This window comes from Stegastes partitus, unplaced genomic scaffold, assembly GCF_000690725.1.
Source record: "Stegastes partitus isolate 25-593 unplaced genomic scaffold, Stegastes_partitus-1.0.2 Scaffold768, whole genome shotgun sequence".
Lineage (NCBI taxonomy): Eukaryota > Metazoa > Chordata > Actinopteri > Pomacentridae > Stegastes > Stegastes partitus.
The window spans coordinates 14,554-86,642 of record NW_007578499.1 but is presented as its reverse complement, the minus strand read 5'-3'; the positions used below and the strand labels follow the sequence as shown (position 1 = coordinate 86,642).

The window sequence follows — 72,089 nt, the reverse complement described above, 5'->3', positions numbered from 1 at the left end:
ATGCCAAGCCTGTAAAGATTTGGGGTTCTTGAAAAGCTATACCAAACAGTGAACGGGTGAGAACAGAGTAAATCACTCCTCTATAGGTTGCTGTGACAATCGCGGCACAGGATCCTGTCACCGTCGGGGAAAAAGCCAGCGCCCACGAGTGAGACGGAGCACTGGGAGCAGGTGAAACATGGCTGGTGCCACTGGCGTTCTTCAAATGAGATGTACTTTCCTCCCCCAAAACCTGGCGCAGAAGAACAGTGAGAAGGAGATTTAAGCATTTCAAACTGCAGATGACTGACTTTAAATTTACTCAAGCTGCAAATCTTATGTGCTTCAAACCATCGCAAGTGGAGAAAAATGCACAAATTGAGTTTAAATATGTATAGCCTGTGAAAACCTGGCTTCAAAACATTTTGTCTGTAACACTCATGTCAAAAAATGCGAGTGTCGATTACTTAAAAATGTAAAGTTATTTGTCTTTGTTAAAGTTGATTGAAATCCTGCCAGCTTCAAAAAAGTGAGAACAGCACAGACAAATTTATTGAGAAACAACCGTGACAAGAAGTGTCATGTTCACTCATAGTAAGAAGCTAACTGAGAAAACAGGTTTGCAAGGCCTTCAAGACTTTTCCTATAAATGCTGTGTTTACTGGAAAGGCAATGCAATAAATAAGTCTGTGATTCTTTAGCTAGTGGTGTCCCGTAAACCAGTCTTCTGTTAAAATCAAAAAGCATGGAAAAACAGATGACACACAATGTCACAGCTAGTTTGCAGTATTGACAGTATTTTTCTTTAAGTATCACAGATTTGCACATTATTGTTGTAAAGGTTTAATACAGTGATGTTAACTTGCCTGTGATTGGTTTGCTGCAGGCCTCACACTTTTTGGCATAGAGGCTGCCGAAGCATTTGAGGCAGTACGGGCTGTCCTCTCGGGAGGTGAAGTGTTGACCGGCCAGCTGCGTCTTACAGCTGGTGCACACGAAACACTCCTTATGCCACGGCTCATCCCGATAGGTCACGCCACCTTTAGCCAGGGTCTTAAAAAAGAAAGTCAAAGGTCACGTGGACATGCTTGTAATTCAGGTCTAAAATTATACTCAGGCACATTCCCACAGAGCTTTATTCCCACTCGAAGACAATGTGTCTTTAGCAAACCATCAGGCAGCTAATTGACAGACTTACTGACCTTTTTACAGCGTGTGCAGCGCGGAGCGAACTTGTCCTCGTAGCAGGGCACGCAGTAGTGCTCATCCTTGTCAGGAATGAAAGACTTTGAGCCAATTGGTTGTTCACAGCTGTGACAGATGAAGCAGCCCTCGTGCCATGTAGAACCTGCATACTCCAGCTTTCTCGTACCTACAGTAGCAGAGGAGGAGAGACGTGGCAGGAGATAGAAAAAGAAGGATGGAAAGACTCATTAAAACGGGGCTGGGTTAGCATTATTTACACGTCTTAATGGGATTGCGATGATCATGTTGGTGATTTTTTGGGCGGTTTTGTTGAACTGGGAAATAAAAACTTGAGTTGTATATAAGGCATATAAAAGCAATTTTGTTTCACTCAGGTTTATTTTTATTTTAAATCATAATACCACAGGCCACATGCTTCTTTTCGTCTGCTGGAAACTGGCAGCAGGCGTTAAAAGAAAAGGGATGATGCCATTTTCCCCTCTGTGTCCCCAACCGATCCATCTTATATCCCCCGGCCGTTGAGTTTTTTATTATACTGGTCGGTTTACTCGACAGCGATGCAGCGGTTTGTGTGGGGACGACATTTTGTAGAACTGCTTTCTGCAGATTTGCTAACGTTTCATCACCTCAGGCGGTGTGCAGTGGTGTTCTCTAATCCAAAACACCAAAATCCCCCAGCAAAAGCTTTTCCAAATTATACGCACGCAGGAATTACTGCTGCTCGAGAAGGACAATATTAGCTGTTAGGTATGTGTATTTGACAAATATAATAAAAGTGAACAAGCTGCAATGTAAAATTGAGTTCAAGCATTCCAACACTTTTAAAGAGCTTTAAAAACATACGGTGAGATGCCAACAAAGCACAAAATCTCTGCACAGAAAGCAGCATTTGTGCACAAGAACATTTTTTATTATCGTCATCAAGTATTTAACTCCGTTTACTTCTTTTTCTTTTTAGTGCCTCGATCCTTACATTGCAAATTTTGCTATTACACTTGGAAGCGAGTCCCGCAAGCATTCTTTCTAGTGTCAGCCTTAAAAAGAAAGCTCAAACAAGATGTACGTTTAATCACAGTGGTTAGTTTCAACAATAGAAGTATTTTCCAATATAGTAAACAGAGTAAGTGAGATGACCGCTGTCTGCAACTGCGCAACAATAAAGCATTTGTTTGACCATCTCTGGCAATGAGCAGCTTTATCAGAACAATCTGAGGTCTCTGTTTGGCTTTACTGTAAACTTACTTTTCTCCTTATGTCAGCAATGTAGCCCCCTAAGCCTAACATCCAGCGAAGGCAAGTGTCTCTTTTTTTTATATGATGATTAAGGATGTTACTGCAGCTTCCTTTGTTAGACGAGAGGCTGTACACGTTGTCAGGAGGTGCAACAAAACTGGGTCAGTTCCTAAATGTATCTCACAAAACACTGATGGAACAGTGATGTCCAACAGTGTGCAGTGTTATATAGGATCACGCACTTCTGTATCTGGCCTGACAGCAGGATGCCTTTAATCTTTGATCAATCTCTGAACCATTTGTACCTCTCAAGAGAACTCATCTGAGCATAACGTACACTAAAGGCTGCGTTGCAAACGTGTAATCTTCACCACAAACCGTGAGATTATCTACAGTAGAAATTAAGAGGAAAGTCGTGCTTTTCCTGGAATCATTTGTAGCTCTATGAGGGCTGCGTAAGCTGCTACAGGAGCGCTGGAATAACCGACTCGCTTATCTATTGTTATCATCAGTTTGCTGGCAGCCCGCCAGCCTTGGGGATCTGGCTTACAGACAACAAGTCAAGCAGACTGGCAATTACTCTGTCACATTCACCCCTGGCTGCTGCTCAGCCGTGGACCCTCGCCTTCGCCTCTTTGCTTTCTCTATCTGCTCGATCGCTTGCTGTATGCTTTTTATTTGTACGTGCTTCCTAAAGTTTGCCGTGTCATCATTTTCCGAAGTCATTTGCCTATTTTAAAATTTGAATTCATAAACTACGTGGAGACTCAAATGGAACACAAAGAGGCTGAAAGCTGAGTGTGTGAGTGAAGCATCATAATGTGTGGCACTACCATGTAACTAACTCTCTCTTTATGGATTTAAATTTTTCAACAATTCAATAATTTAAAAGGTAATAGCCTTTCTAGAACCCTGATTCTATCATCTCAATAGAAAGTATGTTGTAAAATAAAAACAAACAAAAGAAAAAAAGTGAATTTACTGCAAAAGGAGTAACCCTGAGTTCGAATGGAAATCATTCTGCAAATTTTCAACACCACACTCTCTGGGTACAAAGCCTGTTTCCACATTTACCTGGCATGACAATCTTGTCGCAGGCTACACACTTGGAGGAGAATTCATTACAGTAGCAGTCGTTGCAGAGCAGCGCTTCATCCTGGCTGGTGAAGGGTTCATCTGCCAATGAGCGATCACAGCGGAAACAGCGGAAGCAGTGCTCGTGGTAATGCCGTTCTTCATAGAAGAGCTCCTGGCAGCGGAACAAAAGGATACTAAAAGGTAATTTCATGCGGTTATAAATGCGTCACAGAAATAGTCGCATTAATCACAATGTGCTTCCTTCAAAGAATCTTTCTCTACGTATGTTTTAAAGTTTCAGAACTCATTTAATGGAGACGACGTAGGGGATGACTGCAAGACTAAACATCAACAGGAGTTTATGTTACCAGCAGGAACAGAGAGGAGTGTAGGAGGGATCTGGGTCAAACTGACACTTGTAATGCCTGCATACTCTCATGCCGCACATATGCACAGCTTATACGCACGCTCTTGTCCAAAAAGGTCTCACGAGGATGGGAGTGAGCTCATTGTCTATAAGACACTGAGCCAAGAAAATACTAGTTTTAATAATTAATTCGCCTCCTTAGCTAAACAAACTACGAAGCACTGTAGCGTCCCCTCGTTCCATAGACTCCACTGAGGAACACGTTGCTGTTAAATGATCCGCATCATGTTAGCGTTTTCCATTAAGGAGAGATTACATTTTAACTTGATTGTGGGAAGAGAGAGACGTTCCCTCACGCTGCATTTTTACAATAGTCGACAAATTTAGTCTGTTGGCTTATGTGGACTTGGTGGAAATTTCCTGCATAATTGCACGTTAAATTAGCCTTTACGGGGTCTTGCCACACAAAATATATAGAACACGCCCCATTTACGATGAATTATGCATCATTAACATGACATAACTTCTGTTGTGCTGTTCAAACCCATGTCAAAACATTGTAAAAAATAATGGCTTTCAGCTAATTAGAGTAGAAGTGTTTTTGTTATTTGTTTGAACTATTAATAGGTGGGGCAAAGGATGGAAAGACAGAGATCATACATGGGATTATTGCAGTAAGAAAAATGCTTCACAGAACAACTAAAGAATCATTTAAATTCTGAATGTTTTGCACTTGTTACTGCTGATTACATGTCTTGTCAAAATAGATGTCTTACCCTTGCATCGTGGCCAATCAATTCTTTGCACTCATCACACGTGTTTGAGAAAAGACTGTCATAACAGGGGATGCAGTACGGACTGTCGTCTGACTGGATGTACTTGCGGCCGTACAGGGATTCTTTGCAGTTGCGACAGTCGAATCGGTCGGCCATTGTAGTTTCCCACAAGTCTGCAACACAGAGAAAAGAAACTCAGGTCAGCAGTGTTTTGAAAAATAAATGGCAACAAATCCTAATCAGGACAAGCAACGAGCACAAAATGAGAGATTACAATAGAGTGTCCGTGAAAAGGAGAGAGCCCTGAAGAATGATTCAGTCACCTTTTCCATCACAGCAGTTGGACATCAGTATAGATTTTCACTGCCAATATTTATGCTGTAAATACTTCAGCCTGTGCCAACAATGGAGCTGAGCTCAAACAAAACACAAGGTGCAAATGGGTGCAAGTGGAAAAAGAAAGAGAGGCAGAATAAGGAGTGAGACAGAGCGCGAGAGAGGCCGTGCAAAATGCCTATTAACTTTTATTGCCGCGTGATGAAAGTGTGGTAGATGAGGAGGGAGGGGACGAAAGAGGGAGCTGCTGTCACTCGCTCTCTTTCAGTAACGAATGTAACACTTTCCTGTCGCTGTCAACTGCTTAGAATCTGCAAACTAAAGATTAAAGCGCCAATACAAAGTGAACAAACTGCGGCGTGACTAAGTGCTAATGAAGTAGCATCTCCTTGCACAAGAAGCCCACACATCATACACACCTGTAAATATTTATGAGGCAAGAATCTATTTGTGATTAAAGCACGGACCACCTACAGATTCAGAAACCCCGTGATGCGTTTGAGTGGTGCGCGAGTGGGCAAAGGCGCAGACGACTGAAGCTGTCTGAACATGACTTCTGAGCGAGTGGCTTCCTTTCAGGATAAAGACGCAGCTACAGTGTGTGTGCGTACACAGATACAGGAGTTTTACTGTCTAAGAACACGGTTTCCGCTGCGCGAAAGACCCCTTGATCACGACTGAGCACACAACAAAGTGACAGAATAATATTGTGAGAGCATTATGGCAACAATATCAGGTTGCCAAAACATTACAGCATGGTTGGAGGAAAGCCCAGTGATAAGTGATAGGCCTCTGGCACGGTGCATTACTGGCTATTCGCTCCCACCACCCAGCAATAATAATCACCGCTGATATAATAATCAATCAAACTTCAAACTGGCCCTGTGCTGCCTGTCTTACACCCACGCATAGAAAAACATCCACTGACGCAGGCACAATACACACAAAGCATATAGGAGGCATTCAAACACACACTCCCCCACAAAATAAGCCAAATCACACAGGATCCATCATCAAAGAAAACATTAGTTGCAGATTCTCAGGTTTCACGCCTCAGCCCAAAAGCTCTTAATGAGTCGGGGTGAGAAAGTCAAGATCCAACAGACCTCACCTGCTTGGAGGGCTCCTGTGTAACCCAGTGGCAGGCTGCTTTCCTAAACTGAAGAGGTGCTTTCTCCCCCTTCAGTGACCATAATACATAAATGACAAAGTGCAAACGCTTGACAGCCTCGTGGCCATGTGCATCCAGCTCGCACCGCCAAACTGCCACATCTCTGTGTTTTATGACTGAATGGAATGGATACATCTTAAGTATCTGATGTCTTACATTATGGTATCCATCTGGAGGGTATGGCACAATATCAGAATAAGCAGCTGCGGTGGGGCTGTGTAATGTACAGCAAGGTGCTGAACTTGCAATTCTGTGTTTTAACATCAATTTCTGTACATTTGACACACCGTCCGTCAGAAAATTCCACCTACGCTGCCATGAGCCCGCAAACCACAATGTCAAGATTAAATCAACAAAGTATACAGCTGGAAAGGAGCGCTACGACCTTAATGTTATCTGCAGTGCCAGGTAGGTACAGCATGTGCTGCCGCCGCTTGCCAGGTAAAGGAACGAGATGAGGCATGACTCACAAAGCCAGGAAGGCAGGACTGTGATGTCTGATGTCAGATTTCATTTCTGAGAAAATCGGGCACTTCCTCGAATTCATACGTACTCACATATCCATGTAGCGAAAGGCTGCACAAGTAAGCAAAGAACCTTTTTTTAATATTTAGAAATACATATCCTCTCACATCTTGACAAATATTCAAACACAGATTAACACAAATCCCTGTACCTGAGATGACACTAACGTCCCAGGCAGCCTTGGCGTAGTTTGCCTCTAGCATTTCATGGTCTACTGAGAGATGTGGGTTTGAACAAGGCCTGCTCTGGTTAACATTAGGTAGAAGAGAAGTTTTACTGAGACACAAGCAGGATTATATTATTATCATTATCATCAATTGCACAAGATTCCGCAGAACAAAGACTTGTTTTGACTTCCAGGCCTTGGAGCGTTTGTATTTCAGAGATTTGCTTCAAATATCGGTGTTTGAACGGCCACTGCAGAGCCTGAAATGAACTGCTGATGGCACACAGTCTCACAGAGAGGGGCATGACATCAGTGTACTGACCCCTGGGGTGATGGAGTAAGATGTGACCGCATGCAGAAATTATTCACCCCAAAAAAAACCCCACTGTGCAAAAGTGGAGAGAAGAGAAGAGAAGAGAAGAGAAGAGAAGAGAAGAGAAGAGAAGAGAAGAGAAGAGAAGAGAAGAGAAGAGAAGAGAAGAGAAGAGAAGNAAGAGAAGAGAAGAGAAGAGAAGAGAAGAGAAGAGAAGAGAAGAGAAGAGAAGAGAAGAGAAGAGAAGAGAAGAGAAGAGAAGAGAAGAGAAGAGATCTAGGTCACAGTGAACTCTGGTCCAGAGGCCACTTCTCATTGGGTCATGTATTGTATATGCTAGCTTCCCAGCAGAGATCCATCTCTTTCGAGTCTAGTGCCCAGTGACTAAGAACCACACTCTGGGTTAATAATGTTCCCAAATACCAAAGCTGTGACCAAATTCAGCCCCCTGGGAAAAATGTGGGCTTCTCAAGGAAATCACCACTGTATCCACACAGGACAATGGACTAGAGACATTGTCCTAAGTTTAATTATATCATTGCTGCAGAAAGTAGGGATCTCAGTTTAATATAGGCAGTACATTCCATTCTCTATATTAATTCAGAGGGAGTTCAGCTGAGAGAGAGAGAGAGAGCAAAATATAGTTTATTCAGTCAGAATGACTCTGCAGAAATGCTCCAATCTTTTTATCTTAACCCACAGACAATAGGCTTAAGATTAGCAGTGCTGATCAGTTGACTTATTTGTTTAAAGCGAGGTGTTGCCACAATGTGTGGTCAGATTAACATCAGCTTTTTAGTATGTATTCATGGACGTGTTCACCCCTTTTCCCCAAACTTCGAACACTATAAGAACAAAATTTCAAATCTAAACTGCTGATGTAAAAATTAAATGTAAATTGTAATTGTAATTTTGTGATTCTTCCTTTTGCACCAGTCTCGTGACAAAACTCTGCACAGGTGATATGTCATAGTCAGTAGATCCCAGTATTTCCAGCAGCACTGTGGGTTTTCCTTTAAGGTAAATGTAACAGCACAAAAAAAAAAACAAGTCTCTCAGTATGCATTTAATTTAACTCTTGGAAATCACGAGGCATGAACCGTACACTTTCTTGAGACTGCAAACGGGCCTCAAGACTTTTTGGTTGTTTTTAAACATCCAGCTATAAGATAGCAGAGGAATGCCAAGGTTACATTCTACCAGTCATCACAACCCCTCCCTGATTGGCATAAGGAGGTCAAGTTCAGGGACGACTGTGAGACACCACAAAGCAACACACCAATGCAAGCAAGCAGACTGCATGATGTTGCTGGGCAACACAGTCATGGTTGGTTACTGAAGGGCTAGCAGATACCCTGTCCACTCCGGTCCCACAGGCAAAACTGCTAATCCCCAGCCCAAACTTTGCTTACGCTCCGGTTAATTCCAAATGGACAGTCCGCACAGCCTGCTGGGAACAGCTCTCCCCTCTCCTCTGCTGTCCATTAGAAGCATATGCTTGTAAAATGTCTGTTTTACTAAGGCTAGTCACAGCACTTGACATCATGTTACACCAACAGAGGACAGAGATCATCTTGCCCGCAGCAAGCAGATGTCTGTGTAACGCTCAAGCAAATAAACGACTACAAACTACTGTGTCACATAAACTCACATTTCTGACTATTATAGAGAAAATACCTCATTACTTATACTTTTATTCACAATTATCAGACTGCATATGTAATAAAGCATGTTATATACATTTATTTCGCTGTATGTAATACTTTCTACACCTTGATGTAAACTTGGCATTAATACATAAAATCCTATTTATTATTGTAATGCAAGAGCAGAGTTTACAGTATATTACAATATTCCTAAAACGTAAACAAAAAAACTAGAAATTAAACTGTGTCTGAGGCTCCATTGAAACAGTGATGCTGGATGTTTTCTGAATGCTTTGAGGCTAATTTCTAGTTTTGTAATATACAGTGCTGCAGTGAAATGAAGCTTACTTATTTTACTGAAATATTAAGGATTTTTCATGAGTCTACTATGTCACAGTTGTCACTAGAGCAGTTGTTTTTGTTATTCGCTGACAATACGCTGATAAGGGACAACAACTAACTCTGTTTATTTCTTCCTTTCACCAAAATAGCATGTCTTGTGTCTATGACGTCGGTTAATGTGGGAATGTCATATCTCAAATATAAAAAAAGCCAAAGCGCGGAAGTGGTGCAACTGTACTCCCCCTGATAAAAAAACACAACCAGTGAAGGAAATACCATCACAGGCTGCAAATGATGCATTGGCAGCTGATTTGAAAATGGTTCAGTTTATTGCCATGTGGGAGATTATAAAGAAGTTGTGGCTGTGTCGTAGCATGAGGTCTGCAAGCAGTGTAGTTAAGAAAAACCCATTTCCAAGGGCAACTGCTGCATTTGTTAGGTGTGTGTGTTTATAGGTCCATCTTGACTAGTGTACTTTTATATTCAAGTGGATACTTCAAAAAGTGTGGATTTTACTGCACATAGTAAGGTCTGATTTACTTTAAAAAGTAGCAGCTACAAAAGCCACTCCATCACCCATAACTGTCTGGATCTTTTGGCAGCAAATGGACTCACACTCCAGGAAGGAGCGTGCTGCTTCACAGGTCGCCTTCAAGTGCATGACTGTTTCCTTTTATACAGGTCCCAGAGATAGTGATGAAAGAATGGAAATCAAACAAAAACAAAAAAAGAGAGAGAGAAAGAAAATGAGTGAAAAAGGTGACATTTACGGGAAAATGCACGCTGGAGCAGGATCTTAAACCTATGACAAGTTTTAAATCAAATTAGAGGAAAAGTGAAACAGCTGCATTTGGATAAACACATACCATCACATTGTGTCCTGTCTGGTGCCTGGACATCCTCCAGACCAAGTAAAGCCCTTTGGCTGGCTTTGAGATGGGGAAAAAGTACAGCACTGCACACTTAAGTATATCATTCTAGGGCCTGGTTGAGCATATCAAAAATAAAACACAATATCAAAAACCCACTTTAAAAAAAGTTCATTTGTGTCTCAGTCCAGTGGCCACTTGAAAGGAGCCCGATGGAAATGTTGTCTGGTCTTATTTATTCCAGTGCCTCATGACCATGGAAGAATTTCCATTTGGTGACTAGAGCAGGCAAAGGCATGAATTGCACAACGAACAACATTTTTAATGGTTCAGAACTTAAGTTTACGACACAGTGTCAGAGGGATTATGTTCGTGTTTTCCTTCAAGGGGCTGGCAACCGAGGTCAGGCCCCCTTTGGGAGAAGTTTCCAGATCCACATACTCTCTGAGACGAGTCACTCCACAAACTAAATCACATCAACATGACTGATTGTTTTCATGAGCATTATCGAAAGTGGTCAGAACCATTCAGGTCGCAATAAAACAACACCAGAGTTGGACGCTGAGCTATATTTGTTACAAATTAGTCAAATGTTTGGTGCGCGGTTCCTGTTGGCTTCCGCTGGATCAGATAAATGAAGTCCAGTAATCAAAAGGACACACTGAGGCAATGAATCTTATCACAGGAAGAAGAGGAAATTGCTCATGAAGGAGAGATAGTGCTGCAGCCCCATTCATAGACAGATGTGCTTATTCAAACATGCTTAAAAGTGCTGGAGCTGGAAATGCAAAAAAAAACATTTTAATTCTAATGTTAAGCAAGAATCTTGCTGACTTGAAAGTAGCAAAAAATCTACCACAATATACTACCAGTTTAGTTAAACATCAGGCGGTTCAGTGTAGATGTGACACAGATTCTAAGCCCGAAAACCAAAACTGCAATCATCCTCATAACATTTAAGGCTTTAAGCAATCTGTGGTCATCACAGTTTATATGATGGGGTCGGCACTCAGCCACTATTGGTAAATAACCAGTGGCGCTCCACTATGTGTGTCGTCATCTTTTTTGTGCTCTCCCTGTCTTACATTAGAGGGAAACCTGGGCCACCCACATTCTCAGTACATCACAAGAGCATATGACCAGAAAGCTACATCGAGGAAAGTTCCATCTACGGAGTTTCTTTAAACAACATTAATGAATAAGCTGCGGCGGGGCAGAGGGGAGTAGGTGGGGGTTGGTGCAAGGGGCACCCAAGACAAGCTCTTCTGTGGGAGCCTGGGTCAGACTTGACGACAGAGTATAGGCTGCAGGACCAGACACTGGAACGCTAACCTGTTATTGTCCCTGAGCATTTAAACACCGCCTGGTGTGGAGTGGGAGGCGACGGAAGGCTCAAATCAAAGCCAACATCATAAACATAAAGGAGGAAAATGACTACCTGCAGCAGAAAATGTCACCGTGGCCTTTGTAATTTGTCCCTTCTTGGCAACTTTTAATGACCATGCAAGTGTGGGGATATAACTTGATGTCTTTTAATATTAGGCTTCATTCTGTTGTGTGGTGCACACTGCAGCATTAGAGGAAAGCTACGAGTGAGTATCGGCCCGGCTTGAAGAGAACGTTACCTCCAACCTTCTGGACTCGCTTATTAAAAGGATTTGATCCAGTGATTCAAATGTGTACCAAAAGATAAACAAAAGCACAGCACGTATTGCGCCGATGTTTATTTAGCTATGCTTAAAACACACATTCGTCATAATGTGACATTCTCCTGGCAAACTGAGACCCGAGGACGTGCGAGCAAGGAGCGCTCCGTGAGCAAGTAGATGAAAAGGAGTGCAGTTGAAAATGCAACTGTCATATGTCATCTCTCCCCTTTCAGAAGCCTTTCTCAATCCCAGTGTTCCACAATACTCCACCAACACCAAACAATAACATTGCAATTACTCTAAATCATACAGTACCGTCCCAACCGCTCTGAGGCAAGGTTTGGAACCGAAATGAATCTGAATTTATTTTTGTATCACTGTGTGCAGATGGCCAAAAGACTACATTTTTGGCCTACATTTGTCTTGCTTTGAAGAAAAAAAAAAAAAATGCTGCCATACATTAGTGCTTCACATCTGGTTTGCATTGGGGAAACTATGCAGTTAACTCCTGTGTGCCAGTGGAGGTTTTTGGAGAGTCATTGCCTGGAGAATGCGAGAAAGGTCTCTCTCTCTCTCTCTCTCTGTGCTGGTATTTGCCGGTAAATGTTTAGATGGCAGAGGGGAAAACTGGAGCGAGAGTGAGAAAGGAGAAAGCAAATCTTGAAAGCTAGCAAGAAAAAAAACAAAAAACTTGACAGTCTGGCGGTTGATCTTTGGATAGACTCTGAGGGGGTAAACAGTGTGATGAGAGGAGAGGAAGGTGAGGAATGCAGAGACAATGGAGCTAAAAAGAATGTGTGAGGAACAGACGGGATTCAACAAATGAATTAAAAGCTGATGTCTGCAGAAAAAAAAGAAAAAGTGTGCCATCACAGCGATAAGCATATTGTATATATAATGAAAGGAAACCCAAGGAAGGTGCTGAAAGATCTCAGGGTAACAGTTACATTTCCAAGGGGTCTCACTCAGTGCTTTGTGGTGGCGGCTGGTTTTAGAATAAATAAGTTGAACAGGCTTGTTCTAAGGGCTCTGTATCGCTGCATGAGGGGGATTTAGTATTATTTCTCTTTGAAGAAACACAGCCATTAATCCCAGGAACCCTTGCACTCCAAAGTTTCCCATGGCACACTTGTGCCCAAACATGGCTATCTTAGTAGTCACTGTCCTGCTATCTTCACGTCCTCTCTGTCATCCTCAACCCCTTTGAAACCTAAAGCCTTCACTTTTTTTAGTGGATGACAATCTCAGTTTTAACACCTGCTTTGTTTTGCTGAAGATTTTGGACCTGCATATTGTTTGAATCAATGTTTTCACTTTTTAAAGTGGCATTCTTTACGCATATATTCATCACGTGGAACGCAGCCCAGCATCCATTCAAAGCTGAGTAGAGTGAGGAGTATGCTCGGTGAGGTCAGGGTACTTCCACTTGCAAGCTGGGTGATTCAGTTACTGGTTTGCAAGCCCCAGGAGAGGATGTTGTTTTCCCAAGACCAACCTCCAGAGAGGGGGAACAGAAAGAGCCCTTCTGATGCAATATCTTCAGTAGTAAAACAGAAAGATAATTTTGTCTGGGTCTTGGTGCTTTTGCTACATGGGCCAGGCAGACTCAGCAGATATCTCTCAAGTCACTCCAGTGGAAAAACACCTCTTAACTGTCCCCATAAATAAAATCAACTCCTTTAAACTGTCAAAGCCGCGAGATTTAGAGGGAAATTTGGCAAACTCCTTCTATTTACACAGGTCCTAACGTGGATTTGTGGCACGCGCTTTTGACCTATTGCTATGGAGTTTGAAACCCTGAAATCGGATCGCAGATGACTTTGCTTTGACTTTGTCGTCCATGCTTTCTGATGTGATAGAAAAACTTGTTGTTTCTCTCATTCTTGTTTTTCTTGTTGAACTTTGGTACGTTTTGTCCAACTTTTAGCCCACATATAGGCCTAAATACCATCTTTGGTCTGGTGCTTCGAAAGTGGAAAACGGGAATTTTAACTCACATTTTATCTCCAAAACTAAAATTAAAACAAAGAAACAAAATCAAATAAGTACAAACACATAAAAAATGCGAGTGCTCCTGTCTTGGGCACTTACTGACATAATGCCCCTAGCCCCTGACCTTAACCTTAATAATCACAATAAACGCTTAACCTGAACGCTTACCCTCAGCTAATGCTAACCGTAACAATAAAATCAGGTCTCAACCCTTAAACAGCTCTGAAAGCTCATATGTAAGAGAGAGAAAGTGAGTCAGACAGAGACAAGTCCTTCATTAGAGGAAGATAAAGAATAAAAAAACTCCCATTCCACCTTTTTAGTTCAGCTTCTTACTGTTGCTCTTCACAGTCAACTGGTCCATGCGATCCGACACTGTTCCTTATGAAATTAACTAACTATGCAGCAGCATATAATTTAAAATTTAGCAGATAAACACAACCTAGCAGTCGAGAAAGCACGGAGAGCATAAATATAATGACCGCATCACTGTTTTGACCTAAATACATTCTGACTACTGCTGCTCGCACACTGGCTTTGTGATTATTAGTCACACCCAGGGCTAAACACCACTCTGAACCAAATGACACAAAATGGCTCCTGCAGACTCCTGGTCATTCCCAGGTGGTCTCCTAATGCTGCTGAGTCAGCATGACTAGCCAGGACATCAAAGAACGGGGCTAAGGTTTTGCAGGCCGCGCACTCAGCAATCTAAGCATGCCGCACACATTACACACCCACAACTGCAAGCAATTATTTATAACTCATTCAGACTTGCGGCTCGTGGCTGCAGTGATGGCACCTGACCTTGAGGTTAATGCCCAGACAAGAAAGGTTGTTTTTTTTTCTTCTTTGTTTAAACATACATCCCAACATCCCCAGACATGAATATTCAGAATGTTGTTATAAGCAGGTGGATGTTTCCAGTTACTGTGTGCAGAGGGCTTTCATGGGTATTATGCATTATAAGCAGTCACAACAATCTACATTCTTGACAACAGCTGCACAAATTATTTTCCACAAGCGCAACAGACTAAAATACTCAGCCCTCTCCCCCCTTTTGACTCTGTAACCCTGAGAAGACTTCTTCTTTTTAAAAAAAAAAAAAAAAGCATTATGCTGGCTACAAAAAGTGAGGAGGACCTGCCAAATGTGAACCGGCTGGAATGAATATCTTAGAAGTCATTTCCAGTAGATGTAGCCATTTTTTCCCTTCTCAGATACATCTCCATGGCAACTTGTAAACAGTGCCCTCATTCTCTTGGACCATAAACCTCCTGGCGGTGACGTGTTGCTCTTGTTTCCTCCTGCAGAGCGATGACTGAGGGCAGAAACCAGCGTTTTAATAAGGATGCTGTGGCAATGCGAAAATGGACGCGATATGCCACAAAAAAAGAAACTCAGACATCATGTCAATGTATTATAAGCTTCAATCATTCAGGCAGAGTTTAGGACTCCTAGAATATATTCTGTAATGCACTGCAGAAAAAATGTGCCTAAAATAAATCACTCTAACAGTAAAGCAGAGTTTAATGTATACTGTTCCATACTGTGCATAAATCCAATGATCTAAAAATAGGCAGGATAATGTGGGTTGACCTCTGGAACATCGCTGTACACCATTTTCCTGTCATAAAAACATAATGTCTCCTTCCTTTCGGTCTGAGAACCAAATGCAGGTTCATTTCCTACTGGGCAATGACCCCTTTCACCAGTGTGGGGTTGATAACAATGAGAAGACAGTATGCAAACACTCCGTGCTTCTTCCTGTTACCCCGAACAGAGACGTGTCTGGGACTTCTCAAAAAGATGGTAACACACATTTTGCAAACACACGGTCACAATGAAAAACAGCCGTATTATGTCTAAACATACTGACACAGTTCTGCAGAAGGACAAAGTCACTGAGACACAGACACACCTGCAGCCGCTTGCAGATTCAGCCGCACACCTATAGTACTATGCATACACACACACACACACACACACACACACACACACACACGAACATGCAAAGCTGAGGGTAGATAGAGGGATCAAAGAAAAAATAAACACAGCAGCCAAACTGGGGGACAATGAGTGACTTGTGCACAAAGAGCACACACAGTGAGCAGCTGCATACACACACCCGCAGTTTGTTCAAGTCTGTTTGTGGGGACTTCCTGTTGAGCGTAATTACCTCTCATGCTCATGATCCCCGGCTTTTCGGCTCACATAAATGAACGTGATATGATCAAACGATCTGATGTATTTGGGAAATTAGTTTCAAACAAAGACGGAAGATCTTGGTAATAACAATCTAAACACATGAAGCAGATGATGGACTCTGGGGCGGACTGCTCCTCAGTCTTCAACCAAAATGACCAAAAGATGAAAGCCTTATTGAAACAATGATGTCATCGGTGGTGAGACTAGAGGCTGGAGAAGGAGATTTAAACTGCAAAGGAGGACAAAAAAATCAGTTTCCATTCAGACCCAACTGGAGATACTATAAATTTCCCTTGATAATTCTGCACGCTGATGCAAAAAAAAGAACTGTGCAGGAACAAATCTCTCGTGACCCAATTTTTATGATCCAGAGAGGGACCACCTCCTTTTTCCTCTCTGTCAGTCTCCATGTTTGCTTTGACCTTCAAATAGGTTACTGGGAAGCAAGTCACATGCCCATTGGATGTCTTGGCAGCACATTGTTGCTTGTTGGAAACCAAACACACGCTGATGAATTGCTACGAAATCAGGAAGTGTATATATGTGCGCGGCAGACTAGTGGAGGTTAGTGACCTAGAGGTCATTTATCCCCCTCGCCATACTGCCAGGAGAATGTCTCGGCGCTGAAATGCTGCAGGCAGGCCGTGTGGCTGCAATGAGCTCACTTCAAAGGTGTCCATAAATCATGCTGCCATGCATCCAGGACGGCCTCCACCCTCGGCTCCTCGTGTCCCTCAGTTCTCACCCACCTACCCTTTTCTCCTTCTCTCTGCTGCCTTCCAGTAGAGGTTCAGCTCTGTGTGCATTACAAGTTCCCACTTGTCGTTTGTGTTTCGAGCATTTGCATCCACCCACAGCGTAAGAAAAGGATAGTTAAGGGAATTTAATTGTGTAGTGACCTAGCACTGAGCATGTCATGTTAAATCAATCATAGCAGAAGATCAGGGGAGCGGTGGAGTGATAGCGGCGGATGTAAACATGTACTCATCTAAAACTGATTAGCATTGGTATCAAAAAAAAACAGCGTTCCTTTTGATAGAAGACAATAGATCTCGGTGGATTTATCTGAGGCTAATTTAAGTCTCGAGAAGAGCTGCAAGTTCAGAAATCCTATAGCTAGTTTCTCGACTTTGCCAGAAGAGAGCTGCAATCCGTCAGGTCCTTATCTCAGAGTGTCACACACCGGGATCTCTTTATCATGCAGCCATGCAAAACACCATTCATCTTCCCCACCTAATTCATTATCAGTGATAAAATGCAAAGTCTCAGCTGCAGTTGTTAAATGGAGAGACGACGTGAAAACAGGTGCTTTGGTAAACACTGATAGCGTGGCTGAATTATGTTGCTTCCCAAGCAGACCTGTCTATCTCTTTCAATCTATTAACCATGACTCTCACCCGACTCTTGTCCGACCTCATTCCGCTTTTATCCTGCTCCTCTTTTCACTATATAGGAGAATTGTTGGCTTAGAGGGATTTGGACACAACGCTGAACACAAAACAGACACAAACAAAGTGAGAAGCAAGCTGAAACCACAAGGTTCTTGTCATGGCGCTACAACCTGTTCATCAATCAAGTGAAGTGTAAATGTATGTCACGCACCGTGCAAATTACCAGAGTATATGCTCCACCTCAAACATTGGACCAGCAGGATCCAGTGGTGCAGGTAGAGGAAGGTTCAAAGCTACACAGTGCTGCGCAGAGTCGCTGTGATATTCTTCAAACGATCACCACCAACAAGACATGATGTGACCAATCATCACCATCATCACGTATGACTTCTCGTACTATCAGACACTTTTTCCTCCATTCAGCAATCGTTAAACCTTAAACAGTTTCCACTCACCAGTGTTGGGAAAGCGTGCGATGGGATGAGGGATGGGGGTTTTTTAAGGGGGGTTAAATACTTCCACAATGAAGTCATGGTGCTTGTGTCATTGGCCCTCTGCTGTGCTTTGCTCACCGTCTGGCCCGCATTTTACCCATTGATCTAATTTCCACTGCCAACATTGGATGTGGTTCTGTTTGAAGCTGAATGTTAAGGCCCATTAAAGCACTGACGGAATTGCAAACGTATGGTGGACCTTAGGACAAGTAAAGAAGAAAACAACTTAGAGATGCTTGCCAGACTCCTGAGAGGACTGGAGTAAACACACAATGTACAGCTCTGAGTGACGTTCAGTGGGGTGGGAAAATGTGCAACCCTGTGCAGTCCAGGTGTTAACCAGCTTCTTGCATCCTGGTGCTGTGCTGGTTTGAATTGATGCATGCTGTTAAAATGTAAATAAATCTGAATTCTCTTTTCTCGGCGAGATCACAAATATCCTCACTGATATTCAAAACTGAGACGTACTCTGATCTATCTTCATTTTTTAAAAATATTTGAGCAGCCTCCCACTTGTTTGAACTGCTTAAGCTTCTCATTGGGCCAGCATTTACCAGTTTATGTCCATTTATATAGCATCTGTGTGCAGACTGGTGGCAGAGATGTGTTACATTTGCACTTTGCTGCTGCTAATGTGGTCAAGCATCATCTCTGTAGGTGGTTTGGCTGAATGCCCGACACATACTCAACTACATCAAGCTGCTGGTTTTAATGGGGGTCCTTGTCTGTCACATAATTTTTCCGACATCACAGAGACAGCTTTATTTCTACGCATAATGGCAGAGAACTGCACAATAACTCTTCCTGCTCAAATAAGACCACGTACGAGGTGTGTCAGAAAAGTTCCAGGAGTGGTGTCACAAAAGATATATTTCAAACCTAAACTACAAACTATGAGTTTCCCCCTTCAGACGATCAACCAGCACGTCTACAAAGAGATCCTTGCATCGTTCAGAAGAGGCCAGAGTTGTTGCAGGACAAGTTGTGGCTGCTTCACCATGACAACACGTCTGCTCACAATGTCCTGAGCATCCGACAGTTCCTGGCTGAGAAGAACATCACCGTGCTTGAGCAACCTCCCTACTCACCCCACCTGGCTCCGTGCAATTTTGTCTTCTTCCCCAAGCTCAAAGGGGTCATCAAGGGGACCCGTTTAGAAGACGTGGATGACATCAAGATGGCTGTGATGATGGAGCTGCAGAGGATCCCAGAAGAGTCCTTCCAAGAGTGCATGGTGGCGAGGCAGAGAAGGCTGGGGGAGTGTGTTAGATTCCAGGGGGATTACTTGGAAGGGGAAAACTTGTAGTTTGGATTTGAAATATCTTTTGTGACACCAGTGCTGAAACTTTTGTGACATACCTTGTACATCACACTACGGTTATCGGCAAGAAGTGAAATCCACACTCGACTAAGGACTCTTAACACGACCATTTCCACATTTTCATATTTCTTTAGGACTGATGACAACGAGGCCCAGACGTCTGTAATTTTTCATTAAATTGCTCCAAAGAACACCAAGTTGCTATTCTTCTACAACACTTCACTTTGCCCGCTGTACATGTATTGCATTGAGACATGCACGGCAGCAAGGGCTAAACTGTATGCAACAGAATCTCTACAGCTTGGGATATTTCATATGCAATAAGTATTGTGGATTGCGATCATCAATTTTTATTTATTTTTTTGTTAATTTTGGAGAATTGTGGTACCAGTTCAGCATCAGAATGGTCGTACCACAGGACTGCATTCTTAAACATAAGTAAATGTATTTGAAAATGTATGCAAAATATGTACAAAATCTGTTTTGTTTCTTCATGTGCTCATTCACAGTCTTAATAATTCAAAAGTAGAAAAGGTTTCTACTTGCAATTTTTGTGGAAACATGTGGGTTTCCCTCCTATGTTGCAGATAAACATTAATACTAGAAATTCAGGAGGGCGAAAAAAGAAGGAAATAAACATAAAACGCTCCAGGCTCAGTGCTGTACGTGAGGACTGATGGTTGGACAAGGATGGACAGCCCTGATGGTTTTTGTATCTAGAGGGTCTTCCAGCACCACATGATTATGCTAAATACCAGTCAAAGCAAAACAACACCTACAGAAGTCTCTGGTGCAGGACGTCCGTGAGTCATTTTGTAGCTGTGTTAAATGTAAATGATGGCCCTCTGGACCGAGTTATGTCCGATCACTACAAACATCCTGAGCCCAGTTTGATCTGCTGGTTGTGAACACACTGTCAAACACAGCAGTACTTCATTGTAATGATCTCACTTCACCACTTTCAAGGACTTTTATTGCATAAGGTGAATGAAAGATGATGCCAGATGTATCGGGGGAGTCACAACATGTTCTCTCGCTTGTGTACACGTGTTGTGATAAAGGTAAATAGCTGTTGAATTTTCTGCAGATTAATAGAAGTTTTCCAAGACAGAAAGGTGGCACACAGAGTAAACTATACACAGTAGGGACTTACATTTGTCTTCAATTACACCTTTCTGCGACAGCTCATTGACTGATGTGCCAGTAGACCATAATAATGTGTTCGGGCAACTCCTCTCAATCTCAACTTTTTATTTTCTCTCTTCAGCTTCAACTTAAGAAGCCACAACATCCCTCCTTAGTTCTGTCTTACTCGTCCCTGTCGTACATCACCGTCGTCTTCTCGTCCAGGGGGCTGACGTCCTTTTATAGCCACACGAAGGACACTTTCTGCCATTTATGGCTCCTCCAAGGCACTACACGGGGGCCGGTCAGTATCCCATGAAGGTGAGGGAAGACAGGAAAGCGAAGGAGGCCAAGAGACGGCCTGCCCACTTCCTATTTCTATTAACTGCAACTTTGATGGCTTTACAAATCAAAGTTTGCCAAAGCAGTGCCAAGCACACTTTCCGCTGTGTATTTTCAAAAGGGCCCAATTGTCATATACAGTTCAATTTAGTCACTTACATAAATCCACACCTCAGCGTATGTAGCAAGTCTGGCTTGTCTCAGCCTGTCTCCTCTGAAGAGTCTAACATTGTGTCTCCGACAGAGCCATAGAAACGAAAGTGAGAGGTTGAAACAATGCAAGCGTGCGCGTATGCCAGTAAATACTAGCGAGGAAATAACACAAAAGAACGACGATGGAGTGGGATGGCGCAAGACGCTCTCTCGGTAAGGAGTCACATTCTTGATCACTTGCTAGTTTCATCATGCAGAGCAGGCATTTTTACAGTGTTTACTTTTAGCGAGGGGGAATGCTCTGTCTCACAGCTGCACTCTAAATAAACAGCGCTGTATTTATCGGAGACAAGATAATACACTTCTAATCTGAACAAGTAACAGCTTTTTATGCACTCCAACATGTCAGGTCCTTGTGGTTCATTCCTGAAAGAAAGTTGTGCAACAACAAAGAGAACATTTGTGCATTCTCAATTGAGAAAAAAAAAAAAAAAGTGCACATGCTAAACACGAATGCCTCGCCTACACCCGAACTCTCCTGATTGCTCTGTGTTGTGATATCACAGCCTGGGTTCATTCTCTGCAGATGTGGGAACCAACCCCATTAAGTGTTTGGGAAGCAATCAACACCGATGCAGTTGGCATTGCGGCAAACTGAAGTTACAAGCCATATAAAGACACAACTGCCACAGCAGCAGGGGATGAAGGTGGAAATACAGTAGTGGCATGGCGGAGCAAACAGTGCACGTACACAGAGCCAAGGTTTAATTACCTCTCCGAGACATCTGTTTTGAGAAGTCCTGCTAGCATGTTGTTGGAGAGAAATACTTTGTTAACAGCCTGCTCTCTCTAGGGGTTGCAGTGTTTTGAAAGGTGGCATTTTGAGCTTCAGGCACTGTGCCCTTGTTTGATGCCTGCTGTGTATCACTGCGTGGTTAAGAACTGCTGGCCACATGCTTTCACATTATTGCCCAATTAAGCCAGTGTACAAGAACATTCAACGGGAAGGATGACGACATCGTTGCTTCCACAAAAACAAATCCGCTCTGTCAGTTCTACGTAGGCTGATGGTTGCCGTTAAATTATTGTGCACTTACTCATACTATAGCTATTTTCTATGACATGTCCCAACTTAAAGAAACCGTGGTGGGTAAGGGGGAGTCAGCCAGCTTCAATGATTTGTTATTGAATTCTTTACTAAGTCTACAGTAAGTAAGAAAACTGCTTTTTAATAGTGATCCCATTCTGACAGAAGCCATGATAATCATCATAACGGTTAGCGGGCCCATCAATAACAACATTATCCAGAAGATCCCTCTCTTAACCCAGACATAAAGATGTGGTGTTACAGTATGAAGTGTAAGCCTTGGCTCTTTATTTTGTCATCTGTCTTAGCAGAGACATATCAGGGTAGAATAACATCTTATTACCTTGTGTTCTGGAGAAATTCTCCTCACTCCACATTCTTCTCCTCAAGTGCCTCCATTACCAAAGGCTATCCTATGATTTAGCCACAACCCAACATAACCATTAGTTATATGAATTTATAATGCACATTGCATTACCAGTTGTATAAAACCACTGCAATTTGTCCACAGACTTGAAATTTGTGTCTCTCACAGTCCTCCCTTCTCCCTGCTCCTCGATGGGACTTGCAACATTTATCCCCTGTATAGACATGTACTGTTTATCCAGGGAAACATCTTTTATAGGCCCAGTGTATTGAGCAAACGATGACATTATGCAATTGCGCACACATTTTGGAGGAGTTTTTTTTCTTAAACCCACAACAGAGGTGAAGGAGTTCCCGTTCCCAGGAACAAACCTGCGCAGGTTAGGCTACACGATGGCAGACCTGGTAATCGTCGCATTCCTTTCATCAAATCCTGTGAATTTGTACGCGCCATACACTTCTGCTGCATGACTCTACCTTCCTCCCTTTAGGCGAGGGTGCAGGGAAACAGTCACGTCTGACTCACACGTTTCTGTAACGCAAGACAAAATGTGATGATGCAGCAGTGAATCGACAAGATCCCTGCACCCAAACAACATCTGTTTCATGTGAGACAACCCGAGAGGAAACAGTGATAAGGTAGAAGCAGGTTCCGTTCATTCAATGTGTAATAAACACAACAGACAGCTGCAGAAAAAAAAAAGAAACGAAGTCCATCAGGTGAAAGGAGGAGTGAGGCAAAACATAGCCCCATTCTTTCATAGCATATAATTACTTTGTATTAAACTACTAAGCGTGTAGTTATGAGGCATCTGCAATTTTGTGCTGACAATTTGGTATTTCCTCTAAAAACACAATTTCCTTTGAGAGCAGCAGGTAAGTGCTGGGTATAGACCTGTAATTGTATCCCTCAAGGAACATAATTACCCCATTAGCACAGAGTCAGTTACCTTTCGCACTCCTTAGCTGCCTATATAAAGTTTATGCTCTCTTTACATAAAATCTCACATAGAGCGAGCGATGTGATGGAGAGTGTCGAGAAAGCGCGTGAGGCACGATGACTGGATTGTGAGGCGGGGGCACGTCACCTCCCACAGGGGCCCTGGCTCGCCGGATCAAGTTTCAGACGTTTACCAACAAAGCATCCATGGAGGAAGTCTTGCGACCCTCACAATAACACCACAGCACCTGGCCATCCCCACACAGGAAATCTGAGGTCACTTCCCCCCTTTCAGGGAATGCAGACACACTCCTGCTGCCAGCCACGCGCCCCCACATCCTATTGAGGAGGAAACTGACTACCAGTGGGAAAGACACACATTCAAACCAAAAGGAAAATATAAATAAGCATCTACATTATGAAATATATATATATATATATAGAGAGAGAGAGAGAGAGAGAGCTGGGATCATGTGAGTTTTCATGTTTTTTCACTTATTTCATCGACAGACACACATGGGAGTGGGTTCTAGACAGGTTCTGTTAACACTGAAGCGGTAAGGGTTTCAGTTTGCCTTATTTGGTCTTGCGTATATGTGAGATGTGTTTTTTTTGGTCAGTCAAAACAACTAAAAGCTGGATTGGGTTGCATTTTTAAAATTGTGATTGGAATTACATAGATAAGAGTTTAAAAACATCCTCATAGCTGCATTGGAGAGCGCAACGTGTCCGAGCGTCAGCAAATAAACCGACACCGAGCGTACGCAAAGACAAAACAGCCAAAGAAGACTGTAAATGAGCACTTGATAAGGAAGACAATGCACGTCTTAACTGTCTTAACTAAGCAGAACCACATTCTGAAGCTTATTAAATATACCTTCTTGGGAAAACCTGTTGTGTGAATGCACCCTTGGAGATAATGTGGCATAAAGAAATCCCAGAAATACAAACTATGCCCTCTGTGACACCGCAGACTGACGGACAGCTGCATAATGTCAAAAGAGAAACTACTTCAACACAAATCTAAATTCTGCTCCCAAACCACCTGCAAACACTTGACCGCCGATTCCTCCATCATTATCATTGGCCCGGTTTCAAACGGTGCCAACACATAAAACCAGCCACAACCAGTCCGAGTCATTTAGTTGCAGTCCCGCTGCAGTTTAAAGCTGGCTGGGGTCCAGCCGCCAACCTAACCTTTGGAAAACATTGAGACCTCCGAAGAATGCGACCACGGTCAATGAAACAGGGAGAGAGAGAGAGAGAGAGAGGGGAAGAGGAAAAAAAGCAAACAAATACATTATACAGCCTGTGGGCTCTGTCAAGGCAAGCTTCCCAGCTGCTAAATGGGACAGAATGACTGGCTTTTGGCTGCTAGGGCATTATTTCTATTTGTTACTCTGACCAAGAGTTTCTATAAAAATAACCTGTCAACGGTGGGAGCACGGCGTAATATCTCAGAGAGCAGATCCCTTCAAGGTGCAAATTGTGCAGCAACAGACAGAAAAGAGAGGTGCTGAGGTGAACTTTACAGCTGTGGTTTGAGGACTTGTTGTCTTCAAGTTCAATCATGCGTTATTCAAGAGTTCAGCGACAACGACAGCGCAGTGGGTTTAATAAATGGCTAAGAAACTTAAATAATTACATTTTTAAGTTCATTCTAAAACAAATGTTTGTATTTTAACAATGGATCATGTGACAGCGTGCACATGAAAAGAGTTTGCTCATTGGGATGAGCCCACAGAGAACTAGCAGCCAACTCCACAGGTCCCCTCAACTGTGGAGCGTGTCAACATTTTTCAGCTCATTATTTTGGCCTGACCCATAACTGTACTCCACTCTGAGCCTCTTCACTCTCAGCCGCAGGGAGCTGTTTTCATCAGAAACACCCTGATATACTAACAACACACCATGTGTAAGGATTGAATATACAATAAATAAGTTACAGTAACAGATTTTTAACTGTTAAGAGCCAGTAGAGAGCAAGACTGAGCTAAAATGAAAGTAAATATTGTAGCCAGCAACATGCCTCCAATTCAATAGCTAGGTTGCTTCCTATCCACTGGATGTGTAAACACGCAACTGTAGGTGAACCATGTAAATTATATGCTGATGATAAGTAAATGTTGTGCACAGATGTGGCCTATAGTTTGCTTCTGCCGCTGCCAAGTCACCAACAACTCAGTTATTGCAGATCTAAGGAACGAAGAAAGTGAAATTTTCTGCTGAAGTCTTCACTTTAAACAGAACCTTTCAGAGTTTCTGTGTGTCAAAGGTCCATGAAGGTCTCTGAAATGTATTAAATATCCTTCCTAACTCAGTGGAGCTACACTTAGAGAATAAAAGTGTCCCACTTCAGATTCTAAGATGACAGTAAATGTATTATCAGGACTGAGTGCAAAAGGATTTCCTCTTCTTAACACTTCCCAAACACACTGTGTCCGTATCAAGTCTAGTTGTGCGTCTAAATTCCAAGTCAGACGTCGCTTAAAGTTCTTTCAACTGGAAAGACAAAAGATGCAGAAATGGCTTTTAAAAAAAGAAACAATATCTGAATCTTTTCATCCTCCTTATCAAACTATATCTCGTGTCAGGCTGCTTCACTTTCCCACTGCACCCACATGACGCAACAGGTGAAACGTCAAACACGTCGTCATGGGGATGACGCTACTACTCTGGGCTACGATGTGATGAGGTACGCCCAAAACAAACCCAGGAGCCGCAGCGCTGCACACCCATCCCAGACGCACACTACCATATCCCACTTCCTCCTGCTGAAGAAAAGACAAGTTTAGCCTGAGGGACTTCTGCTCTCTGAGGCATTCACACGTTGCTCAGCTGGGAGCTTCTGTGACACAACAGTTGTTCCTTAATCCTTCCTCCACACAGTTCAGTGGGTCACACAAGCTCATACAGTGTGTTCCTCCACTGAGGGGTTTGTTAGTGTTTTATTGCACTTTAGTTGCATCTATGAACATACAGTGTACTACAAGTGCAGGTGATCTGAGTGACAGAGAATAAAGAAAAAAAAAGGCATAAACACAGAAAGCAGAAAATCACATAGGGCGGACAGAAAATATCCAGACCCCTTCACTTGTCTCAGTGTTTGTCTTTGCAGGCTTTTCCCCAGGCAGTGTGTTTAACTGAGGTAAGAAGTATCAACACTTGTCATAATGTCAAGCCCACGCCTGCTTTCATCTCAACACACACACTTCTTTTGTTTTTACTGGGCTGATAAAACGACATAAAGGAGCAAATAAGATCCCAAGGTGTTGAATTACACATTTAACCATCACGATTATAACATGAAGCCTCATAAAATATTGGATAGTCGGCATAAAGGTGCAGTGATTTAAATTATTTGTTGCTTGTATTCAAACATTTCATTGATTATTTATGACACCATCCATGAGTTTAAACAGCAAAGATTATATTCCCACAACATAAAATCCCCCTTTTTCATAAGTGTTTTGTAAACTTCCTCTGAGGCCCTCAGAGAGGTTAAAAAGTGCAAAGAGAGGAAAAAAGAGAAAGAAAAAAAAAGTTGAGTCCTACCAGGAGTAACGTCTGAAGTCTGGAAGCACCTTTGCAGCTTTGACAACCCGCCTCCTCCTCTCTGTCAGCAGACACTCGCTCAGATCAGATCGCAGATCGCTCCTCCGACGGATCACGATCGTCGCCCGCCAGCTGTAAAACTTTTTTGTGCGCGCCTGTGAGTGAGTGTGTGTGTGTGTGTGTGTCTTTTTCTTCTGACTGTAGTCAAACCTCTGCGGCGGAGAGGGATGCAGCTTGCCGGCTACTTTTGTCCTTACTACTGAGGAAGTTGCTGGTGAGTCACAAGATCCCGCCCCCCCAAAAAAACATTCCTCCCTCCCTCCAGCGACTTCAAACGAGCCCGGAGAGAAGTCCAGGCAGCAAGCACAGGGTAGATCCCAGCAGGGCCCTTTGTCTCTCATTTTCTCTCACTTTTAATATAGTTTTATGCTTTAGTGGGATCTGTGTGGTTTGAATACGCCAAGAGTGCATCCAACAAGGTTTATGGGAAAAGTTTGATGAGTTGGCAGCACTTTGATTACTTTTTTTTTAATCAATCAACCATTTAATCAATCTCAACAGAGATAGACTTATGGAAAATGAGCCACAAATACATCTGTGTTTAAAGTATTTATATGTAATGGGGTTTAGGTGAGTCATGTATGAATGGAGAGTTGATATGCCGTTTAGTCTAAATTGCTTTAAACAGTTACTGAGCTGAAACATTCCTAATATGAAGATTAATTTGTGAACGTGAACCCGCATCGCTTGACCTTTAAGTGACCTTTACCACCAATATTACCAAACAGGGTAAAAAAAACCCAACCAAACAGTGAAATGACATTTCTCCATTTCACAGCGTGGGTACGTTCTCCAGTCCTCGTGTTTCATTTTTGTCGTGACTCAACAAGTGGGAGTTACGGTTTCCCATGTACGAAAGCTATCCTTACACCTGATAACTTGAGTCACTGCTGTTAATCAGTAAATGCCCGACGCATTAAAAAACACACAGCTGTTGACAGAAGCACCACCCTGTGAGATAGACGGCATTTGTTCCTCAGCCTCTTGTGACATTTAAGGAGTGATATCCAGCTGGCCAGTCACCGTACGCTTACTGCGGCTGGTGTTTTCAGCCTTATCTGCTGCAGTTCAAACAGGGTACGGCTGGAGATTGGCCAATAAGAAGTGTTGTAAGCTCTTACCAAGACTGTGGCCCTTCACTGGAAATTAGGAAATTAAGATTTGTTGTATGTTTTATAGATGGAGGAGGAGAAAACATCTACAAGACTAATAGGGTTAAGCTTCAAACAAACTCCACCAGGTTCCAGTTTTTAATGAAGAATGCTGTTTGAAAACCAATCATAAATCTTTCCACAGTTCAAACTTTAGTGCAATATCAAGGGTTTTAATGCCTCTTACAGTGCACTTGTTTATGCTTTGATTATAGGATGGTGACAATCGAAGGCCGAGTGAAAAACATCCCAGAGAGAAGGATGAGATGTAATAACTGTTGATAGAGTGTGGATGGCCTCTTTCAGATGTTTTTTCTTGGAGGGAATTCATAAAGTTACACTCATATGTACACATTTCTACTAAAGAAGTGGCTTTGTAGTGAGAAAAACCAGTTCCTTAACTCATGGCCTGAACTGTGCATGTGAATATCAGACTGAAACGTGTGTGAGGTGAGGAAGTTCTACTGAAACCCCAAATTAATAGAAAACAAGAAAAAAAAAACCCAGTGTGTCCACAGCTTTATAGGCACTGGGAACACTGAGAATCAATCAGCTATTCAAACATTTTGGGGACGCCATTTGTTTCCTTTCTTGCCACTCATGTCTGTACGATAAAGTAGCTGCTGATATTTTAGCGAGTTGCTTTACTGTTCAACTTCTGAGAAACAGCTGGAGGACAATCCATCAAACACATACAAGAGATAAGAGCAGTGATACAGTGACGTGTTTATCACTCAAGTACGACTTTTTTTAGGGAAGTTGCCGCTGAAAAGTATGACAAATAACAAAAAGTCATTGTGTAACGACTCCAAGGAAAATTGCGTTTCTCTTCTAAACAAACAGCCTGTTGCACTACAGGACTAAACCATTTGCTTTTATGCTTCAAACTTTACTTTCAGTATCAGTGGAAATCCTGCAAAGCATATTGGGCATGCTAAAAATTCAAAGCATTAAACACTATTATATTATTATATTTAGTATATTTGCTAATTTGATTAATGTGATTTTTGTGTGTGTTTCTGTAAATGCAAAGAAGGTTAAAAATATATATATATACTGTACATGAAGTATGTCATTGAAATTGCCCCAACATGTGCCTCCCATTTTTCATGGTTCTGTTACAAGTAACAGAGTGTGATCCGTACTGGTCTGACCCCTCAATTCTCCACAACCCCCTAATTATAAATTCTAATTTTACACTCTGAGGCGTGGTCCTGTCAGACTGTGTGCAACAAATTAGAGGATATCTGCCTGTCAATTCATCATGGTGGAAAACGGCCTGATGACTCCTTCAGCTTTTCAGTCTTTCTCGGGAAAAGGTCAAGCGTAGCTCTTCTTACCTTATGTGTGAACCACTTCTCTGAAAAATTAGCCATGAATGGGTAATAGTAGTTAACATGTTTAATGTATGTATATTTACAGTGAAGAAGACAAAGAAAACGACAAGTGTCAAAGTAGAAGCTGTACAGATATGTAAAGAGTCATAAAACTTTATTTAAGATGTCTTCAAACCAGAATAAAATACAAACATACATTATCTTTTTAAGCAGGATGTGAAGAGAGATCGTAACGTCACAACTAACTGTCCTGCTCTGCTAAATTACATTTACATTCGTGCTACACTGCCTACCGTAAACTCCCCTTGGATGTGTGGTTTGAGTGAAATCAACTCTAATGAGCATCATGACCCCGAGCATCAGACTAATGGGGCAATTAAATTGTTAAATGTCCCACTTAAGTAATATGCAGGTATGGGATGAAGCATTGGCTCGTGTCAGTTTTCACCACGTACATAATGGCAAGTGGAAATTGTGGTGTTGTGCGTTCATGTAACAAAAACATTGTTATTTCCAATGGTGTGATGCCCGAAACCTCACACAGTCATCGTGAGTACAGACACTAAAAATGCCTTTACAATGTGTTTGTAGCTTTAGATACAGGGGCACGTGGAGTATAATGTGCTGACTTTCAAAGATAAGCTCAAAACAATCCATCAAAACACCTTTAATTTATAGAAGATTTAGATGATGCCAGCAATTACAGCTTCTTGTTTCACTACTGCATCATCTAAAAACCTGTTTGCTTGTCACCACTTTGCTGCCGTGATTGTTTCGAGTGTAAAACCAGCTGAGGTACAATATACTCTGTCAAAACTCAAGCAGAGAGAATAAGCACTTAATTGTAGACAATTTTGTTTTACAAGAGTTTGTGGTTATGGGCCTATGGTAAGAATCCCACCCAGGAGTGCACCTATACTGTTGGCTGCTGGGTGCCTGAGATCAAGAAGCCAAGTGTAACAATACTCCAATGTAGTGGAAAAGCTCTGCATTCAAAATCTAATGGTGAGTGTAATATGCTACATTATTTGACTGCCAGTGTTGATGTGTCCACACATAACCCAGAACTATACCATTGTAGCAGCTTGTGGTGGAGCTAAATTTAACTGGAATCCGATGGTTCCCCGTCTAGAGGTCAGTCATAAGAGTCATGGGGTGATTAATGAGGAAGGAAGGACCAAAAAAAAAAAGTTTTCGCAACACAACTTTTCACTTAGTTTCCCTAATCTTGAGTTTTTTGTGAAATCATTTTACCCGATATAAACTAAAGCAGCTCAGGGCTTTAGAGGGCTGCTAACAAGCCGCACACATCGGAAATATATAAAAGTTGTCCCAGCAAGACCCTGCATGTGAAGTCACAGGACAAGATGGCTGGGAAACCCTGGTGGACTCTTTCAAATGTGTTTTATAAGATTACAATGTTTCTTTTAGGAAATTCTAAATCTTGAATGTAATTAATTTGTAACTGCAGCTGTCAAATAAATACAGATGAGTAAAAAGTACTATATTTCCCTCTGAACGTGTAATACAAGCACAAAGTAGCTGAAAGTAGAAACGCGTAAAGCACAAACTTCAGTATCGTTTCCACCCCTGCAAACAATGACATACAACAGCCTGACTTCTGAATTCGTCTGATGCTGTGTGTTTTCTTTTCTCAAGGAAATACAACTAAATAATCTCACCGGAGGAACTTCTGGTTCATGCATTTTTCGACTGGGCTGGCCAGGCGGCTCGCTGCAGATGAGGACCAACCATGGTCAGGGGAGACATACCAAAGTCCTGAGCTCAGCCCAAGTGCAGCAATATGTCAGCAGTGTTATTTTTACAGGGTCATATTAGAAAACCGAATGGCTCTGCATCTGCCCCACAAGGGCATTCCTCCATTGCTGACCCTGAACAAACCCACAAGCATTTGTGCTTCTGTTCTTGCATTAGCTTGTTACAAGCCCCTGATTTCCAAAGTAGTATTTACCCCCGCCGTGGCTCACCAGGCATTTCACTTGTAATGATAAATACTCACATGAATTAAACAGCACGGAGCCCAGTAAGTCAGAACGCAGACATTTAACCCGTAAATCCTGGCTGCCGTCTGTGTTTGCCTAGTTAAACATATGTTAGTGGGTGAGTGGATCAGTCAGGCCTTGGGCTGAAACTTTCACAGGAATCGGGGTCATTAGCCATCAGACTGATAAACAAGCCTGTGACATAATGTGGAAACACTGATCCCATTCATAGGTCTCATCACCCGCAAAACATTCTGCATGCCGAGCAAATCTCACACATATAAAACAAATTCCTTGCGGTCGGTGGGGGGATAGTGAGCTTCATGGGGGAAAAAATGGCTGTTTAGTGGAATATCACTCTCTGTCTTACTGGCTTCTCACATCCACAAAGAGTTGGGAGTCTGGGTGAGATTAGGGGACTGGTGCCGCTGTGGCTTTGTCTTTGTCTGTCTTCTCCCCAAAATATCATGTCAGGAAGTGGATAGTCTTTTCTTCCAGGCAGGAGTGGTGACCCCATCATCTTCTGAGTTCCTGCTGTTCTTTTTTTCTCTCAAAATGGAGAGAAAAACAGCCCAGAAGAGCTTCATGTATATATTTAAGTTCTCTGCATGTGAGCTGGGATCATAATCTGTTAGTTCTACCTTTGGGATACACACAGCAAAATGTTGATGGTTTGTTTCCTGTTTGAGAGTGTGTTAATTTAAAAAAAAAAAAAAAAAAAACACTATACAGAATCTGCATAATCTCTGTTAGGTCTGTTGATCAGGACATAAATCAAAATAGGGGTTTGGAACCCAAAAGAAAACGTGCAGTAAATGTTCATGTTGGAAAAACATAAACTTGTTAGCAATTAGTGTAAACTGTGCGCTCTGGCAAATGCTGGCTCTTATTATCATGACCAAAACAGTTTGGTGTATTACGCAGTGCAGCCAAAACATATTAAATCAGCAGTGCTGTGATCCTCACTTGTTTTACGTCCTTCTCGTGCCAAGACTGGCTTACGCACAGCTTGAGAATGGCAGGCACCAATCGCATTGGACTCCTAGTTGGATAAATGTGCTTAATCCCACTTCCCTTTGCCAGTAAACACTATCATGCAACATTTGTAGTACTAAATATTAAAGGCCAAATTAAGTATTACAGGGTCTTGAACTTACGTTATTAGCTAAATATATATATTATGAAGGAAACTGGCCGATCAAGTTGTTTTAAATGTATTGTATTTTCATTGGTGTCCTCATTTCTCATTATTATAACACCAGGTGGGAAGATGTTTATTAAGATTCTGTATGTCAGAAAGAGTAGCAATGCAACAATACTTCCTTACATGCGAACACTTCTGCATTCACATGTGCAAAGTATTATTTCACCAGAGCAGCTTCTGTAAATGTTCAACAATTACATATTCCACCATTTCATAAACAGTACTAGTGCAAAAACACACGCACACAAAATATTTTAAAGTTGCAGCTGATTTACATGGTAATCAATTTTAGTAATTTTACATGGCAACATATAAAAACAATGCTTTATGGTTTCTAAATTGGCTATACGTTTTGTATGTAAAAATAGAATAAACAAATTGGGCAAACTAATGGCCATAGCTATCAAAAAATTACATTTCCCAGTTGCGTCGTAGGGTGATGGAACAATAAAACAGCGTCAAATGGAAATACCCAAATAAATGTTAAGCACCTATAAAGTGTACTTAAGTGCTGTGCTTGTACCACCTCTGTATAACACTTCTATCATGTCAGCCAAAGGACACAGACTGTTACTGTCATACAGACACATTTTAGATTATACATATATGCAACAGCGCCCCCTAATGTTAAAATGCAGATCTGCATCGACACAAATAAATTCAATTTAACGAAAAGTTGACTTTTTTTGTTTCTCTTTTTCTTTAAATAATACTAATAAAAAATTGTAAATATTTTTATTTTAGTTTTAAAAAAATCCACAAGGCTCTTCTGTGATCTTTTCAGTGAGACTTTTGCTGCGAATCTGCGGAAGTGAAATGAAACCGAAGCCGACGTGAAGCCGGCAGGAACCCACGTGTTCAGCTCCAGGGAAGCACCAGGAGGCTGCAGACAGGCTGTACTGTGTGTATGTGTTAGAAAAGCTCCTTTAAAGTCTCGTTTTTTTGCGTAACAAAGCTTGGGAACATTTTTCAACCATGTCTTCGTTCAGGAAAGCGCTGAAATCCCGACAGAAAAACCACCATGAAAGATCTCAGGTGAGCGTTTCACTGGTTTGTTGGCTAGCATGCTAGCTAACTAGCTAGCCTAACCATGGCAGCTAAAAGATAACAACTGGTTGCAAGCAAACTTAGAAGTGTGTGGTCGTGTTTTGTGGCATGTGAAGCAAAAAATACAAATACTGAATGTGTCTTTACTGTTTTGTTCGAGCAGCCTGGCTTCAGAAAACATTTGGGATTGCTGGAGAAGAAGAAAGACTACAAACTCCGCGCAGAGTAAGTTCATGCTTTAATTTTTAATTAAAACCATTATTGTCAAACGTGGCTGAGGGATGCATGTTTAACGTTTTAATTCTGTTAATCATAGTGACTATCACAAGAAGCAGAACACCATTGCTGCTCTGCGGAAGAAAGCTCTGGAGAAGAACCCGGATGAGTTTTACCATAAAATGATCAACTCTCAGCTGCAGGTAAGATCAGCATCACTACCAGAGAAACATTACCTCACCTTATAGTTTCAGACATGTGTGGTTCTCGCCTGAGCATCTCACTGTTTTGTTTTGTGCTTGTTGACAGGATGGAGTTCATGTAATGAAAAAGCAGGATGAGGAGGTGGAGGTAACGGAGGAGCAGAAGAAGGTGATGAGGACGCAGGATATCAAATATGTGGAGATGAAAAGAGTTGCAGAGGCTAAGGTATGTTTAGTTTTACCATAATAAATCGTGATAATGCATTCAGACAAGGTGGATCGGTGGTTAGCATCATTGCCTCACAGCTAGAAGGTCACCGGTTCGCTTCCCAGTGAGGGCACTAAGATCTTTCTGTGTGGAGTTTGCATGTTCTCTTCGTGCAGCGTGGGGTTTTTTTTAGAAAATGTCACAATTTTAAGCTTAGATTAAGTCAAAAGCTTTTACATTAAAAACTCTGACAACAACATGTCTTTGCGATAACATTGCATTCAAACTCACCGACAGGTTTTGGAGTTCAGAGAATCTTTAGAGTTGTGTTGCTGCTCATTGAACAAGTAGTATATGGGAGTAAAGGCTGTGATGTGGCGTCACTGGCTTTGAACTTAGCTTAAGATTTTAAATGTCTCAGAAGCTGCAGTAGCAAGGCTTTAAAGCTGAAGATGCAGGTGCAAAAGCTTTTCAGATGCCAGTCATGATCATCTGACTTTTTCACAGGACTCAATGTTTTTTTCTGTGACAAATCAAATTGCACTGTGCTATATGTGCCCAGTAGACCACCTCTGGGGATTTAAAAAAAATATATATATATATATGCTAGAAAACATAAACAGCATTGCATGAAAATTTCTTCCTTGAAAGTATAATGTGCTGATGACAATCTCACAACCACAGTTGTAGACTTTTCTGTTTCATACGTACAAACATAAGGAGCCGATTGCCTCAGCTTGCATAGTGGGGCTGTTTGTATCATTATCCTTCTGAACTGGGTTCTGGTTCCAACATATATGGCTCAACTACTCCAATATTGCAGAGTGCTTTAACGGTGTTTGAGCAGAGTCACAGGTGAGCTGGTGTGCTTGAGTGGTAAAGGATGTATGACAGTAAAGGTGGGGACTAAATAGATCTGCACAATCTAAAGGAAGCAACGGTGTACCATTAAATTTAGGCCATTTTAATGCAGGAAGGGATTATTTTCATTGCTAGAAGTATATGTAACTTTGACACACAGAGATGACTCTTGAGGCATAAAATCAATGAACAAAGAGAGACTTTAAGTGTAGTGGCAGCAGCATGGGCATACAGAAAACCTCCACAAGTGAAGATGCTCATGTTGGTTCCTTCTGTAATCGTCTTTCAGAAAATCGAGAGGCTGAAAGGAGAGCTCCACCTTCTGGATGCAGACAGCAAGCCAAAAAACAACCACACATTTTTTGTGGATTCTAAAAAAGAAGGTAAATATAAATGTCTGGTAGATGATTCATAGTAGTGAGTACTTTGATTGGTTTGTTGTGCATAGATGCTATCCTTTTTTAGTCTTGGTTTGCCATGATATTGAGGTTACTGGAACATTTGAGATTAACTTCCTTTGTGCCTTCAGTGCGTTCATTTGACCTGGCAAGCCACCTCAACACGGCTCCAGAGCTGGTGGATAGAGTGTACAACAGACCAACTCTGCAAACCCTGGAGACGAAACGCGTCCAAGGAATAAAGCCTGGCATTATGAAGGTCTTTGATTGTAATGACTGTAAATTGCACACATTTTTTAGTTGTAATATTGTAATCTTTACTGACAAATGTGTTCTTTTATTTTGTCTTTTTTTTGCTGTACGTGCAGAAACTGGCCAAGCAAAGGAATCATCAGTATAAGATCCTTTCCCAGAGGATTGACAGAGAAAAGAAAATGTTTGTCATCAGCCAGAAAATCCAGACCCGCAAGGACCTCCAGGTAAGGAGATGGATCATAAACACAAACTGAATGTTGGCATCAAGTGTGTGTTATGGCTGTCTTTATTGCAGTGCTTTTATGTTTTCCTAATGCTCTAGGATAAAACTAAGAAAGTGAAGGTAAAAAAGGAAACACCCAATGCTGCGGCTATCTACAAATTTGAGACCAAGAGGAAACGCTGAGAAGGAAGTGGGGGAAAATATCACTTTTGGGATGTAACACAGACATTTTGGACTTCGGCCCTATGGATCTACACACCTTTGATCACAACAGAGACACTTGATCATATTTTTTTCTCTCTTCATTGCTGCAGATTTGTACATATTTATCATAGACATGCAATTTCTTTCAAATAAATCCTGACTTGGAGATAACTTGTGGTTGACAACTTTCTGGAACAGTAGTTAAAATTTTAAATTTGAATTTTAAGTTGTTGTTTTTTTTTACCAGTGGCGAGTGGGAGAAGGGGATGATTCATGAAAAGCCTCAGGCTGAATTTGAAGCAAGAATGTGGTATGTGCTCTGGTCAGTTGAGCCATTAGAAGTGTGGCAGTATGTTTTCGTGCCCCTGTACCACCACTAGGGGGCATTAGTGTACTTTATGACACCAGGAAAAACGTTGATGCCTTCCTAAGATACTGGAACGTAGATCGCAGGGAGTAGACTGAGCTGGATCGCAGCGGTTCCAAGTAAGACCCTCCGTTTGGACTTTAGAGTCAAATCACCATTAAGTCTGATTGAGTAGGAGGCCATGTGTGGCGTTAGACCCTTCATCTGCATTTTTAACCTGTCAGGAAAGAAATGCTCCATTTCAAAGCTGTCTCAGAGGCAACCAAGAAATACATTCCTCTGATTTAAAAATAAAACAACTTTAGTCGCCCTCTGTAATCCATAAGGAATTCCATGAGTTGAGTTAATGCTGTGTTTACGTTTTCCTCTGCACCTTGTAAACTCAGGAAATAATAATAAATGTCCATGTCCTATTGATCAGGTATTTTCATTAAGTCACTGCTACTTGACATGTAAACCAATGGAAATCACTGCGGGGTGTAAACAGTATTAGCAGCTATGACACCATATCACAAAAAGTGATGTTGCATGTATGTATTCTTTCCATTAACCTGGTGCATTGGTAGGTAGTCATCCATGCTTTGAAGCCAGGAATCACACCTGGACTGTGTGTGTTGTGAAGGCACAGGTTCAGCTGGGCCTTCACAACCTGTGAAGGACACGTCTTTGTTGCAGCACGCCTCTGACAAACCCTTTTCACGTGTCACAGCAGGGCAGACACAGCTGCAGCTAATAAAATTAAATATGATTTAGGTGTCAGTTTGCAAGCATTGATAACAATAACATTATTGTCAATGCTTGCTCATTAGCTCACTTTAATCAAAATTACCCATTATTAATTTTATTAGCTGCAGCTGTGCTTATGCAATGACACCTCTGTTAAAAGGCTCCCTTGAGAGACAAATTGTTACAGCTATATCAGTTTCGACAGTTTATTCCTATTTAGGGAGTTATCTCGATGAAAAGCTGCCTTCGACTGTCATCAGGCGTCCAAATTTATTTATTAACCGAATCAAGTTAAAAATATGGTGATAGTGTATTTTTACAGGAGACACTTTGACTTGTCATCGTACTAAAAAGCATTACAAACATTAATGATTGCTTTCCCATTAAGGCACGACAGCGAGCCAACAACACCACAACCGAGAAACTGAAGCAGCTAAATGGAATTCAGCTATTGTTAATTTTATTATTTACACCTGTGCTTCTCTTACTGTGACAGCTCAAAGTGTACACTGTAAAAAAAAAATAAAATAAGGGCTGTCACTTCTCATGTCTTCCTCACATTCCCACAGGGTTATGGTGTTTGGCTAATTAGACGTTTCAGGAAAATGTGTGCCGGACCTGGTTTGCCTGGATGGCAAAGTGGAGCAACAACAAGCTCTGATGCATCGTTGTGCTCTTTCTCAACTCTTCTGTTGATCCCCCTTGCTGTCCACTTCCTGTCTGGACAATTGAAGTTGGTTGAGTGAAGATTTTTTGGGTCTCTGTGACACACTGAAGCACCGTATTTCATATTATCAGCAGAATGTAGTGCTTTCTTGGTTTTCATTGTTTCATCTTTCTCCATCAACTTCTATGTGGTCATCTGTGTGCATGTGGCAAGAGCTCCTGTAGTGTATGTGTGCTCACTTCCTTCAGCTTATAGTGTGAAATAGACTGAAGGACTGGCGCCAGGCAGCAGATCACAGTGACCCGGGCTTGATTGATCATTGTGGTGGCAGCAGCTTCATAAACAGGGCCCATCCATCAGCCTCTCCTGGGAGACACCGGAGGAGAAGAGGGAGACAGTCGGATGTGTCACCAGGCATATAGCGAGAGGTGGAGGGGATGCAGGAGAGCGAGCGGAGGCCTTGGCCCAAACACTGCTGACCAGAGCAAAGGTGAGCCAACAGCTCAGGACGGGCCAAAACTGAGAAGGAGTGACACTGGGTGTCCATTTGGCTTAGCTCCTCTCATTTAAAACCCAATACAAAGCTCCCCGCTTTACAAAAACCCACAAATTATTCTATCAGTGGAGAAGCTGATTTAGATCTTTATCAGCACATTGGTATGTGTACATGTGTTGTATGCATGGATGGGTGTCACTTCAAGTCACACGAGGCCCTTGAGTGGAATTTCAGCGTTTGACCATTCATGCCAGAATAGTGTTGTACCCAGTGCATAGTGACAGTGACATCCTGAGCCAGCTCTCCCTCCCTCCCTCCTTCCCTCCTTACTTACGCCTTCCTCTCACCCTCCCTGCCCTCTGTTACTGCGTCACTCTGCTCAGAGAGCGTGCGTGGACTGGGACCCCGGAGGCCCACTGTCCATAAGCGGAGGGGGTGGAGGTCGTCGAGGAGAGCCCAGGGGTCAAAACACTGTGTGCGCAGTTCCGGGACCCCTATCTGACTATGCGACCCAAGCACAGACAAGCCACTGTTCCTCCTCAAGCTCTCCTTTCATTCACCCCCCCCAGCAATGGGACTCTTACGCCGGGGTGCTTTGGCAAGACTCTGGGGTGGGCAGTGGGTGACCTTCTGATTTTAAAGATATAGACATGCATTCCTCTATTGTCAAAAACCTCGTAATTCATTTGACTACTTGCACAGGCCATCCTGCCGCCCCCCCCTACACATAAGCCATCTCTAAAGTTAATGACCCTTGAGGTTTGTTAACGAACAGTCATTTTTGGAATTAAGGGGGGGGCTGGAAGTGGCTTACTGTGTGGTAGTCACACAGCTGCAGGCTATGACATTGACCCTGATATATAGTAACTGCCTGAGAGTGAAAGTGTAGCCTGGTTAAGAGAGTGCACGATACAACAGATCTTTGTTTAATTATCAGACACATCACGGGGGAGAAAATCTTTAAAAAGGCACTTTTTGCAATTGGTTACTTTAATCCCTTTTTTTTTTTTATTGCTGTACAATACTTTTTATATAAACTTGCATTGTTGCAGGTTCTTCAAACAAGGGAGATTCTTTTTTTGGTTTCACTCATTTGGGGATTTTTTTTTCTTTTAAAGAGCAAGTTCACTCAAGTAACAAATATATATCTTCTCATTTACAACAAGTGTTATTGAGCTATACGTGTATTTACTTCTATTTGCTCAGGTTTTGAGATATCCACCACTGAGACCTCAGCCAGCATCCCTGTACAACACTGCTGCTTTAGGTATGAAAAATGTGCATTCAAAAAATCTTTCTGAGAGACAATATGCATGTCACCAGTGAGCAGTTTCATTGTCAGAGTTTTCTACTACAGAAATGTTGTTACACAAACTGTTTAATGCATTCTGTTGATTAGTCTGAGTGACAGGGACACTGCTTGAGAAAAGTTTTCCAAAAAAATAAATGTATTTCATTATGCAGAAATAACTGATACAGATTAACTGACTTCTTAGGAACTTCCAGGTTGTATTGTTTTTACATTTTCTTATGATTAGACGATGCAGGCTACAAAATTAGTAACCACTATCACCTCCCTTAACCTGGCACTTGATCCTTACAAAGCACAAGTGCTGCACCTCCACCCACCTCATTCACTAACACAGCTTCGCCCTGCTGCAAAGCCAGCATACAGAGCTGAGGTTAAGGATGGTTAAGGACAGTACTAATCGATCCTCCAATTACGGAGACCCAGAGAGTGAGAGGTAGGGAGAAGAGAGAGGTAGCCTGGGGTTTGAGTGTTGGGAGGGTATCTCCAAATGCGAGGGGTGGGGGGATGAGAGGTAGCCTTTATCTACGGATCCCTCTCTCCTTTAACTTGAAGCCGGGTGTCATGGGGCTTTTGAAGTTGTGCAAAGAGAGGAGGGACAGAAGAGGGGGAGGAAGGAGGGGTGGGTTGGCGTGCAAGGCAGGGTCTCTCTCCATGCCAAGGGGAAGATGTCTGAAGGAAAATCTTTACAGCCTTGACAAAGCCCCTGATGTGCGTTTTTGTGTATTTGTGTGTGTGAGTATTTGGATATCTATGTGTATCTTAGCATGTTTGTGTAAGTACGCATGTGTGCCTGAGTTGAATGTCTGGCTCATGCAATGAGGTGGGGATCACTGAGCCTCCTTTTTAAATTGCTGCTAATGAGCCCTGGCTGGCGAGAGGTACTCGAATTGATTAAATTTGCATGGGAGCCTAAATCATGACAGGAGCCTCATACTTGTGCACCCCACCTCTAGGTGCACACACACACACACACACACATATACACAGCACCCCTGCTACGCCCCCCACCTCCACATCAGACCTACAGGGGGTATCTCTCTGCAGGAGAGTGGGCCAGGATAGACCAGGGGGAGGGTGTGTACACGTGTGTGTGTGTGTGTGTGTGTGGTGTTGAGCGGGGCGTGGAGCGCACCCATCTGCCCCAGTATTACTGTCAGTCCATCATTCAGGGGAATGCCAGGCGCGTGCCTTGGGGACGTGTTCATTACGCTTTAACTACCGGATCTGTCCTTGTCTCACAGCCTCCTTGTGTCATTGTCTGCCTGAGATTGCGTGTATGTATATTTATGCATGTGTCTGCTTGCATCACAATTGAACGCACCTAGTTCATGTATATGAGAGGAGGAGGGAAGCAGTGTTTTTTGAAATTAAGCGATATTCTGGCAATACACACACACACTGGACTGCGCTTGAGTTTGATACAGTAGCTGTGACTTTTTTAAAAAAATGATTAATTATATTGTTCATCTCTTGTCTTTTCCCTTCATTATGATACTCTCAGAGTCTTAATCTACCTCCATCTTTCTTACAAACACACAAACACACTGCCACGCGCTTTTGTGTTTCCCAAATATGTTGCTGCGTTGCTTCTCTAGCACTTACCTCTCCAATGGTAACTGTGTGACAATGCACCATGAGAGCTACTTTGTGTGCACACGTGTGCCTCGTATCTATACTACTACTAACAGTGAGGTGTTAAAGCGAGTGTAAATGTGTGCGCTGACGGGGGACAGTGCTCGTGCGTGGGTAGCCTGGGTGATTGCAGTAATCAGATGGGGGTGTTAATCAGAGTTTGTTCGTCAGTGGCCTGATGAGGGGCGATGAGGGCCGCTGATTGTAATGTGATGCTTCGATCGGTCTCTCTGACGACTACAGAGACAAACCGCCAAGAGAATCATTATCATACCATACACTTTTTTTCCCCCCCTCACTTTTGGAACGCCATGACAGACTGCCAGAGAGTAAACAAACAAGCAAAAAAAAAACCCCGCACTTCTACACGCGTGTAAGTATGTCACTGGGAAGACGCAGACTCAATTATTATTATACAGGATGTTTTCATTCCAGTGGACACAATGACGCATTGTGACATGATGGGTTATACATCACTATTTAGGTGTCAGTGTCACCCCTATTGAATAACAAGAGCAGGGGGAAGGGATGTGTTGGGGTTAGAGGGGAAGACGAGACGTTGCTGGGAGAAAGGTTTGGGGGTTGGGATGTAAATGTGACCCCATGGTTTATAGTACCTTCTTGCCACAGACGGGCTTGCATCAGATCTTTTTCCCCTTTTTCTTTTTTTTTTTTTTTTTTTTTTTTTTTTTTTTGCAAGGAGGGGGTGCTGACGCTATTATGGCTGCCTCATCAGCCAAGTCCCTACAAGGGCTGATACAAATTAATTAACCTAATTAGGGGCTGTGATTGCGGGTGTGATTATAGGGGCTGGAAGGGGAGGGAGGGATGGAGGGATGAGGCGGAGAGGGATGGTTCATGTAGGTGGGGGTGCGCTGGCAGCCAGGGCCCAGGCGATGATGAGCCGGGAGGTGTGGGAGAGGAGCCAAGATGCTCTGCATGGCTAATCAGGAAAGCTAGCTAGCTTCAGCATTCCCTCCCCTTTCTGTTTTCAATTCTCCACCTTCTATTTACTTCTGTTTTGTCTCTTCTTATCATCTAGTTTTCATCTTTCACCACTTTAATGCTTTACTCTTTTTCTGACGGTGTAATTTCACAATGCTCATTTCTTTACTTTTTCCTCAACTTCAGATGTGCTTCAGGTGAGCTACATATGACCTTTGTGGCAGAACAAGAAAAAAAAAAGAGCATTTATTTGACTAAGCAGGACTCAAGATTCATCTACAAAGCTGTAGTCTGCCTTTTGTTGATGTTCTGTAGTATCATGCTGCATAGGGTGCAGTGCAGTGCTGCCTATTGTTCACTTTAACTGTACTCCCCACAAGGAACAGAAATACCCTCTGGGAACAACACATACAGTCGCACACATGCACACAAGCTCACACAATATCTCATCCTTTCGTATGCACAACCAATCGCGGCTCAACTTCAGATGCACAGACTTTCTGCCTCCCTCTCTCGCAGAGCCACACAGGCACACTCTAGAGGAGCAATATTTAAATCTCCTTCTATTTGTATTGGAAACAGAACAAAGATATTCTTCAGACCGAAGCAAAATGTGTTTTCTTGCCGGCATCAGCAATTCTAATGTTTCTAATGAGTTGGAGGAGAAAGAGGAGCAACTGGAAGTGGTTAGGTATCAGTAAATAAAAAAAAAAAAAAGAATCACAAGCAAAGAACAGAAACACCAGAAAAGTTCCTCAGAAGTGCAGTTTGAGGCTTCCACCTCCTAAAAAGTGCAATACACTTGTGCCAGTATTGTCCAGTGATTGCAATGTCACCTTTGAATATTGTGGCTGTATCTGCGCCTCACTAGGTATGTGGTGGATTGTGGCATTTGATTTCCAAGATTGTGCCTTTAGCTGCCTCTCCCTCCCTCTCTCTCTCCTGCTCTCTCTATCTCACTTTTCTCTTCTTCTTGCTCACCCGCCCTCTCACGGTTAGTGTTTCTGCCTCAGTATCAGTTGCAGGGATGTGATTAGGAAGTCACTAGCAGACAGTGATAGGGAGGTGTTCATATCACCGCTCTAATCTGGAGCCCCAGGAAAAAAAAAAAAAGAGAAAAAGCCCCTCTGTATTCCTCTCCCAAGGATTGTGCATCGTAAAGGGCTGTCAGGCATCCCTTCATGTATGGAAAAAATCTGAGGAGGATTTTTCATCAAACATAAAGGTTACAAAATGAAAGCAAAGAATAAAAAAATGTGAGATTTTTAAAGGAATAGTTTGACATTTTAATAAAATACGCTTATTTGTTTTGTTGCGGAGTCAGATGAGAGTGTCGATACTACTCGTATGTATGCGTGTTGAATACAAAGCAACCGGTTAGCTTAGGTTCAAAAGCAAAAACAAGTGGAAAAATGTAGGAACAAATGCACCGTCTTTAAAGCTGTCTAATTACCTTGTTGGCTCCTGTTTATTCCAAAACTTTAGTATCTTCTTTGCCAGGGTTATTGACTTCAGGAAGTCACTTCTCCCAGCCAAGAAGTAGTGCAGCACATAAAACTACAACTTTGGAGAGAGGCAGGCGAGCCAAGGCTAGTTTCCAGTCTTAATCTGTCTTTCTCTTGACTCCACCTTTATATTGACCAAACAGATATGAGAGCACTGATTGTCTCCTCCAATCGCAATTAAGTGTATTTTCCAAAATTCCACAGTATTCTTTCAATCAGTTGAGCTTAATTAGAAATAAAGTGAATATGACTTATTTTAATGAAGAAAAAAAACATTGTGTGCTTTGCAAAATTTATTATTGTTAGGCTTTATTTTAAAAAGACAGCGAGACATGTACACTTAAACTACATTCTATTTCAGAAGTGAAATCATAACAAATGTTGGCTGGATGTCAGGAGTTTGTCCCAATATTCCAGCTTTCACACTTTATGTATTTCAACTTTACCCTCTGTGCTGCCTGACCTTCCCTCACAGCCTGTGATCAAAACCCATTCCCTGCAAAGGATTGACTGCTTCCCCACCAAGCACACCACATTCGGACCGGGCAGTTTCTGGCAAATTTAACATTTCGGATTCAACAACATTTTCATTGCTTTTGATCCATGTAAAACTTCATGATACTGCTGCTATTTGTTGAGCTTTTACACTAACAATTCTAAACATATGAATATCTTAGACACACATGACGTGAAATGTTCCCAAAACAGTAGAAATAAGAATAAATAGCATCAATCATTATATGACTACACATAAGAATTTCACGCTGCCTGTCGTCTTAATGATGCATTACATATATGTGCTGATGCAGCTTGAGTCTTTGTGCTTATCCTATGTTTCATTAAATCATTTACAGTTCTGCAATTGATAAGAACTAGTGTGAAGCATTTGTATTCCATATGCATCAGACATGGAGAGAGGAGCATCACAAGGAAGGTGATGCTCGGATTGAGAAAGCGTATGCATGTGTATTTGCGTGTTGAGGGAGAGGGACCCTAGCGATTACTCAGGCCTTTGAGAAGTCCCCGTCTCTTGGCTCCAGTACTCCAGCCTCACTGATAAGCGTGAGCCCTGTCAGAAGGAAGGTAAATACGGCACTTAAGGATTCCTCTCTCATTCTGTAGTCACACTTACGCTTTAATTAAAGCTTGGAGAGAGAGAACAAGAGAGAGCGATAGCCCTGCAATGAGCCGATGCTATCTGAGGGCCAGGCAGGTAGAACCACTGGGAGATGAGCCCGAGATCTGGCCTCCGACCAGTGTATGCACATGTGTGTGGAAGAGAGAACAATACAGTACATGTTTAAGCACATGCATATGTGCACATGAATGCACACCCCAATGAAACTGTTTTTTTGCATGTGTGTGTGTGTGTGTGTGTGTGTATGTGTGCAAGACGCTTTACGTTGCTCTCCCAGCTAAACAGCTGTAGCAAGGCTGCTATCAGATATTTATAAGCGGCTCATGAATATGGATGGGCAGCGAGATGGGACTGATGTTTGTCCTCTAAGAGGGGATGAAAGGAGAATGTGCTCCCTTCCCTGAGAGACCAAGTCAGGGCCGTTCACAGAGCAGGGGATGGGAGCTCTGGATTGGGAGTAGGAAGAGGATCGGGGTGGGTGCTGCTGGTTCAGGACAGATGGTAAAATTTAATGAAATGTGATTTGGATACTCAAGGCAACGCATTTCCCTTATGGGTTTCTAAATTAAAAACTTGTAGTGAAGTATTAGCGCTGCCGTCAGAAGGTTTTTTTTTTCTACTTCCCTCCCACATTCTCCATTCAAATCTTTGACTTCTTTTTGAATTGTGAAATTTGCATTCCTAATAATGAACTAAGATTCTCTACTATTGAAAAAAAAAAAAAAAAAGCAGATAAGAAAATCTGAAGGTTGTTGATCGGTACAAATTATTTCATAACTGCAGAGCTGACATATCTGTATTTTTAAAATGATTTTTTAGTCTATAGTGCTCTTTCAAGATTATGAGTGTTTTAAGTCCAAAATTTACTGTCCAGTTTTGTTTTGTTTTTAATTAAACGTGTGCATCTTAAGTCTATTTAGAGAAAGGGGATGAAACACTATGTGTCTTTATCCTCTTCTAACAGAAGTCCTATCTTCCTGGCCAAATGGAAATTTAGTGTTATTTTTAAAAAACAATTAAATGTCTTTATTATCGTCACAGTAAATATAGAATGTCCTTGTCTGTAGCAGTCACTCTGATTCCCAGCACCAAACATTTGGTCAGGGGAGTGCGTAACTGACCTAAGTGTCCACAGTAGAGGTCACCACATTGAGAGACAGGAGCAGAGGACGCCAAGCACGGGGTCAAGCAGCAGTGCTGTACTACAATGTACCTTTCAATGCTAATCACTGAGTCATCTATCAGAGCTAATACATGGGCGCTAAGCAACCTGTACATGCATTAGACCTCCCCAATTACCATAATGGGTTGGTTTTTAATATGGCTAATAGGCTGGCACGACCTTGCCCATTCACTCAGCAGGTACATGGACCCAGCCGATGTGAAATGGACATATTTAGAGACTAAATGACCATTAGGGACTTTTAGCTGTTATGGGTCCATAGTTATGCGTCTGAAAAGGGGAAGGCTAGACAGATGGACAGATGGATAGATGACAAACAGGAACATTTGCGGGCAATAGATAATAAAATGAAAGGGGAAAAAGCAGAAACTGTGATGTATGCAGGAGAGAATGGATATTACTGTTGGTTTTGCTGTTTCGGAGTACAACGCACAAAATGGCTATTCTGCGTGGCAGCGTTGTGACCATGCAGCCCTCTTCATGTCTGAATGTGCCGGTGTAGGAGTACCCTGTGGGCACCGCGGGGAAATGCGTCAATGTGGGTGCGATGTGGTACCCAGAGGGCGGATGGGTGGAGAAGAGAAGGGGCAGAATCTGAAATATGTGCCTCCGCAAAACCCTGGGGGGGTTAACATTTTGGTTTTCTCTGAGCCTTTGTGGTAGTGGACAAATGATCCCAGGAGTTGGACAATAATGTTTTTATGAGACTCTAAATGTTGAGCTCAACAAGGTCAGTGTGGGAGTGTAATGGTCAACACGTGGCCAGGCTTGAACTCCGGCAGCTTCGCAGTTGGTCTGGGGGCTCGAGGGGAGGAGAGGAGGTGGGAGGAGAGCAGGGACTCACCCCTCGGGGTTTCTTCAACAAGCCCTCACTTTGTTCTGATGGGAGACAAGAGCCACTCAGAACACAACGTACCTAGATGGCCAAACCATGCCAGGCTTGCCCAGACTGGGTCTTGTAAACTGGCCTTGAGAGATAATGTTTCCCTGTAGCTAATCTGTGCCTGGATGCCCACGCCCTGGCATCTACCGAACAATAACCCTTTCCTGCTTCAAACAAGAAACCTTTTCTTGGGCCCTCTTGTCGACTTTTACTGTCTATCTGTCCCCTGTGTGGGGGGTTCAGTGATTTATCTGTTTGTAAGTCGGGATAAAGGACTTCACTGTAGTCTGGCTTTCCACTTCCCTGTCACTAATATGAGGGAGCTGTGTGAGTCTCAGCTGAAACTAAGGTGTTCATACATGATGCTATTAAACAGAGCTCTTAATTTCTTACAGAATTTTTTAAACATATACTCTCGTGTCTGGCAAAGAAAGTTTTTGTGCTGCGTTTTGTAGTATATACTGTATTTTTAAGGTTATTCACTAGCGTTCTGTTTCACTGTTGACATTTTTAGGGGCGTTCACATCTGTGAACATGTGTCTTTTAGCACATACAGTATCTGCATGTGCACCTGTTGTTAGTTTATATGAGTTTTTTGGTTTACAGCCTTTAACACACAGATGAGGTGGAAGTGTATTTATATCTAAGCTTGTATTTACATCTGCTTACAGTTCACTGGGAGGAATTCATCTCTCAGAAAAAATACTTTTTAGTACACATGCTACATTTTTTTTGCATCATTTCAGCTAAAAAAAAAAAAAGCTTCTACGTGACAGAAAACTCAAAGCTGTAAACAGGCTTTGAGTCCTAATATGTGTCTGATGAAGCATCAGCTTCTTACATCAGCTGAACAGATGTTTAATAGGACAGAGCCCAAAAAGGCAGCCTCATCTTGTCTTTCCTTTGTCTCATAGTCCCGATAGTCACAATGTAAATGAATAAAGCCACGGCATATATATGTGTTCCTTGGACGCCCCAGCTTCAAGGTCCCCTGAGTAAAGCCGTATGTCTGCTGTTAAAAAGGGCTGAAGCAACAGACAGCTAATCAATAGATCAATCATAACATTTCCACTTCAAATCAATTATACTGTGACTTCCTATCCATCTTCGTTCCTTTGTTTCAATAGACTGTGCCATATCCTTCAACAGTTATTTGCTACATTTGATGTTTTATTAAGAATTTCTCAATTCGCTTTTATGTCTTTAGTCACAATCTATATATTGTATATAGTATAATTTAGTGAGTCTCAAAATTACACGACAACACAATGAAAATTGCAGCTACATTTTCAGAGAAAGAATGATAAAAAGTCAAAGAAGAAAGAGAGACAGAGAGAGACAGAGAAAAAAAAAAGTAATAAAGAGGGCACTTTGTTTCCAATCTGCACGCATGAGCTTGTCTTTTCGACCATGTTGAATTCCAGCCATTCAGATGACTGGAGTGCGTAGGCCAGGCCTCCAACGCGTTTCCCCGTCACCATCACAACAGTTGCCATTCATGAGGCTCCGCTAGCTGTGGGGACATCTGCACCACAACTCTTGTCACCTCAGTCCCTCTTCCCTGCTGCACAGTGGCCCGCTGAAACAAACACACACACACACACACACAGAGGCACATGCGTACGCTGACACACGTATATGCACACACACTGAACTTCTCCAGCTAAATGCCAGCGGAGAGAATCAGAAGGGCATCAGAGATGGCTGTTGTCCACATACGCCTATGTGTGGTTTTTGTGTGAATGGGACGCAAGGGTGGGGAGGTCTCTGATACAACAGGGTGCTGACGGGGGTGGCACATAGCTTGGCCCGCTCGGGTGTGTCACGATGCTTGGGGGATTGGGCGGGTGACAAACCCAAGATCTTCAAGCAAAACGACCTCCTGGCATTCCACGCAAGCTTCTTGCACCACTGTGACGTGGGTGGGCCAGGTGACCTTTGAGCCGATGGATCCAGCTCATATGTGTCTATTGTGCCATTGACTCTGTATCAATTTCATACATCTGCAGAGTATGAATCTTACTGGGTTCTTATACAAAGCTTAGTGTTCAGACTCAATACAAAGCCGTCTGAATGCAGCCAGCAGAGAAAGTTATTCATTTGAGTTGTACCATTTCACAGCATGAGCAACAATACACACAGTCAATCATCTCGTATCTGTAATTGTTCATAGCTTGTGGAGTTAAAAAATCACTCAAATATGTCTCAGTAGAGAAAAGTATTGTATAAACTTCCCATTCATGATAGTCTGAAGCTGGCTCTTCTGCTGGTATTTCACACCATTGGGTGCTGGGCGTTAACACAGAGGTTTGTTGGACAAACATCCAACGCTGAGTAGGAGCGCCAAGCATCACTGTTATTGTTACTGCTTAATGCCATGCACCAGCATTGTTGTTTTGCAGCAATCAACACATACATATGTAATAAAGCTGAGAGGCAGAGGGACAATACGAGCTATTGTAACACCCAGCTCCAACTCAGATCAGCACAAAAGGCCCCCACCAGACTAGATCGAAGCTGACACTAGCTTTGCATAACTGTTTTCCATGACTGGAAAGAACTGCTTCCTTGTTCAGAGTGCAGACTAACGTGACTGGTCCCTGTTGGGAGTTACCTGGCATTTGTCATGGTCTTATTGGGTTGGAGCCATCTGTTGAGCACGTTGGCATTTTTGTGAATGATGAGGGCTGATGGATGGTGATGAGAGTTCAATGAAGGAGAAGGACAAGAGGTGACAGGACATTTTGGACCGACTGCAAAGATGTTTCTAGGTTGTCCGTATGTGTGCTGCTTTAGCGTCTTTGTGCGCGTACATATGTGCACTTCTAAGGGCAAACGTCGATGACAGTGTCAGGGGTGAGTGATAACCGTGGTCTTTTCAACTGTGCAGGGCGGGTCAGACGCATGTGATGGATGGTTAGCAGTCTGGCCCCCTTCTTCACGCCTCTCTCCAGCCCCAGTGTCTGGAGATCTGGGCTGAACGGCTGGGATGCTGGGTGGTTGGGGGTTAACATGGCTGGCTTTTGTTAGACAAAGGTTGCCTGCATTCTAAAAAAGCAAAAAAAAAGAAAAGCTTATTCAGTGATTCATTCTAGGCTAAATTGTATTTAATATAACAATCACTATTAGCTAAACCACTTGAAATTTCTGAATGGAGCTGTCAAGTTATTCAGAAAAGCACCTGGAATTGCTCTTCGGGAGTTTTGACATTGACAGCTAACAGATAAAAACAGCTTCAAATTTACACGGGAAGGCATTTTTCTGGCTTTAATTTGGTTTTACAGCTATTTAGACCCTGTGTACTGCCAAATCGTCAATACCTCTATGAAGGAGGTTATTTTGTTAAAGCTGATATAGAAAACTTCATATATTTTCAAGGACTTTTATATAACACCATAATAGTGTGTACAAATGTGCTTTAGGGACAACTGCAGGATCAAAAAGGGTCACTTACGGCTTATAGTGTTATTTTCCAGCAGTCTAATATAAGCTTAGTGTTGGGAAAACAGCTGTTCAGCCTGAGCAACATAAAGAAAACCAAGTGAAGGTAAAGATAAAGGAGATAAAATGTGATGGTTCATCCAGGCTCATTGTTCTCCATATTTTCTTTGTCCCCTTTGCTTTTCCTTTTTGGTCTTTGTTCCCTTCTTGCACCCTTACCTGTTTTGTCTTTCTTCATTTTTTCATTCATTAGTCATCCCCCATTTTTCCCCTTACACTTTTTTTTAATGTATAGATGTATTGTACACACACAGCTCTGAGACAATTGAGTTTTCTGCACTGGAAGAGGTGATGTTGTTCCTGACACAACCATCCTTTTTTTGAGGGAGGTTGGCTTTCCATGGCCAGGCCTGTGTTTCCCCCCCCCCTGTGTTTGAAGACTCTGTGGACTCTGGTCTTCAGGCCCAGGCAGCGTTACAGAGGGGCAGACAGCAACCAACACCCCAGAGAGAAGCTACAGTAACCTGCCTTGTGTCTTTTCTCATTCTTCAAACACGGGGGAGACAGAGAGAGGGAGAGGGAGAGAGGAGCAACAAAGGCTCATGTGAAAGAGCACAAGGCCTTCACACACCCGCGCTCACTAATTGACGGCTGCAGGGATGTGGGAGAGATAGTGGGAGAGATAAGAAAGCCACCAGAACCGTGCTTACACTTTGCACACAGTACATTCAAATGTCCGTACAACACATGTACACAATCAGATGCACATAGCACAAATGTTGCAAAATCTATTTTTAAAAACCTTCACTCGCCATCCTTCACCTCCCCTGTGACTTTGATGCCGCCATACCTGCAGTCCCTTTGTTCCGCATTCGCACTGTATTGACCAACTTCTGCAGACACGTGCAGAATTTGTTTAATGTCATCGGCATATGCACCCACATGTGGGCACGAGGAGAGAAAGAACCAATTTGCTGCTTTGTCACTGGTTTAGTAATAGCAAACAGAAGGCCTCGGGCCACCATTTAATTGCTTTGACCATGTGCACCAAAGAGGTGCCACACCAATTAATCCCTTTGGTTGCAGAGTGTCCTGTCCCACGCCTGCATCCCCTGGCAGGGCCGTCCCGCAGGGGAGAGGTGGGTGGGGTGGACTGGGTGGAGCGGCACATGGGAACCCTCTACCAACAATGGGTACCAAATCCATACCCTCTGCTCCGCTTCAACACCATCCCCCCCTCAGCATCAATGAATCCCTTTTATCTGTATATTCTAGCTGCTAATGCAAACTGATTGACATTAGTGTGTGATCACTGATTCACTGTGCCAAAGGCTTAATCATATTTGAACTTAGGTGAATATAGAAGCCTTTCAACACAGATTTGTATCTATTGCTGGAAATATGAACATGAAGTATTCAGATTCTTCCGTTTAGTAAAAGTGACACTGACACACTGACTTTATGTAGGTAAAATAAAAAGCTCACTGTGCAGAATGGGTTGTGTTGTCGTTATATATGAAATATTGTGACTGCATTTACATTTAAGTAGTAGTTCAACTTGCCAACTGGGGATAATAGTATTTATATTGGTATGTTAATATTTTTTTCGTGGGCTTAAGATGTAATATTTAAGATCATAGGTTTTCCGCAATGTAAGTTTGAACTGTAGTTTTCTTCTTAAATCAAGTTAAATACGTATAGAAGTGAGCAAATACTCAAGTACAACTAGTTTAACATTGCTTATCTCAGTTACAATCCATCACTAAGACAAAAATAATGACAAAATGACCTAAATCTCCACAGCATCCAGTGGGATTCAAGGGGTGTGGATTTGAAGTGAGTGATAGTTTCCCCTACCCCTTACTATGTCTGCTTACCCATGGGTCCTGAGTCTTTACCCCAACAAAGGACCTGTCACCTCTACCCATCATCGCCTCATCCCCAGGCCCCTCGACGGTGACTGCTGAAGGCAACCTCACCTAGTCTGACCACTGCAGGGAGAGCAGCAGGTGGACAGACAAACCGACAGAGTGTTTCTACATTAGGAGGAAAAAGACAGGAAGAGCGGATTGGAGAGAATTGTTTATTTGCCTCTTTACGTGGGGAGGGAAGCACGGGGAGCAGGGAGGAGGGGGGGAAAAAAAAGGAGTTAAAGAAAGACGAGTGCTGTGGGTGGATGTAGCATCTGGCTGATATGCAGTCGTGTACCGAGGCGATGAGGCGCCTCCAGCCCAGGAGGAAGTAAAGGGGAGTTTGTGTGAGGCCAGCACAGATAGCAAGAGGATCGACACAGACAACAATAGTCCCCCGTAACCCGCAGCACCGACCATTCATGCCGCCGACAGACTCTCTCGACCGTATCGTTCTTTGAACTTTCCCTGACGTCTCACCTACACCTAAAACTTTGCTCATCATTCATTCAGTTTGCGGCAACAAGACAGAAATTAGGCTCCGCGATGAATAAAGAAGAACTGTCACGTACAGGCGAGGCGATCGCTGTGAAGACAGGGCAGGACAATCACTGACCTTTAGTCTTATTTAAAAATCAAAAGGGTGCCACTGCTAGGCCCGTGGGGGACTAAAGGTGGGTTGGCTGAAGAAACCAGGGTTGGCGGGGGGTGTCTGGGTGCTAATCCATGGGACCATCGATGACCCCTGACCCCTCGGGGCATGGGGTTGGGTTCTGCCGAAATGCGTCTGTGAAAGTCAGGCGCTTCAGGCAGGCCAAACCTCTCAAGCCCTCCTCCCAGTAATGATTTATGGGGCAGAGTGCAATCGACACACGCTTAGCCCTAGGGATGAGCCTAAATGGTAGTTTTGACACCACTGAGAGACGAGGTTAAAGGTGATCAATAACAAGCCACTGAAGGAGGGAGAGACAGAAGGACAGACAGAGCGAGGAGAAAGGGAGGCGGAGGCAGCAGCTCTTTTTAATTGGCTTGTGCTCATTACTCGGCTCTTTGTACACCATTGGCTCTTTTGTGCATGTCCCGGCCTTCGGCTCTGGGTCACATATGCGTTGGGATTTTAGGTGTTTTTTTTGTGAAACACTTCTGACCTCAAACTGTAACGCTCTGAAATGACTGCTTTAAAGTTTGACCAACAGCAGAGGACTGAAACATTTTGTGGTGTTCTTGAATCCTACTTCCAATACTTAGACTCGTGTCAGAAAAAACTATTCGATGATTCTGACTTTGACTCTTCAACGACGGTTCACAGTACATGAGATGTGTAGCTTCCCCTTCGATCATAGGTGACCCCTCGTTTTCATTATTTTGAATATGCGCTATTATATTCAAAATAAATATCTGCTCGCACCCTGTTCCCAATGAGTTTCCTTCATCTCTGCACGTCTAACTTTGTCTGCGTGCAAGTTTTTCTCGTGTACCCTCCCGAAGCTTGTAGCGAGGGGAGAATAGTCGTGTGCTCCTCGTACACACACACACACACACACACACACACACACACACACAGTCGTGGAGTATCTCTCAGAAGTGAGCTGATTAGGACTAAGACTGGGGACTGCTTTCCCTAATCATATCGCTGCATCCAAATCATCTGTGTACATTTCTAATTACATGGTGGCATGCGGTGTCCTTGAGCACAGTGGCAGGTCTCCATTTCATCTCTGTGCTGTGTCTATCCCCCCCCACCACCACCCACACACACACACACACTTGCCTTATTTTTCCCTCTCCTCTCCTCGCTCCTCCATCCTTATTTATTTATTTCCATCAGCCTTATCTTTGTTGTTGTTTCGGTTGACTGTGCGCTGAGCAACAGCACTCATTTGCCCACCGATCTTCGTCCTTTGAACCTCGGCATCGCAGGGCAAAGCTGACTGTCTGGGGCAGCGGGATCATCTTTGATGATCTGTTTATTGTCCAGCTCCAATTTGCAGGGGTTTCACAATATAACATCCATTCTATCATGCATAACACCAAGAATCAGTCATGGGTAAAGGACAACGGCAAATAATACTGCTTAGGGTTGAATTACGGGCTTGGTAAACAGTGTACGACCAGGTGGAACTTCATTTTCTAGATCTCGATGTGATCTAACCTTTTCCTAGATTGTCCATATGTCTACAATAAAGCGGCAGACATGATGGTTCAGTTGCCGCTCCTATACATTCTTGAACTCTGAATAGTGTTTTTTTTTTCTCTCCTTTTTTTTTTTTTTTTGAATACATTTGATGGAAGGAAGGCCCTGAACATCTCAGAGTGCTCTAAGGTTAGATGACCTTCCTATTGTTTGCTGGTGTGTGTCTCTTTACTGTGAGGCCTTGTCTTTTCTTTTCCTTCCCTCTTCTCTGCAGTAAACCTTGTTATTGAAGTCAAGAGACATTGCAACGCCTTTTGCTACAGCTGACAAAAGCTTTGCTTGAAGGCAAAGAGCGGGGACAACCTTTAACATGTGACTGCCATGTCTTTTTAGGCACAACAATTAACTTTGCAACCTTGTGCAGTAGTCTAAAAGGCCTCCTCAGCAGCTGTGCTGTGCGATTTCAGGTCCTGAAACGCTAATGCTAAAAAATAATAGCATTCTTATTACTGCTTTGTTTGGTACACAAATACATTTCCTTGGGTTCCTGTGCAACCTTTTGTCAGACATCCTACAAAATGAAGGCAGTTTGCGCAGTACAGATGATTGCATTTATCTTGCCTTTCCCACCGTGTTCTTATCACCTGCTAAGGTTGTCACAATCATTGTTTAATACCACCCAGTTCACTGAATCAGTCGTAATTGCTGCCACTGAATGCCTCTAAAGTATGACTTTCGTCTCATTGTGTGCCACCAACAGTAACATCTATGTGCAGCTGCCTGAAGGCAAGTTCCTGAGATATTAGTTCTCCACTCTCAGAACTGTTAGTCACACTGACAGGCACCTGAGGCGATATAAAATGTCCCTCAAAGCCATGAAAGAGGGAGACGGGCTACTTCTCTTCTTCAAAACCTCTGAGTGAGGAGCAAAGAGATACAGCGGGGAGGGTAGAGTAACTTTCTAAAGCTGCACTTATACCCCTTCGCATATGGGGGCCATACCTCGGAGTAGACATGAAGGGAGAACCCATATAGCTACAAGGTCCAGTATCATAAATAACACAAGACTTCTCCTCTCCCTTCTCCGTCTCCTTCACTTCACTGCTGGAGTGTTTCATATGGTAACTAGGTGTTCACTGTGTGGCCACATTGTTGCCCATCTTTCAAGTGGCTCAGAGGAGGAAACCTTGAGGTAGGGGAAGAGAAGGAATTTTTGATGAAAAAATGCATTATTCTGTTCTTTTTCCAGCCTCCTACCCCCCTTTCTCTGCCACTCACTGTGGGAGAGGAGTATTTATTACATAAACGGTAAGAAGAGGAGAAGAGAACTCGGCTGGAGGAAGAGCTAGTAATAGAGAGTAAGAAAGCTACAGGCTCTTTCACCTGTCAGGTTAAAAATGTGGGTTTGATGGTAGAATAAGCCGCCTCTGCGCTCCTGCTTCAGAGTAATATGTCAGACGTAATATGTTATGATGAGGACACATATTCCTGATGCTCTCTTTATGCAGTGTATGTATAATTCACTGCCAGTCATATTTTAGTGTTGACCCAATAGTGCTTTAACATTACCTACCATAAAGTGAACGAAGATATCAAAAGAAAAACTTTGGTGGGGGGGTTATACTAACACAATGTAAATGATTCACCGACGTCTTTAATGATTTTCGTGAGGCTACCATCTGTTGCATCGAACAAAAAAGTCGTTCCACTGTAGATTAAAGCCCACTTGGCTGTCTTTGTTAATGGTTAAACAATATGCACTAGTCATTTTGATGAGTAGTAAACAAAGGCAGATTTGGAGCTGCCAGGTTCGAGGCCTGCAGGCTACACACCTGTTGGTTTACAGTGAGTACATAATGAATAAAGGCTTTCCTCCTACAATAACCTGATAAGCTCAGAGTTGTAAAGCAGTGACAAGTGATTTATTAAATACCAAAACATTAACAGTATATAAATCCCTTTAAGTGTGTCGGGGTAGAAAGTGGGACCCAAAACCCTACATGCCTCTTTGCCAATAAGTAGCTTGGCTCTCCGTCACCCCACGTCTCCACACGAGGATGATCTGGAATCCCAAGAATCCCAAACCAAGTACATTATTCAGCCGCTTCTATTATTTCCATAATTGCCAGCATTGTAGTGGTGTTTGTAATGTCATTAATAACAGGCGTTGGCGTATAATACGCTTAATGTTATTTATCTGTTGGCAGATAGCTTGATGCTGCTAATCCTCATTCATTTGCTGTGGATCAATGCAAATCCGCTAGCGTGAGTGAAATCCCCTCCCCCTCCCAGAGCCGATGGTTCCTAATGTATTTTCCCACCATTAACCAGCCATAATCCCTGCTAATCATCACTAATCCACATCTCCTGTGTGTGACGATACTTCCCTGATGAAGGAGGCATTGGTGTTCGCGGGCACCGCCGAGGCTGGAGCTCCTCTGCAAGTGCTGCCGAGGGCCCACTCAGAGCAGGAGAGCACACTGCTGAGAGGGGGAAGAGGGGAGGACGAGAGGGAAGAACGGACCGTGGCAATCCGTGGGTCAACTAGCTGGGTTTTGCTGTTTTGTGATGAGTTCTCCTCATGTATTATTGATTTAACGGCATAATGGAGGTTGTGTCCCTCCATACGGTGCAGAATAAAAATTGCATATCATCAAAAAATAACAGTTGGTGTGAGTCACTACAGTCTCTCTTGTCTGGTCAACTGTGGACTCCTTCTGTTCCACCATCTACCACCGCTCTGTAGGCCTCTGTGCGCTGCGTTGCATTTCAGTCCATCTTTAGCCGGTCACTGTTCTGATATCGGGCGGGTTCATGTTTGATCCCTGACTGAATCACATTTAATACTTTCAATAATGGAACCCAATGTCTGCCGGTCTGGCCCTTGTTGCAAAGAAGTAGTCAAAGACAGATTGTGAGCAGGCTAACTGGGCTGTTTGTGCACATTTACTCATGCATTTACAACAGCTTCTATCCATCTGTGTCATAGACTTTAGCCTAAATGAGATTATTTATCAGCTTGATCGCTGACAAAAGAGAATACAACATAATCTCTGTTATTGACTCTTGTGAGGATGATTGGTGTTTGTTTCAAAGCACAAATACAAACAATAAGCTGCTGTTGTTGTTGATCATGATTATATTATCATTGCATTCTTTTTTCTTTTTCTTTTTTTGGTTGCCATTGTGTTCATTTGTGTTCAACTTTGAGGCAGATCTTTGATGTGGCAGTATCTCAGTTTTGCCAGCAGGGGGCGCCTGTGACTCGCTGTTTCCTGGTAATTGGTGTGCTCCTTAACGTGGCCTCCTCTGCCTCAGTTTGACCACCTCAGCCACTGCAAAACCACTTTTTTTTCCCCCTCCACTTACATCACAGCAGCACAAAAGGCCGATTTTCTTTTTTAAAAAAAATCAAATCTGCGTGTTTCTAGTGCGCCCTGTTACTTTGTGTTACTTTGTTGTTTCTCACATCACGGCTGTTTGCATGACGCACACAAAATCCTCTTAAATTAAAAAGCGAATTGCGCAAAATCGAATGGAAATGCTCGCGGATGTGAGGCTTTAAGTGCACGAACGGATTTGGAAAATTCACAACAGCTGAATGAATGTCAGTTTGAACACATTTGGAGTTGAGTTTTGTCAGGAAAGTGAACGAAAGTGTCCAACTTTGCGCTGCGTATTCGGCTTGGATCACTTTTATTGGGAAAGTAGCCTCGTTAGATAGAAATTATGAACTATTAGAAATAACTTGTTCTTGATGAAGTTCTTGGTGAAGCTGTGAGCTTCTCCAATGCACTGCAGAATTGTCTTTTCACTTTTCGCGGTGATTTTTTTTTTCAAATTTGTATAAAAGAAACCGTGTGCGCGATGGAGAGAAAAAAACATATATATATGATGTATATATGAACGCTTACAGTGAATGTCACCACATGCATGCTGCACAAATGTACAAACATCGCTTTGGCCCGTGACTGTACGGAGGACAGAAGGGCCTCACCTTTACATTTAATTTATGATTTAGAGAAATCAGCTGCTTATTTAGATCCTAAATGTCTTTAAAACGAGCTGCCTGTGAATGTGCACCTGTCCTGTGCAACTTTAGGGCCTGTAGCTTATGTTGATCCTATATGTGTTTTTTTCTCTCTCCATCTTTGGGGAGGAAAAAAGGGGGATGATTTTATTTTATTTTGCCTGCAGGCCCTCCTTCACATCAAACATTTGTCACGATTCGCTTTTTAAATGCTGAAAACTGATGGTTTATATATACTGAGGAAAACAGTTGAGATGGTTAACTGAAGATTCTTTTTTTTTTTTTTGCTGTTCGTATAAGAAAACAACAACAACAACAACAACACTAATAACAATCAGAATAACCACTCAATGAAAAGACAGTAATTCCGTATTAATATTGCACAATTTAATACTGCGATTACACAAAGATGTGAACAACGTCACAGACTGTGAACTTAGCAGGGAATGCCTGAGGTAAAATACTGGTGTCTATTCCCCTTAACAGCACATGTACACAGCTTCTGATTTTAAACGATCCCCTGTTACATAACCAATCACTGCTATTTAAAAATGAACACATGGTGTGCTCACCCACTGAACAGCATTAAACTTTATGATCATGTTTTTTTATTATTATTTTATTTTTTTTCAAATCTTGTTTGCTTGGTGATGCCACAATTAGACAGCAACAAAAGGACGAGTGGTTTTTGGATCTTAATGAAGACAAAAGACCATTTCTTGTATATATGTTTTATGTAAGTAATAAAATATTACTATAACATAAATATAAATGTGACTTTGCAGTCTACATTTAGCAATCAACATACAACCAATGTAGTAAACAAAAAGGAGAAAAAACATACTGAAATCCACTGCAACATAACCATTAACAGAGCTAAACAAAAAAGCTCCAAACACTTTTAAGAAATAAATATATATATATAAATGGTCAGATTCATAAATGAAATCATATTAAAATATCTTCTTGGAATTAGTAAGTGTACAAAACTGCCCGGAAAGAAACAAAAACAAAACAATATCTCAGAACAAATACAAGTTTACATATTGGACATATTTACATATCGGAAATAATCCTGGCAACATTTTTCTCTAAAATCTTTTTTTTTTTTTTCTTTTCTCATTATTATTATTTTTTAATTTTTTTTTCCTGAAAAAAAAAAAGTTTCCCTCATCTGTATTGAATAGCACTGCTGTAGGCTTTTTGGACTGGTCCAACATTGAGAAATGACACAACAACGCATGAGATTTTCAGATTTCCTTACAGGTCGTGGGGGTTGGTGGGGTGTGTGGAGGAGGGGAGGAGGGGGGGAACAAAATAAATATATCTAAAGTAAATCCCTTCGTCGCTTTACCCCTTAAGGAATTTCTCCGATTCCAGCGTTTTTTTTGTTTTTGTTTTTATATATATAATACAAATGGATTTCTGGGGACAAAGGAAACGGTGTTGAAACCAGATTAGAACATTTTTAAAAACACAGAGAAACAAAAAAATAAAATAACATAATAAATCATGTATTGGCGTGATATTCCGACATGGGGGGCACTGAAGTTACCTGAGTTATTATTACTTTTCATTTCGTATTTGACCAATCTCTCTTGAAAATGTTTGGAATACAACAGGATAACAGGCAGTAAGCAGTGTGAGCTGACAGCGCTCTGTGGTGATAACCAGGAACCTGTAAACATGGGCTGTAGGCTTCTGTGTTCCAGCCTAATCACATCAGCTACACTCACAATTTTATTAACACACATAAAATTGCGATAATAATATTAACGAAAAGAATAAGTGCTCCATGCAAATAAAACAATTATTTGAAAACAATCAACCCCCTCCCTCCCCTCCCTCCCCATCCCACAAAAAAATAAAGAAAAAAACAAGAAGAAAATAAATCCGTGTTTAGAATTGCCCTTTTAGCGTCTGGTGCTGTTTTGCAAATTTCGACGTGATCAGCTGCAAAGCTTTAATTTTTATTTTTTATTTTTTTTTAAGGCATGCAGTCAGAACTTAGACGTCCTGTTGCATTGGACATTTTCTGAAATGTGTCTGACGTTGTTGTTGTTTTTTTTTTCTTTTCTTCTTTTTTTTTTTTTTAAATGAGTGTTTTCGGGTGCCACAATTTCCATCACTTCTCCACCATCATCTCCCACTGAGTAAACAGGGAAAAAAAAAACAAATTAGAGGCTGCTCTGATGAGTTACAGTACCTATAGCAAAAAATAATAATAATAATAATAATGAAACGAAATCATAGACACTCTGTAGAAAGAGAGAGACACTGAAGTTAAAGTATTTTTTTTTCTCCAAAACCAAAACATCACACTTAATAATATAACAAAGAAAGTATACACTAATATTCAGAAATCTGGTTAATCAGTTTACGCCTGAAAAAGCAAAAAAAGAAATCAAAATGTTCATTCAGTGTAGGCTATTCGTCTCCAGTGTTGTTCATTTTTCAGGCAACCACCTCTTTCTGGTGAGCGCCAACAGTTCATGGTACACCAGGAGGAGATGGGCTCAGTTGCCACATTTAATTTACTCCCCATTTGGAACAGCCATGGGATAATCAAATTTACTTTTATATGCATGTCTCCTCCATATAATTTTGGTAAATAAAGATCTTTGTTTCACTTTAAATGCGCACGGAATCAGTAATAAGCGAATATTTTTTTGTCTTTTTCTTCATTTTTTTTTCTTCTTCTTCCTTTCCTTAACATTTGCCCCTCTTCCCTCATCTATTTGTTGGACATGACGATCTCCGAACACTAAAGGCAAAAACTGATCTGTTCAACTTTTCCATGTCTCTTTTCTCTCAGGAAAACAAAAGCCAAACTTAAATACTGTAAACTCCATAGTCCCTTTTTCCCTTTTTCTATCCCCCCACGGAAATGCTCGAATTGTTCATGAAAACAGTCACTGCACAGGACTCTGTAGTGTGCGGTGTAGAGGAGGGGTCTCTGCTTGGGAATATACGTCCTCCATATTCGGGTGAGGGACCCCCACTGGTGTCATTCTTTTCTCTTTTTGTCTTCTGTTGCAAAACCAAACACGGACAACCTCTTTTTCCAACTGCAGAGTGCCGGCTAAAGTGCTGATTTCATGAGCAGATGGCTTTGGGCATTTTAAGAAATGATTTTCCAGCGCCCCTTTCACCCCCACTTCAATGGAGGTCCTCTTCTTTCGTTTCCTGCCCTGCGCAGCAATCTTGTCCAAATTGGTGGGACTGCCCGTGTTTGAGTCTGTCTCCTCCAGCCACTTGTTAAGGAGCGGCTTAAGTTTGCACATGTTCTTGAAGCTGAGCTGCAGCGCCTCAAACCTGCAGATAGTGGTCTGAGAAAAGACGTTTCCATAGAGGGTGCCCAAGGCCAAGCCCACATCCGCCTGCGTAAAGCCCAGTTTGATCCGCCGCTGCTTGAACTGCTTGGCGAACTGCTCCAAGTCGTCGGAGCTGGGCGCGTCCTCGTCCGAGTGGTCCTGGTGGTGGCTGAAAGCCTGCTGGGGCGACTCCATCTGGTTGTCGTGGCTGCCCGAATCGTCGTGGAGTGGGTCCCGCATGCCATGGTGCAGGGAGCCGGGCTGGGGACTCAGCATTGCGTTGAGGTTTGTGTATCCAGGCTGGGAGTAGACCAGCGACTGGTGGCCGTTGGATGCTGGGGACAGCGGGGACAAGTGGTGCGTTGTGGTGGGCGCCCACGAACCATGGTGACCGCTCTGCGTCTGCTGGTGCACCAGGTGAGATCTGTGGTGGAAGCCGCTGCTCAGGTCCTCCCTGCTCGCCTGCACGCTGGCTTTGTGCTCCTGCTGTCCGATGTGGGTGCCGCTGGACCAGTCGGTGTTGGAGGTGGGCAGCCACTGGTGGTGCGTCAGGCTCATCGGGTGTCCCGTGTTGGTCGCCGCAAGACCTTGCAAGTACTCGTGGTGCATCATTTTCTGCACCTCTCTGTAGGTCGTCCCCTGGTGCATCCTATCCGAATCCGGATGCATGAGCGGGTTAGACGGTAAGGAGTTATTCCTCGGAATATACTGAGCTGTTGTCGCCATGGCTCCTACTTCGAAAACTGACGCGCACTTCGGAGGTCTCCAGGCTTTAGAGCCAAAACGCAACAACCTGCTCTGGGAGGTCTTGGAGGAGAGCGAGGACACGCCTCCCCTCCGCTTGTATTGGCTCCTCTCCGATTCGAGCCCACTAGGGACATATTCATAGGCGCAGGGTTTCAGAGCATGGTGCAGCGCATTTTTCGCACACGATGGATAGAGCTCCGATCTTACATATCTTACACACAAAAAAACATATGTTCTGTTTATTAAACGTCTCTTTGAGTTTTTAACAGTGCGCCTCTGACTTGGTTCACCTGCTCACAGATCATGTCCATCCATTAGATCTTTTTCTCCAGTTTCCTCTGTGGAAGGTGAACCGGGCTGCAGCAGCAGCAGCAGCAGCAGCAGCAGCGGGGTTTGATTAGGTTTCCCCGGGTTCGGATCGGTTGTTTTGCAAATAACCACGTGGGGGAGTACGGAGATCTTTTTGAAGGGTTGCCCCCCCCACCCAAACACACACACACGCGCACACACACGCACTAAGAGACACGCAGCCGTGCACCTTTATAATAGGTCACTGATGATTATAGCGCTCCTCATTTTAAATAGATTATAAGGCGTGATGCTCCAGCTCTGCAGCCACCCACACGACTAGAGGCGTGTAAATAAGCCCGTGTGATGTGTCTGTGAACGCTGTTGTAAACGTGTGACAAATTTGAAAGCATTTGCTCTATTTCAAAGCCTCCGCGTCTGTCATTTATTTGTATTGTCTCGGTAATTTTCAATGTTGTATGATCTCATCATCACCACCCACTTAGTTATGATAGGCCAAGATACGCTCTTTCCCTCTCTAGAACCCCCCCCTCCACCACCCCCTGGCCTCCTCCTCCTCCTCCCCCCCTCCACAGAGTGCAGGTGACAGAGGTGACATATTATTCACTATTTACTCATCTTATTTTGAAAATCCTGAACCTAATGGCCGTTATCAGGGTTGATTGCCACATCTGATCATTATCATTCATAATACACCATAAAAACAGAGCAGGTCTTTTCCTCTTATATGACACTGTATCCTCACTGCCAAGCTGTTGTGGATTTCCCCAGCCCTGGAAATTTAGATCTAACCGATTGAGGAAAAAATAAAATAGGCTCTATTCTATATCATTTACCTCTCCAAGCATTTTACTAAGCAGCAACTTGGAGAGAGAAACCTTGTGTTTCTTCCTCCTGGCTCCTTCCTCACTACCTCTCCCGGTTGATCTGATTATTTTTCCCTTCACGTTTTGTCCCAATAGCAAATTACCAATTCTATGAATTGCAAAGCAGCCTCAGAGACGCTGAGGGGTAGAGAGAGAGAAGGGGGGGTGGATGGTGGTGGTGGTGGGGGGGATGCGAAGATTGAAAGGGATCTTTGCAAACACAATCACGTTCTTAAATGGAAATGCGGGGCTTTAAACAAATCTTACATCTCTCCCGTTCCATTCGCCTAAAACTCTGCAATCAGGCGCATGTTCCGCTCCTTCTAAAACAGGAGCTTTTTTGGAAGGTTTTTCAGGCGCAACAGTCCCATTTTAATCATTTACCTGAAAGCAATGTTTTGCCTTTTTTTTTTTTTTTTTATCTCTGCCGCGTGTTTGTTTGTTGTCATCTTTCCTTTCCACCCCCCCACAATGCGACTATTCTCCTCTTTCTATTTACAGGACGACTCAAGTCTAGTGTTCATTTTAATCCGGGACTACATGACTAAAAGGTAAGTTGTCTCCTTTCTGCGGTGGCTGCTGTCCTTGCTGTACTCTTGTCTTCCACAGCGTTAACAATGTAGCGGAGTGTGTGTCTGTGTGAGCGCGCGTGTGTGTGTGTGCGTAAAATGTTGTCGGGGTCACAGGTGCTCGTCATCATCTCTTGAAAGGCGTGGTTTTTGTCCACCCATCCTTTATATATTTATTTGGGATGAGTGGAAGACAAGTCCTCGCCAGTTTTACGCGCGTCATTTTCGCCAAATTCATCAGTTTGCAAAGTCCGATTTTTAGACGTCAAATTTTCATCCAGTGCGTCTTCTAACTGTTGCGTAATGTGTCTCATTTTAGAAGCTTTAGTTAATTTTTTCTGCCAACACGTTTCCACTCAGAAACAATCATTTCTTGATTTTCAAATTGGTTGGAAGCTATTTCAACATTATTTAGTGTAATTAGCCAAACAGTTTATAGAATCATCTCGCGCAAATTTATTAACAGAAAATAAAACAACACGTGTGACAATGATGGACAACGCTTTTCCAGCGCGATTCTTTTAATGAGAAAATCCCAGCCAGGACATTTCTTACTGTCAGGGTCTTTTCTCTGCGTCTTAAACTCCTGAGAGACCCCAGTGGCTGCGTGTCACTGCTATGTGGGACCGGAGCTCCATGCAGCTCTCAGTTAATGAAGATGCGTTCGCCATTCAGTCATTCTTGTCTCCCAAGTCTATAAAAAGCAGTGGTCTCTGCCACACAGACCCAGTCTTGTGCTTTTCCATGCCAGCGAGGAGCTGCTGGAAAGAAGGGGGGAAAAAAAGAAAGATCCAGATGCTTTGCCCCCCCCCTTCTTTTTTTTTTTTTGTAAAGAATATGGCCTTGTGTGCGCTGAGGTGCATTTTTGCCAGGACGCACTAGGTTTCCATGGTGCGCTCGATGAAAGGGATCACACAGAAACTTGGTGCTGAATGACAGGCCGTACAGGAAAAAGCGGCTGGAAATGAACACGATATGATGGATTTCAAAAAACAGACTGGGGGTGTGTGGGTGGGGGGGGGAGAAAAAGGAAATAAATTACGACGCACACTGAGTATGAACCGCAGAGATGAGTGTCGAGGAAGTTGGGTGACCTCTTTTACCAGAAATAAGTCATCTCTGTGTCACCCTAAGAACACAATTCTCTGATTTATTCTTCACTTTTTTTTTTTTTTGTTGGAGAGTTTCTTTCCTGTGAAGCAGGAGTCACAGATTAAAAACGAATGTTAAAATGGACAGGACATAAACATGATTTTTTTTGTGGGGGGGAAACGGTGTTTAAAGGCAGAGAGTGTAATCCTGCTTTAAATTTAGCTTGGAGGCCTTTTCTTTTAAAAAGTCAGTCACGTGTTAATCTTTGTGCTCATTATGCAGCAGTTATTGTCAGGAACGCATCTCAACCAATAGGACCCCATCAGCCCTTCAATTAACCACGTCCCCCTTCTTATCCTGCCTTTGCTGTAAGGATGCACAGGAAAGAAGAAAAAAAAAATGAGGCATGACAAATAGGAGGAGGATTGCAAAAATGATCTCGCAGTATTTTCTGCACCCTCTAATAACATGATACAAATAATGCCAAAACAAAAAGGCGATTATTCTGAATAATATTTAAATAAATCCAGTGTCTATTTGGAACATTTCGCTGTTTTTTTTCTTTCTTTCATTATTTTACAGTCAGACTTTAGAGCAGCTTATTTTTCCTTCCTCATTCCAAATATGCGAACATTTAATTTCAAAATAAAGTTTGATCAGCTTTTATTTTTTCCCCCCTCCTCCTCCTTAAAAGTACCCTAAAATAAGACACTTCTCGAAACGGCCACGGCCTCATATTAGATGTTTAATACAAGTCTTTCTCAATTCCAGGGGGAACGTTTCGACCTGCCACAAGCTATGTTTAGATTTTAAAATTCATGTGATGTACCTCCCAACTACAGCGAGTAGAATAATATCCACCAACTCACTCAATCAGATAATTGTATTTCCTTTCCACTCTTTTTTTTTTTTTTTGATAGACATGCGTAATAGGCACTAAATATGCAATTGCAAAAAAAAAAAAAAAAAAAAGAAAACACTGTTTGCCCATCCATTTTGAAGACCAAATCGTCCCGTGCTTTTCAGGTAACTTTTTTCCCTTTCTTTTTTTGGCTAATGAACTTGGGCTATTCTGCCAGCATCCCCCTGAGAATGCGACGGGGGGGAGAAAAACGCTTCTCTTGTGGTAAAAGGTGCGAGTTTCTTCCTCTATCTCCCGGCTAATTAGGCGGGGTCTGAACACACCAGAATGAATATTCATGAAAAGCACCGGCGCGCAATTAGTAGTGGAGAGAGTTCCCAACTTCAATCCCCAAACAACGCAGCTTGCAGAGGAACGGGGTACCGGTCCCCCCTACTCCATGTGTCTCTGCTTCTGCTCAAGCACTCTTTGAGCCCTCACTTGTACTTTCAGTTCTTATCAGCCAGTCTCCTGCTCCCTGCTCCCCCCCCACTCCTCCTCTTTTCAAAGCAGCCACCATCACAAGTGGTTTGTCCACTTCATATAAATCTCAATGTTTGGAATAACAGCTAATCCAATTAAGATTTCTCAATAACTTGTAAAGTGGCCAAAACAGATATTCCTTGTGTCAGTGGAGCTTCAGGAGTTAACTTTTTGACCATTTGAGCAACATTTCAATTCAATTTAAACACAAACAAACGTGCAGAAAGCACAACCTGCACCTGCACCCATCACCTAATGACGCGGATCATCTGACGACACACAGCATCACGCCTCACTGTCCCAAATCCCCCCCCACCCCCGAATCACTAATGGCCCCTGGTGCACACATCTGGTCCCGGTGCCTAAAGCCTCCGTCTACCTGTCTGGTGGTTTGTGTGTCATGCCAGCGTGAGCCTCAGCCTATGCGCCTTGTTGCCTGTCCATCCGCCCGCCGAGGACCCACAATCCTCTGCTTTGAATTCAAGGTGATTCTTATCCCCGACCCCCTCCTGGCCCAGCGCGTTTGCCTCTTGCCTCCATAAAGACGTGTTTATGTATGTATGTATGTGCAGAGGGGAACACGAGGAGGTTTTTCAAGGGTTGGGGGGAGATAAGCAGAGGAATTTGAGGCCTGTGAATATGGATGGGGTCCCTGCTTTTAGAGAGCACCGCTGATAGAGAGGTAAACAGCTCCTGGCCAGGAGAAGGAGGGGGACGAGGATAGTGAGGGGGGGGTGATGCATGCGCTGGCATACATTTGGGGCCTAACTCCATATCCCTCTCTCTCTGTCATTCACTCAGCATCTCTGAGGACTATCTATCATTATTCCGTCGCCTTATTTTGTTGTTAGATTGTCAAGTTGTTTTTTTTTTAGCTTTGGACAACCTTGTGGATTTGGATGATGAGGTTCCATTATCAATACACGGGAAGTGAGGGTAATCGCAAAACAGATTTCAGGCTCAGAAGTTTTCTGTTCCCCGTTGCTGATGCTGCATTTTTAAGAACGGTTAAATCCGTGCAGGTTAAAGGTTACGGTTGGAATTGTTTTGCGAGCGCACAGACTGAGAGTTTGGTAACCGCCACTGAATATCTGCAATATCTCCTCCGTCACCTACAGCTCTCCTCTGTCTGTTCTTCAATGTCCTCTTGTTAAGATAATGACAAGACCGGATTCACAATGATCTCAGACCCTGTCTCTTTTTCCTTTCCCTCCCGTCCGTCTCCTTTTCTTCTGATATAGAGTCTGCAAAAGGCTGAGCGGCTTGCCAACACGAAGGCCACGACCCCAGAAAGGACACAGCACGAGCGAGTCGATGTGTCTCGCAAACATGTTGCCTGGTATGGACAGTCCGTTGATCGTGACTCTGATAGCTCCATTTAAGCATCTTCACTCTTTCATTTTATGTACACCCTGTTTATAAGTCTGGTATGGTGTGTGTGTGTTATTCACTTGTGTACAGAAAACACGGACACTCGTTCAGGGTTATATCGCCTTTTAAGGATTCAAAAACATTCAATATTGGACTAAGTAAAGATGTTTTTAAAAACTGTTTTCACTTGACCAAGCCACAGCTAAGCGCAATTTCATCAGTCTCAATTTATTTCTCCTTATTTTGTAGAGATTTTCACACCTAGATTAAAGAACTGACGAAGGGAAAGAAACGTGGACTGACTGGTTTGAAGCAGGTTCACACTTGGCACCATAACCTTTAAGCCACAGGGGTGCCAATTTCTTTTATTCTTTTATTTTTTATTTTTTTTGCAGAAGAATTAAACAGTGAATGAAAGTTAACTTTATTTGCGGAAGAACATCTTTTTTTTTGTCGTAGTTGTCTTGCTCCACAGGTAAGCCCTCTCAGGCCCCGACTTTCCTTTGGGGCAGCTGCTTAGTTTTTATCCCACTTGATTGCTCTCTTGGCCACGACACAACACAGCTTCTCTCTCTCTCTCTCACGCACACACACACACACACACACACACACACACACACACACACACACACACACTCCAGAGAACTTCCACACTAAGGCCCCACCGCAAAGTTATTAATGAGCTGTTTAATTTTAATTAGATAGTAATTCATGTTAATGCCTGCTTAATGGAGCCAAATAATTCCCTTCGGTCACTCGGGGTCTTTATGCTTCGTTTACCAGCCCCTGCAGTTATTCTCTGGCTTTTGTTTTTATATTACATTTCCAAGTCTTTTTTTTTTTTCTTTTTTTTTTCCAAGCAGTGAGTGAATGATGAAACAGTAAAAGCAGGAAACATATGGGGTGAGAGAAGCGTGAGTGTGTGTGTGTAAAAAAGTGTTCAGCGAATACCCATATGTTTGTGTTCCCTCTATTTATATTTCTTTTTATTTTTGTTTGTGTCAGTGTGTGAGATGCTGAACTGCTCTGCCACACAACCACAATCCACTGCAGTAAATGCCTTAAGTCAGACCAAAGAAAAGGTCAAAGTCAGTATCGAACGCTAAGCTAGGTTAAACCCTCAGGTTTAAGTGCAGGTACCGAGACATGTGTAAGAGAGAGGTTGTGACCTTTTTTTGTCCAGGCCAGGCCTCAAGGTAAATCGCTCCCGCCGCTTGTCACGTGTGCCTCCAGTGCGCCCCGCTCGCCTACCTAGGGAAGCATTTGTTCGCGACACGCCCCCAGAGGTTCAAACATCGGTAAGGCTGTGTAGCACAGTGACCACAGCAGCTCGGACCGCCGCGAGTGTGTGTGTGTGTGTGTGTGAGAGGAGGAGCGGAGAGGTCATTGCTGTTGAGTCTGTCTCGGTTCTGTCTGGGTGCCTCGGCTCTAACGGAGCACTAAGCTGAGTGGTTGAATTGAGTTAGTGGCTACAGACAGGCTTTTAATTGTTGATTGACCAGTCTGAGTGCTTCCTGGGCTGGGGTCATTGCAGAGAGCAGACGGGGAGGTCCCCAGGCCCCAGCGGCAATTTCAGCCACATACACCCGAGCGCCGTGGAAGGGGCGGAAAGAGATGGAGAGGAGGATGTCGGAGAGCTCGGTTGGGACATGGTGGGGAGTGTGAATAAGAACTGAGGGACTTGAAAAAGTTAGGAAATTTGTTGTGCTTTTATTCTCTCTTTTTTTTTTATTATTTACATGAAGTTTGATCTAGGGATTTATAGGGGCCGCGCAATTCACAAGCACACAGGAAGGCATATTGGTGAAGGCGTTAGAGTGGCTGCGCGCAGGCCGGGCTTTGAGGTCCACAGATTAGCAAGTTCAATGTTTACTCCTCCACAAAATCTCAGCTCCTTCATCTGTTTGACAATTACAAATTTACTTTGTACCCGTTCCATCCACTTCTTTGCCCCTCCGCTCCGCTCCCTCTTTATCCTCTTCTCTCTCCTTCCTTCAGCCCTCTTTCCTCTAATTCTGCACGGGGGGCTACAAAAAGCCCATTCTGCTGTTTTAGTGGGTTAGCTCCTCTCTCCTCACCTCCCCTCGTCTCCTCCTCCTCCTCCTCCTCCTCCTCCCTCCTCCTCCTCTTCTCGGCTCACAGCAGGTGCCCGTCCTCAGCTAACATTTGTTATCTCTAATCCTGCAGGTTCGGCGCACAAAAAGAGCGTAGTAAACTCTCTCTCAGACCTAATCCCACCACTCCTTTTTTGATGGCACTCCCCCTCGCCCTCCTCTCCTCTTTTCTCCCTTCACTATCTCTCTTTTAGGCTGCTGGGGGGACACTCCACTCCTCTGATTGCCACATAGCTTTTTATCACCATGGCCTTCAATTTGGGGGGCAGCTGTTGGTAGTGGGGGTGTCCTTTTTTCTCCTGTTCTTTATACCTCCCGATTCCAACTCTCTTTTTCCCCTTTCTCTCTCCGCTCTGTCTCCTTTTTTTTTTTTGCCCCCTTCTCCCTCTCTCTCTGTATCATTTACAGTCATTTTCTGGCAATTAAAATGGAGCGCTGCTGCAGGATTTTCGCCTGCAGTGCAACACTACAGTGCTGATGAATAATTCTTCACCCTGCAAACTGGAAAGCTAGCCTTTCTTTCATGTCGGCCCTTTGTTGATTTACCATTAAAACTTACTGCACCGTGCTATGAGTGGAGGACCCGGCTCTGCAGGAACTGGCAAAAAGCAAAAATGAGGATGAAGCAGATATGTGTACATATGCTTTAGGGTATTTTTTTCCCCCAGCCTAGAATGAAGAAGTCTCTGAGTTACGTATGTGTGTCTTATATATTTGTGTTTATGGTTTGGATTTATGGCGCATGAGGCCTCTTTATTTATGTCCACTGTCTCGTTCTGTACCACTTAGGTTTTATGTTAATTTTTCTTATCAACGGTTTTCATTATGGGGCTTAGCTGCATTGTGTGAGTGATTAGACAGTCATTCATCTCTGTTTCTCTCTCGCGCTCACACACTCGCGCTCGTGCACTCTCGCTCTCTCTTTCTCCGTCGCACACACAGCGAGCAGTGACTGATGTGTGGAGGGAGTGTGTGGGGTGCTCCGGCTACAGAGGCGGGGTGGCGCTGGCAGTATGTTAAATGATGTGGGTCTCCGGGCCAGCCCCAGCTCCGAGCTGTTCTCTGTTAGCAACATCCCAGAGTGGACCGTTCACCGCTTTAAGGGTTTTAGTCTGAATAACTTGTCGTCCCAGTAGAGAAAAGTAAAAGTTCATATTTGCCATGTAAAATGTCACTAAAAAAAGGTAAAAAATTGACATTAGGAAATTTAATATAACTGATAAGCAGGCAGTTATCAATTATCATAAAAATACTTTCATGTATGTTTTTTCTGCCCTTGACAGACTGAATTGTACATTAGTTGAATTAGTCAGAAGTTGTGTAAGTTGTTGTACTGAATCAATGTGAATCAACTAGCATACATTTAAAGCTTATCTTTTCCTGACAACTTCCTGCTGGCAATAATGTAAATATTGCCGACTTCTGTTTGTAAAAATTACAAGATGAGATTTTCTTAATCAGCTTTAAAAAATATATGTGTTCACAGGAAGTATAAGGGCGCTCTTAAATTTTAGCAAAAAAGTTTTGTTTTTATGCCCACTGTGAAGATTTCTTTTGCCAAAATGTGCATGATCCATTACTGACCGTAACCTATTTGTTTTATTTATCTGAATTATAAAAGAAATTAAATATCTGCACAGTCTTCATTGCTTACCACTGGTATTGTCAGATCAGTAAAAAGCTCACATTAGTCTGTTTATTTCTTGTTTATTACCACGACTATCTATTGGTTTCTAATATCAAAAACATTACTGATCCTCTTGTTTCATCTGACAAAAATCCAAACATATTTAATTTACACATTTTGAAGGAAACATGATCGACTGAATGATGATTAATCAATCATCAAGGCCAATTAATCTCCCACCAATTAATTAAATGTTTTAATCTACAAATTACTGCAGCTGTAAGTTAATTCATAGCAACACACAGGTTTAAAAGGTAATTTACAAATG

At 42.8% G+C, this 72,089-nt stretch overlaps 3 protein-coding genes across 3 annotated transcripts in view; 1 reads left to right on the top strand and 2 right to left on the bottom strand.

Annotated features, from left to right (window-relative positions):
- fhl3a (four and a half LIM domains 3a) overlaps positions 1–26,870 on the bottom strand; it is a 28,100-nt gene extending 1,230 nt beyond the window's left edge. Inside the window, exons 1-6 of the mRNA XM_008291894.1 lie at positions 26,630–26,870; positions 4,639–4,811; positions 3,493–3,667; positions 1,182–1,351; positions 846–1,032; positions 1–232 (exon numbers count right to left, since the gene is read on the bottom strand). The exon at positions 1–232 is cut by the window's left edge and continues 1,230 nt beyond it. Coding sequence (XP_008290116.1) covers positions 81–232; positions 846–1,032; positions 1,182–1,351; positions 3,493–3,667; positions 4,639–4,794 — 840 coding nt within the window. The 5' untranslated portion in view covers positions 4,795–4,811; positions 26,630–26,870 and the 3' untranslated portion in view covers positions 1–80. The remainder of the gene's footprint in view (positions 233–845; positions 1,033–1,181; positions 1,352–3,492; positions 3,668–4,638; positions 4,812–26,629) is intronic.
- Positions 26,871–33,243: 6,373 nt separating this feature from the next.
- utp11 (UTP11 small subunit processome component) lies at positions 33,244–36,170 on the top strand. The gene is made up of 8 exons (XM_008291893.1): positions 33,244–33,419; positions 33,595–33,656; positions 33,748–33,850; positions 33,957–34,076; positions 35,209–35,302; positions 35,449–35,576; positions 35,686–35,796; positions 35,895–36,170. The coding sequence occupies exons 1-8, from the start codon at positions 33,360–33,362 to the stop codon at positions 35,976–35,978; spliced, it is 762 nt and encodes a 253-aa protein (XP_008290115.1). The 5' UTR covers positions 33,244–33,359; the 3' UTR covers positions 35,979–36,170.
- Positions 36,171–59,083: 22,913 nt separating this feature from the next.
- On the bottom strand, positions 59,084–62,449 carry pou3f1 (POU class 3 homeobox 1). The gene has a single exon (XM_008291892.1). The coding sequence runs from the start codon at positions 62,406–62,408 to the stop codon at positions 61,281–61,283; it is 1,128 nt and encodes a 375-aa protein (XP_008290114.1). The 5' UTR covers positions 62,409–62,449; the 3' UTR covers positions 59,084–61,280.
- Positions 62,450–72,089: the final 9,640 nt, after the last annotated feature.

Excerpts from the sequence above, each read along its gene's own strand:
- utp11 (XM_008291893.1), top strand. The coding sequence starts at position 33,360 with ATGTCTTCGTTCAGGAAAGCGCTGAAATCCCGACAGAAAAACCACCAT. Across the intron at positions 35,303-35,448 it reads TGTGGATTCTAAAAAAGAAG|TGCGTTCATTTGACCTGGCA; the intron begins GTAAATATAAAT and ends TTGTGCCTTCAG. Across the intron at positions 35,577-35,685 it reads TAAAGCCTGGCATTATGAAG|AAACTGGCCAAGCAAAGGAA; the intron begins GTCTTTGATTGT and ends CTGTACGTGCAG.
- pou3f1 (XM_008291892.1), bottom strand. The coding sequence starts at position 62,408 with ATGGCGACAACAGCTCAGTATATTCCGAGGAATAACTCCTTACCGTCT.